Below are 71464 nucleotides of genomic sequence, written 5' to 3' on the forward strand. Positions count from 1 at the left end.
CAACAGGTGGCTCAGGGGCTGGTGCCATCGGTGGTGGAATTTTGGCTTTTTTGATCATGGGGAGGTTTACACGGTACCAGGCCTGCTGGCGGCAGATGGAGTCCAGCTGTCTCACAGGGGGAAAAGGATCATGGCTCATGAATTGGCAGGGCTCATTGAGAGGGCTTTAAACTAGGTTCGAAGGGGGAAGGGGATAAAACCAGGCTCGCTAGAGATGAGCCTAGGGGTGGCGTGCCGATGCCGGGGGCGAAATCGATAGCCCAGCTCAAGTGCCTCTACACCAATGCACGCAGCATGGGCGGCAAACAGGAGGAGCTGGAAGCCATTGTGCAGCAGGATAGATATGACTTAGTCGCCATCACAGAAACATGGAGGGGTGACTCTCACGATTGGAGTGCTGCAATGGATGGCTATAGACGCTTCAGAAGGGACAGGCGAGGGAGGAGAGGTGGTGGGGTGGCCCTGTATGTTAGGGAGTGTTTCGATTGTCTAGAGCTCAACGATTGTGATGATGATACGGTTGAGTGTTTATGGGTAAGGATGAGGGGGAAGGCCAACAAGGCAGATATCCTGCTGGGAGTCTGTTATAGACCACCCAACCAGGATGAAGAGGTGGATGAAGCATTCTACAAGCAGCTGGCAGAAGTCTCACAATTGCTAGCCCTTGTTCTCGTGGGGGACTTCAACTTCCCGGACGTCTGCTGGAAATACAACACAGCAGAGAGGAAACAGTCTAGGAGGTTCCTGGAGTGTGTGGAAGACAACTTCCTGACACAGCTGGTAAGTGAGCCTACCAGGGGAGGTGCCTCGCTCGACCTGCTGTTTACAAACAGAGAAGGACTGGTGGGAGATGTGGTGGTTGGAGGCCGTCTTGGGCTTAGTGACCATGAAATGAATGAATTCTTGATTCTTGGTGAAGTAAGGAGGGGGGCAGCAAAACCACAACCATGGACTTCCGGAGGGCGGACTGTGGCCTGTTCAGGACGCTGGTTGAGAGAGTCCCTTGGGAGACAGTCCTGAAGGGCAAAGGGGTCCAGGAAGGCTGGACGATCTTCAAGAAGGAAGTCTTAAAGGCACAGGAGCAGGCTGTCCCCGTATGCCGTAAGAAGAATGGGCGGGGAAGACGACCGGCCTGGCTGAACGGGGAGCTCTTGCTGGGACTCAGGAAAAAAAGGAGAGTTTACCACTGGTGGCAGAAGGGGCAGGCAACTCAAGAAGAGTACAGGGATCTTGTTAGGTCATGCAGAGAGGAAATGAGAAAGCAAAAGCCCAGCTAGAACACAATCTGGCCGCTGTCGTTAGAGACAACAAAAAATGTTTTTACAAATATATTAATGACAAGAAGAGAGCCAAGGAGAATCTCCATCCCTTATTGGATGCGGGGGGGGGAACATTGCCACCGAGGATGAAGAAAAGGCTGAGGTACTCAATGCCTTCTTTGCCTCAGTCTTTAACAGGCAGACCTGTTATCCTCAGGGTATTCAGCCCCCCGAGCTGGAAGACAGGGACAGCGAGCAGGATGAACCCCCCATAATCCAAGAGGAAGCAGTTAACAACCTGCTATGCCACCTGGACGCTCACAAGTCTATGGGGCCGGATGGGATCCACCTAAGAGTGCTGAGGGAGCTGGCAGAGGTGCTCGCCAAGCCACTCTCCATCATTTATCAGCAGTCCTGGTTAACGGGGGAGGTCCCGGGCGACTGGAGGCTTGCCAATGTGACGCCCATCTACAAGAAGGGCCGGAAGGAGGATCCGGGGAACTACAGGCCTGTCAGCCTGACCTTGGTGCCGGGGAAGATTATGGAGCGGTTCATCTTGAGGGCGCTCACAAGGCATGTGCGGGACAACCAGGGGATCAGGCCCAGCCAGCACAGGTTCATGAGAGGCAGGTCCTGCTTGACCAACCTGATCTCCTTCTATGACCAGGTGACCCGCCTAGTGGATGAGGGAAAGGCTGGGGATGTGGTCTGCCTGGACTTCAGTAAGGCCTTTGACACCGTCTCCCACAGCATTCTCCTAGAGAAGCTGGCGGCTCACGGCTTAGACAGGTGTACTCTGCGCTGGGTAAAAAACTGGCTGGACGGCCGGGCCCAGAGAGTTGTGGTGAATGGTGTTCAATCCAGTTGGTGGCCAGTCACGAGCGGTGTTCCCCAGGGCTCAGTTTTGGGGTGTGTCTTGTTCAATATCTTTATCAATGATCTGGATGAGGGGATCGAGTGCACCCTCAGTAAGTTTGCAGACGACACCAAGTTGGGCGGGAGTGTTGATCTGCTCGAGGGTAGGAAGTCTCTGCAGAGGGACCTGGACAGGCTGGATCGATGGGCCGAGGCCAATTGTATGAGGTTCAACAAGGCCAAGGGCCGGGTCCTGCACTTCGGCCACAACAACCCCATGCAGCGCTACAGGCTTGGGGAAGAGTGGCTGGAAAGCTGCCTGGCGGAAAAGGACCTGGGGGTGTTGGTTGACAGCTGGCTGAACATGAGCCGGCAGTGTGCCCAGGCGGCCAAGAAGGCCAATGGCATCCTGGCCTGTATCAGAAACAGTGTGGCCAGCAGGAGTAGGGAAGTGATCGTGCCCCTGTACTCGGCACTGGTGGGGCCGCACCTCGACTACTGTGTTCAGTTTTGGGCCCCTCACTGCAAGAAGGACGTCGAGGTGCTGGAGCGTGTCCAGAGAAGGGCAACGAGGCTGGTGAGGGGTCTGGAGAACAAGCCTGATGAGGAGCGGCTGAGGGAACTGGGGTTGTTTAGCCTGGAGAAAAGGAGGCTGAGGGGAGACCTCATCGCTCTCTACAACCACCTGCAAGGAGGTTGTAGCGAGGTGGGTGTCGGTCTCTTCTCCCAAGTAACTAGCGATAGGACGAGAGGAAATGACCTCAAGTTGCGCCAGGGGAGGTTTAGATTGGACATGAGGAAAAATTCCTTTACTGAAAGAGTGGTGAAACATTGGACCAGGCTGCCCATGGAAGTGGTTGAGTCCCGATCCCTGGAGGTATTTAAAAGACGTGTAGATGAGGCGCTTAGGGACATGGTTTAGTGGGTGGTGGTGTTGGGTCGACGGTTGGACTTGATAATCTTAGAGGTCTTTTCCAACCTCAATGATTCTATGATTCTATGATTCTAAAAGCGAGGGTTTGGACACTCAAGATGCAGCTTGGACTCTAACAAATGACTGGATCAGCTAACAAATAGCTGATCTCAAAAGTGAGCCTTTGGAGACTGAAAATTAGGCTTTGAACAGTAAAATGCGGCTTTGGAAAGTAAAAATGAGGCTTTGATCACCATAAATGTAGCTTTGGACCCTAAATAGAGGCTTTCTGTCCTAAAAGTGAGGGTTTGGACCCTAAAAATGAGGCTTTGAGCTCTACAAGAGGCGTCTGGACCATAAAAACGAGCATTTGGATACTCACGATGCAGCTCAGACCCTAAAAACATCTGGCTGGACCCTGAAAATGAGGCTTTGGAGCTAAAAATGCGGCTTTGGACTCTAAAAAGGAGACTCATCCACTAAAATTGAGCCTTTGGACCCTAAAAATGAGGCTTTGGGGCCTAAAATGAGGCTTTGGAAGCCAAAACTAAGACTTTGGAAAGTAGAAATGAGGTTTTGGCCAGCAACTGCCCTATCACCTACTCAGCCACCAGGGACACCATAAGGAGCTGCACAGGCCAGAGACCTGCTCCTGCCTTATCACCTACTCAGGTGCCAATGACCTCACAAGAAGCTGCACAACCCAGGGGCCTGCTCCTGCTCTCTCAACTACTCCGGCACCTGTGACACCATAAGCAGCTGCACAAGGAAGGTGCCTGCTCCTGGCCCAGCATTTACTTGGGATCATGTGACACCACAAACACCTGCAAAAGCCAGCTGCATGCTCCTGCCCTAACACCTACAGTTCCACAAGTGACATCACAAGCAGCTACACAAGCCAGGGGTCTGCTCCTACCCTATCACCTAGTCAGTCACATGTGACATCACAAGCACCAGCACAAGCCAGGGGCCTGTTCATAACTTATCACCTACTTTGGTGCCTATGACCTCACTAGCATCTGCACAAGCCTGCTCCTGGCCTAAACACCTACTCAGCCGCTTAAGACATCACAAGCATCTGCTCCGCGGGAGCATCCTCACTTCCAACAGCCTGGATTTTTCCCCTCCATCTCCATCTCTGTCTCCCATCTCCCTGTGCTCTCCCCTCTCCCAGGCACCCTTCTCACCCACTCCACGACTCCACAATGCCTCTGCCTGTCTCTGTGTTTGTGAGGCAGATGTTACCTTGGAAGCATTGTCCCAGCTGGGTCACCTGCATCTCCTCCTCTTCTCCCTCTGCTGTCATCATGACTGCGCCAGCTGTCTGATGCACTTTTTGACCTCACGGTCCTTTTCGTCCTGCCTCCCTTCTGCTGTTAAATCCTGTTCCTGCAAGGGAAGTGACGGTCAGTCGGATCTGACCATGAACTTGACTTTTTCATTCATTTGATGACATTAAAGCATGAAGGGTGGAACCTGAGAGATGTGTTAATGAGGCTTTCACCCATCAGTTGCCTGCTGGAGTCCAGCTCCCTGCAGTCACGACCAGCAGATCCGGCCCTCCACCAGCCGGCTGCGCAACGGACACCCTGTGTGAGTGGGCTCTGAACATGAAGCTGGTGGTGTCAGTCTCATCACTTTCCAAATGGGTGTCTGCCTTCTAGGGAAGAAAAGAACCACAGCTGGCGTTAACAGAGCTTCCATTTTGGAAGTGTCATTGGAGAAAGTGCCAAATCAGCCCAGGCACTGAAAAAGCTACAACAGCTGAAACACTGGTGGGTCAGTACGATGCAGTTCATGGTACTGCTGTCTGCGGGGATGTGCTTTGCTCTCCAGGAGTGTGAATAAAGGTCCCCGAGTTTTTAAATGAATTCTGCAGGCATTTAGTGAAGAGGAAGGTTGCTGCTGATAATGCTGAGATTGGTAAGGAGGTGGCTGGCCAGGTGGCCATCCGACACTAAAAGGCAACTGCCTGTCTTTAAGAGTCCCTACGTTCCTGTAAGAGAGCTGCAAAGGACTGAAGCTTTTGCTTTTTATACGCCCACCCGAAATGACCTGAGAATGTCAGCGTGATGAAATTACTGATGACATTATTCAGATAGAAAGGAACTTCTTTTTTTTTAATTCATAAAAGAAATGATGAAAAACAATCTTCTAGCACACACATGGTAATTAGTTTGCAAAACTGGTGCAACAAGTGCAGAAAGCTGCCAGACTATGTCTATTCAGTTAAAGAATCTCAACATTTTGATGCCAGCTGAGTGTGATGAGAGAGGCCCTTGCATGTGTGCAAAGGTGGATCTGATAGATCAGCAGGCAGAGCGAGGCTAGAGACGAATTCCCTTGCCATGAGTGCCCTCAGTCTTTAAGTAGCAAGGATTTCAAACGACATGGGATTTATGAGCTCAAACCTATGCTTTGAGTTATGCTTGAAAATGAACTGGTAGTCAGTGCATTTGAAGACCATGCTTTCCTCTCTGCAAAGGGCCACGCAAGGCAAATGAATGCTGATATAGCACATCCTGAAACAATGAGCTATAGCTGTACTAATTGCATTCCCGTACTAGGGGAGAACACAGTACAGGAATGCAATCCCGTCAGTTGCGCCCCACTATTTAAGAAGGATGTTCAGGTACTTTAATGTGTTCAGAGGAGGGCAACAAAGCTGGTGAAGGGCTGGAAGGCATGTCCTCTGAGGAGCGGTGAGGACTCTGCGTTTGTCTCGTTTGGAGAAAAGGAGGCTGAGGGTCCCTGCCTGGCCTGCAGCTCCCTCCCTCGGCATTGTTGGGGTGATTTGGGGTTATTTTGCTGCGGCAGTGAGTTAAAGCTGGGTTCCGGAGCTGAGCGCGGTGGGACCCGAGGAAGGGCGTGATTGTCTTGAGGCTTTTAAGGGCTTTGCACCGAGCCCTGTCCTTGCTGGAGGGGACGCTGGTCGTGTTCAAGACGAAGGCATTGCAGCCTTTGTTGTCATGTGTGTCTGTCCTGCCTCCGGCCCCCCAGGTCTGTCCTTGTCCCAGGGGCTCAGTGCTGCTTTCTGCATGGGGTTGTGTCTGTGAGTCCTGCTGGGACCCGTCTGTCCTGGCTCCCCCATCCAAAGGGCTCCTTCTCCTGGGTGGGAGTCACCCCCCACCATTGCCTGCCCTGCTGGCAGTGACTCAGCCCTGGGGGAGGCTCAGTGCCCTTTGGGGCTCACCAGCTCTGATTTGGGTCTCAGCGGGGCTTTTGCACCTCTTGGGTGCCGTTTCCTGGTGCCCCCTGCGCTCCCTCCTCCTCCTACACAGTCATGGAGCAGTTCTGGAGAAACAGCTTTTAATGGCAAAAATAAAAGCAAATGTGTGATGAAAGCTATTGTAACACATACACACCCAACTACACCCTCTCCACCCCCCCTACCCCCACCCCCCCCTCCAAACCACAGCCCCCGCACCCCCCCATCTCCATCTCATCCCTGCCGTAGGTCTAATCCCACCCTCCCACCCCAGTGCTGGCTGCGAGAGCCCTGCCCTTGCTGGGTGGGTTTGGCTAGGCACTTACGGCTTTTTCCCCTGCTTTTCTGACATGCCAGGCTGGGACATGCCAGGATGGGGTGGTGGCAGGTCCCCCCCTGCATCCCACCACAGTTCCTGGGGCTCCATCTCGACGGTGGTGAGTTGCTCTAGGCTCAGAACCGCATTGGTGGTCTTGGGGATGCTGTAATCAGGGGTGAGCAGCTCCGCGGGCAGTGAGAGCGAGCCGATGGCGCAGTGCAGGATGGCTCCGCTAGTGCCGCCAGGGTCCCCAGGCATGGGGACGCTGCTGGGACTGTCCTGGCTGACCAGGGAGCAACCCAGAAGCATCTCCTTGGGCAGTGCAATGTCACCTGCTGGGTCCCCAATGGCTTGGATGTGGGGGCAGCACAGTGGCTGAGGAGGATGTCACTGCCCAGGGGAACATTGCTGCCTGGGGGTGCCCCTGTGGGGGTGGCCGTGTTGGAGATGCTGAGCCGTGCAAACTGCCTCTCCATGTGCTGGTAGTCAGGGAAGCACGGTGGCAGCACAGGGGGAGCTGGGGCCTCCGCTCTCCCCTGATGGTTGTAGCGCACGAGGTGTCATGGTTGGCCCTGGGGGGTCCCAGGGGATGCCCAGGCTGGGGGGGGTGTCCTGCAGCCCACATGATCCCACAGGGCAGAATCCGGCAGAGAAGTGGCGCCATGGGCAAGCATGCCGATGGCTGGTGGAGGCGGGTTGGTGCTCATCCACTGGATGTGAAATACCCGGGGGTTAAAGAAGCAGCCGCATGGAGCCATCTGCAGACCTGTGCGGGTGAGTGGGAGCCGTGCTGGGCCAGTGGGACCCTCCAAGGGCACCCGCCGAGCCAGCCCCGATCGCGGACGTCCTCCGGATCTGTGCCAGGCACGTGGGGAGCTTGTGGCTGGGGCGCTCCCCATGGCGTGAGCTGCTGTGCCAGTGGGACAGGGTTGCAGATCCGGGAGGAGACTCTCTCATAGGAAGTGAAATGGGAGAGATGGCCACATCTGCTGGGGGTGCCATACCTGCTGGGGGTCCCTGGGGTGCCACCCCTGCTGGAGGTGCCGAGGCTGCAGGGAAGGGCTACTCGTGCCCACGCAGTCGGCACAGCTTGGCTGAGCCTGAAAGAGAGCTGGGAGCAATCGCCGGCGGTCACCTCCGCTCCTTCCCCCAAGAGCATCCCCAGGCTGCAGAGGTCGGGGTCAGTCCCTGCCTCAGGGGTAGAAGGTTTTGGGACGGACAAAAGGCTGAAGCAGGGATGCCGGGAGGCCCAGGGGCCGTGCAGTGGGAGCGGCAGGGCTGGCAGCACCACGGTCTGTTCTGTCTGTTGGCTGCTAAGGACTCTCTGGGGTTGCTGGCTCTGGCCTTCTGTTTGGGGGACTCCCAGGAGGGAATGTGGGGGTCCCTGTGTTCTGCCCCACCGCCAACAGCCTCCCCACTCCTCGTGGGTAGGGAAAGGGTTAACAAAAGAAGAGCAGTCAGTGGCTCAATGCCCAAGTGGAAACCAGCAAGGAGCTGTGTCCCTCAAGGGTCCATACTGGGACCTATACAGTTTAATATCAATGGCGTGGATAGTAGGATCGAGTACATCCTCAGCCAGGTTGCAGGTGACACCAAGCTGAGTGGTGCTGTCGATACGCTTGAGGGAAGGAATGCCATCCAGAGGGACCTGCTTGCTTTTCTCCAAAACAGAAGTATTTCACATCCCAGAGAGGGGAAAAAAACACCCAAACCAAAAAAACCCAACTTTTCTTGTAAGAAAGATCCAAAATTGAACAAGAGGCACAGAGCATAACAGACCTTTCAGGAGGAGGAGTTTCAGGGAGAGTTTTCTGCTCACAAAGCCCCAGAGCCCCTGGGAAGAAAACTGATCATGACTACAGCCTCTGAAGACCCTTTTTCCCCTCCTCTGTTCTTACTCAGGGTTACACCCAAGGCTTGAACGTGGAGGTTCTGCAGCAGTTGTACACCCTTGCACAGGTTCAACACAGCCTGAACTGCATCACTCCCCCCCAGGGCGCTAATTGCCTGCGAGCAATTTAGTGAGTGTGGACTGAAACTCCCTGTAGTTTCACACTAGATGCTGTTGTAGTTTAACCCGGCAGGCAGCTAAACAGCTAACCAGACAGCCATTTGCTCACCGCCCCCCTCCCCAGTGGGATGGGGGAGAGAATCAGGGAAAAAAAAGTAAAATTTGTGGGTTGAGATAATGACAGTTTAATAGGACAGAAAAGGAAGGGAAAATAATAATAATGATAAAAGAATATACAAAATAAGTGATGCACAATGCAGTTGCTCACCACCTGCTGACCAATGCCCAGCCAGTACCTGAGCAGTGGTCCCCGTCCCCCAGCTAACTCCCCCCAGTTTATATACTGAGCATGACGTCACATGGTATGGAATGTCCCTTTGGCCAGTTTGGCTGTGCCCCCTCCCAGCTTCTTGTGCACCTCCAGCCTTCTCAGTCGGTAGAGTATGGGAAACTGAAAAGTCCTTGACTAGTGTAAGCACTACTTAGCAACAACTAAAACATCGGTGTGTTATCAACATTATTCTCATCCTAAATCCAAAACACAGCACTCTACCAGCTACTAGGAAGAAAATTAACTCTATACCAGCCGAAACCAGGGCATGTGTAAAATGGGGATAGCGCATATAACTGAAAGTGATCCTACTTAACTTCTAATGTAGAAGTTTTGCAAACAGTAGGTTTCTACTAAGGATAGTATTTTTTCTGTCTGTTAACTTCTACATTTTAGTTGTAGATGCCTATATCGTTGTCACCGGTTCCTCAAGAAATAATCTTAGAATCTCTCACATACAGCCAGTTGAACAGCCTGTCAGAGGAAATAAGGTAAAACGAGTACACTCTGAGTTAAAGTTTTCATACAAGTTTGTAATTGTTTTACCTGTCTACTAATACTATTTAATAGAAAGATTTAAATCAGTACAGAGAATTCCACACTGAACATCTAGTTCTGCAAACATCAGCACTGAGCATATATTATTCTGATATTAAATACAGGCGGATGCCTCTTGGAAAACTTTTGTTTCTTCATAGAATGCTTTTCCATTTTTTTCCATTGTCTGGAATACTTTTTATATTCCTCTTTCCCTTTTTTTCTGTCCTAGGATGTGTGAATGTAGATTCTCACCTTCTGCTCTCCCATTTGGGAGAGAGAGGGAAATCCACGTGTTTACTTTTTTCTAGTTGGGGGGAGAGCAAAGTGGTTTTGGCTATTGATGTGATTCAGAGCAGCAAGTGGAGGGAGACAGATGTGTTGGCTGTGGGTTTTTTAATGCAATACTTGCAGAATCAAGAGAAAAAAACCCACCTTCCCTGGGAGCTTAGGAAGGTGCAATAATAGGTTTCTAAAGGGAATGTCTTTCAGAGTTTGCCAGTAGCCACCAATTTTTTTTTACTTAAGGGGATTTTACTCCTAACATTCATCTTTTAGATGGACTTTTTCAAGTGAAAAATGTGTTTTTATTTTGTGCAGTGCCCCTGGACCTCAGAAATAATCTGAGAATGATGCTCTTGTGGAAACTGTAGTGATGGAAGCACTGTTTGCCTATGAAGAATCCAGGAAGGTTCCTTCCAACTTTAGCTGTGAGATTGAGAACCTTTTTACTCAATCAGATTCTGAAACCATTTCTATGAAAGAAGTAGTTGCTGAAAGTATTATAACAAAAGCTGATAATGCGCATCCCAATATCAATGGTCAGCACAAGGTCAGGAAAAAATCCTTGGACACTGAAGATGAATTCCTTGGGCAGTGTGAGTCTGAAGACAGTAGAGGCAAAGACAAACGAAGAAGATCAAAAGACCCTGAACTCATTTCAACAGAAAACCCTTTGTACATCAAAGGGTCTCCTGAGAGCAAAGAGAAATTAGGGCAAACTTCCTCTATAAAGTCTGACATTGAATGTATTTCTAAAAAACTTGCATCTCTAGATATTACAGATAAATGCCAAGATACAAAGGACAATTCTAATAACTACGTAGAGGTACCACCTGTTAATGGCTCTTCTATTACAAAGCTGGATAAAGTTTTGGAGAGTCAATTTTCTAGGGAAAATGAGGGACTGAGTAATAAAAAATGTGAAGAAGATAAACATAGGAAAAAAGAAAAAAATACACAACTCTAAAAAAATGACAAAGAGCACTACCGAAAGAATAGAGAAAACTCAGACACTGAAGAGAGGGAAAAGGAGAAGCAAACCAGAAACATTCCCACAAGAGGAGGTGCTCTCACAGTGTGGAAACAAGTAAGCAAAATCGTCATAAGCAGGAGTATTGCAATGAAAGCAAGTACAGATCTTCCCATAATGAAAGAAACAGTCCAAATAATGTCAGAAGCTCAGGAAAATATACTCGTTATAAATCCTGAAGCAGAGAAAGAACAGAACAAGACAGGAATAGGTATTATCATTCCCAAGGAGAGAGAACTTGGAGCAGAGAAAGATACTATCAAGATGAACCACGGAGATGGGAAAAATGCAGATACTACAATGATTATTATTCCTCTCACGGAACAAGAGATGGTACAAAGTCCTCTCATTGTGATAAAGACTTGACAAAGCAAGTCAAGCTTACAACAACAGGTCATATAAGGATTATCATTGCAAAAGCAGATGGCCTCACAATGCACTCTCTAGAGAGGAAGATGTACATCACTTCAGCAGCCACAGAGAAAACTTACATCATTGTTCAGCTCCTGGGGACCCCAGAACAGGTGGTGCAGCTCCCCCGTGGGGTGCAGCTCCCACCCATGGTGCAGCTCCCTGCATGCCTGCTTCCTGTCCCCCTGCCTACGGCTGGGGACAGCAGGTGGTGACGAGGATGCTGGTGCCCCACCAGCCGATGGGGCTGGGGCTGTGGGCTGTGGTCCAGGGGGAGTCCCTGTACCCCATGGGCTCCTACCCTCTGCACACTGCTGCCCGCCCCAGCCCCCGCCACCCCACTGCCCCGCAGCTCAGCATTGGGTGCAGGGCCCCCCTGTGCTCCACACCCTGCCTGGCAGCGTCCAGAAGCCATCAGAGGCCTCTAACAAGGACAGGGCAGCCATCAAGGACAGTGTCCCTGCCGCCAGCCCCCACCAGACCGCCCTGGCTCCACCAAATGGCAGAACCACGATGAAGCCCAAAGGTGAGTTTTGGGGGGGTGGCAGAGCCTGCAGGTGGGCGGCCAAGCTGAGGAAAGCTTGCATCGCCCTGGGGTTGCGTTGGTTTTTTTTGCTTTTTCAGCAGCGGTGACCACCCTGGCAGCCCTGGGGAGGCCTGCGGACCTGCCCGAGCAGGGGTCAGCCGCCTTCGCTGAGGCCTTTCTTGAGCAGGCAGAGGACACCACCGTCAACCAGATGCTCACCCCGCTTGACACCGTGGACGGCACAGACACCGTCCCTGACGTCTCCGACAGCCCCAGCTTGACCGCCTTTCTCCATGAGCTCCCCGACCTCTCTGAGTATATGGCGGAGGGCATCTGCCCCAAGGAGCAAGCGGTGGTGGTGGGAGTAGGGGACAGCGATGACACCGTCCCTGATGTCCCCGACGTCCTCAACTTGACCACGTCCCTCAACAAGCTCTCTGACCGCTCCGAGTACAGGGCAGAGAGCGTCTGCACCAAGGAGCGAGCGGTGGTGGTGATGCTGGGGGACAGCGAGGACACTGTCCCTGATGTCCCCGACATCCCTGATGCCCTCGATGCCCCCAACTGCACTGCTTTCCTCAAACAGCTCCCCAACTTCTCGGAGTACAGCGCAGAGGGCAACTGCCCCGAGGACCGAGTGGCGGCAACGATGCTGGGGGATGCCAACGCCTCCTGCGGGGGGTGGGGTGGGGGTGGCGACGTCCCCCTTGCTGGATGACAAGAGGAAGCAGGGCAAGGTGGCGGTGGTCCTCCCCACCTGGCTGCCAGAGAGTCCTGGGGAGCCTTCTCAGGAGAGTCCTATGGAGACTTCGAAGGAGAGTCCTATAGAGAGTCCCTTGAAGGGTTGCCCATGAAATGGAAGAATGAACTGAAATGGAAGAATGAAATGAAAGAATGAAAGTATGAAAAGAAAGAATGAAATGAAATGAAATGAAACAATGAAATAATGAAATGAAAGAATGAAAGAATAAAATAATGAAATAACAAAAGAATGAATTAAGAGAATGAAATGAATGAAATGCAATGAAAAAAAATTAAATGTAATAACTTATTGAAAGAATGAAATTAAGTGAAAGAATGAAATGTAAGAATGAAATTAAATGTAAAGATGAGTTGAAAGAATGAAATGAAAGAATGAAAGAATGAAATGAATGAATGAAATAATAAAATGAAAGAAATAAGGAAATAAGGAAATAAGGAAATGAAATGAAATTGAACGGAAGAATGAAATGAAATGAAACAATGAAATGACATGAAAGAATGAAATGATTAAATAAAAAGAATGAAATGAAATAATTAAATAAAAAATGAAATACTAAAATGAAATTATGAAATGAAATGAAATAATGAAAGAATGAAATGACATGAAATGAAATCATGAAATGAAATGATATAAAATGAAAGAATGAAATGAAAGAATGAAATGAAATGAAATAATGAAATGAAATTAATCAAAAGAATGAAATTAAATGAAAGAATGAAATGAAAGAATGAAAGGATGAAATGAAACAAGAAATGAAATAATTAAATGAATCAAAATAATGAAATGAAATTTAAAAAAAGCAATAATACAATGAAATTTTGAAATGAAATGAAAGAATGAAATATTGAAATGAAATCATAAAATGAAATTATATGAAACCATGAAATGAAATGAAATGATCAGATGACATAAAATGAACGATGAAAAGAAATTAAATGATGGCATGAAATGAAATAATGAATGAAATGAAATATAATGAAATGAAATGAAAGAATACAATTAAATGTAATAATGAATTGAAAGAATGAAATTAAATGAACGAATTGAAGAATGAATTGAAATAATGAAATGAAATGAAATCAAATGAGATGAAATTAAATGAACGAATGAAAGAATGAAATCATGAAATGAAATCATCATAGAATCATAGAGTCATAGAATCATTGAGGTTGGAAAAGACCTCTAAGATCATCGAGTCGAACCGTCGACCCAACACCACCACCCACTAAACCATGTCCCTAAGCGCCTCATCTACACGTCTTTTAAATACCTCCAGGGATGGGGACTCAACCACTTCCCCGGGCAGCCTGTTCCAATGTTTAACCACTCTTTCAGTAAAGGAATTTTTCCTCACGTCCAATCTAAACCTCCCCTGGCGCAACTTGAGGTCATTTCCTCTCGTCCTACCGCTAGTTACTTGGGAGAAGAGACCAACACCCACTTCGTTACAACCTCCTCTCAGGGAGTTGTAGAGAGCGATGAGGTCTTCTCTGAGCGTCCTCTTCTCCAGGCTAAACAACCCCAGTTCCCTCAGCTGCTCCTCATCAGACTTGTTCTCCAGACCCTTCACCAGCTCCGTTGCCCTTCTCTGGACACGCTCCAGCACCTCAACGTCCTTCTTGCAGTGAGGGGCCCAAAATTGAACACAGTATTCGAGGTGCGGCCTCACCAGTGCCAAGTACAGGGGCACGATCACTTCCCTACTCCTGCTGGCCACACTGTTTCTGATACAGGCCAGGATGCCATTGGCCTTCTTGGCCGCCTGGGCACACTGCCGGCTCATGTTCAGCCGGCTGTCGACCAACACCCCCAGGTCCTTTTCCGACAGGCAGCTTTCCAGCCACTCTTCCCCAAGCCTGTAGCGCTGCATGGGGTTGTTGTGGCCGAAGTGCAGGACCCGGCCCTTGGCCTTGTTGAACCTCATACAGTTGGCCTCGGCCCATCGATCCAGCCTGTCCAGGTCCCTCTGCAGAGCCTTCCTACCCTTGAGCAGATCAACACTCCCACCCAACTTGGTGTCGTCTGCAAACTTACTGAGGGTGCACTCGATCCCCTCGTCCAGATCATCGATAAAGATATTGAACAAGACACACCCCAAAACTGAGCCCTGGGGAACACCGCTCGTGACCGGCCGCCAACTGGATTGAACTCCATTCACCACAACTCTCTGGGCCCGGCCGTCCAGCCAGTTTTTTACCCAGCGCAGAGTACACCTGTCTAAGCCGTGAGCCGCCAGCTTCTCTAGGAGAATGCTGTGGGAGACGGTGTCAAAGGCCTTACTGAAGTCCAGGCAGACCACATCCCCAGCCTTTCCCTCATCCACTAGGCGGGTCACCTGGTCATAGAAGGAGATCAGGTTGGTCAAGCAGGACCTGCCTCTCATGAACCCGTGCTGGCTGGGCCTGATCCCCTGGTTGTCCTGCACATGCTTTGTGAGCGCCCTCAAGATGAACCGCTCCATAATCTTCCCCGGCACCGAGGTCAGGCTGACAGGCCTGTAGTTCCCCAGATCCTCCTTCTGGCCCTTCTTGTAGATGGGCGTCACATTGGCAAGCCTCCAGTCGCCTGGGACCTCCCCTGTTAACCAGGACTGCTGATAAATGATGGAGAGTGGCTTGGTGAGCTCCTCTGCCAGCTCCCTCAGCACTCTTAGGTGGATCCCATCCGGCCCCATAGACTTGTGAGCGTCCAGATGGTGTAGCAGGTCATTGACTGCTTCCTCTTGGATTACGGGGGGTTCATTCTGCTCGCCATCCCTGTCTTCCAGCTCAGGGGGCTGAATACCCTGAGGATAACAGGTCTGCCTGTTAAAGACTGAGGCAAAGAAGGCATTAAGTACCTCAGCCTTCTCCTCATCCTCGGTGACAATGTTCCTCCCTGCATCCAATAAAGGATGGAGATTCTCCTTGGCTCTCTTCTTGTCATTAATATATTTGTAAAAACTTTTTTTGTTGTCTCTAACGACAGCAGCCAGATTGTGTTCTAGCTGGGCTTTTGCTTTCTCATTTCCTCTCTGCATGACCTAACAAGATCCCTGTACTCTTCTTGAGTTGCCTGCCCCTTCTGCCACCAGTGGTAAACTCTCCTTTTTTTCCTGAGTCCCAGCAAGAGCTCCCTGTTCAGCCAGGCCGGTCGTCTTCCCCGCCCATTCTTCTTACGGCATACGGGGACAGCCTGCTCCTGTGCCTTTAAGACTTCCTTCTTGAAGATCGTCCAGCCTTCCTGGACCCCTTTGCCCTTCAGGACTGTCTCCCAAGGGACTCTCTCAACCAGTGTCCTGAACAGGCCAAAGTCCGCCCTCCGGAAGTCCATGGTTGTGGTTTTGCTGCCCCCCTCCTTACTTCACCAAGAATCAAGAATTCATTCATTTCATGGTCGCTAAGCCCAAGACGGCCTCCAACCACCACATCTCCCACCAGTCCTTCTCTGTTTGTAAACAGCAGGTCGAGCGAGGCACCTCCCCTGGTAGGCTCACTTACCAGCTGTGTCAGGAAGTTGTCTTCCACACACTCCAGGAACCTCCTAGACTGCTTCCTCTCTGCTGTGTTGTATTTCCAGGAGATGTCCGGGAAGTTGAAGTCCCCCATGAGAACAAGGGCTAGCAATTGTGAGACTTCTGCCAGCTGCTTGTAGAATGCTTCATCCACCTCTTCATCCTGGTTGGGTGGTCTATAACAGACTCCCAGCAGGATATCTGCCTTGTTGGCCTTCCCCCTCATCCTTACCCATAAACACTCGACTGTATCATCATCACAATCGTTGAGCTCTAGACAATCGAAACACTCCCTAACATACAGGGCCACCCCACTGCCTCTCCTTCCTCGCCTGAAATGAAATGAAAGAATGAAATATTGGAATGAAATGTATGAGAGAATGAAATAACAAAATGAAATAATGAATGAATGAAGGAATTGAAGAATTAAATGATAGAATGAAAAGAATGAAATTAAATGATGAAATGAGATGAAATGATGAATGAAATAAAATGAAAGCATGAAATGAAATCATGAAATTAAATGTAATAATGAACTGAAAGAATGAAATTGAACGAAATGAAAGAATGAAAGAATGCAATGATATAATGAAATAATGAAATGGCATGAAAAGAAAGAATAAATTAAATTATTAAAAGAAAGAAAGAATGAAAGAATGAAAGAATGAAAGAATGAAAGACTGAAATGGTATAATGAAAAGACATGAAGGAATGAACTGAGAATGAAATGAAATGAAATCATGAAATGAAAGAATGAAATAAAATGAAATAAAATGAAATGAAATCCTGTTTCCACTTGTATCCTTTGTGATATGTGTCCTTGAAAGTGTTTTTGGAGCTAAAAAACCACTGGCATTTCAGTCAAATAACAGCCTGCAGCGACATAAACACCTGCACAGCTCACATTCCCACGTGTGTCCTATCAGGAACTGTGCCACAAGTGACATCAGAAGCACCTGAAGAAGCCAGGTGTCTGCGCCTGCCCTATGAGGTAGTAAGCCATCAGTGACATAAACAGCAGCACAAGCCGGGATACCGCCCCTGCCAGACAGCTACACAGCCACCAGTGACATCAAAACAGCAGCATAAGCCTGGTTCCCATGCCTGCCATAGCAGCTACTCAGCTACTTCTGACAGCACAAGCACCTGCATGGCAAGGTTCCCGTGCCTGTACTATGAGGTCGTAAGCCATCGGTGAGATAAACAGCTACACAAGTCAGGTTCCTGCACCTGTGCTATCAGGTACTGTGTAAGAACTGCCATCAGAAGCACTCTAAAAGCCAGGTTCCTGTGCCTCCCCTATGAGGTACTAAGCCCACAGACACATAAAGACCTGCACAGGTCAGGTTCCAGCACCTGCCCTATCAGGAACTGTGCCACAAGTGACATCAGAAGCACCTGAAGAAGCCAGGTGTCTGCACCTGCCCTACGAGGTAGTAAGCCATCAGTGACATAAACAGCAGCATAAGCCGGGATACTGACCCTGCCATACGAGCTACACAGCCACCAGTGACATCAAAACAGCAGCATAAGCCTGGTTCCCATGCCTGCCACATCAGCTACTCAGCCATTTCTGACAGCACAAGCACCTGCATGGCAAGGTTACTGTGCCTGCACTATGAGGTGCTAAGCCATCGGTGAGCTAAACAGCTACACAAGCCAGGTTCCTGCACCAGTGCTGCCGGGTACTGTGCAAGAACTGCCATCAGAAGCACTCTAAAAGCCAGGTTCCCGCACCTCCCCTATGAGGTACTAAGCCCGCAGTGACATCAACACCTACACAAGCCAGGTTCCTGCACCTGCCCTATCAGGCACGAAGCAAGCAGTGACATAAGCACCTACAGAAGCCAGGTTCCTGTGCATCCCTATGAGGTACTAAGCCAGCAGGGAAATAAGCACCTGCACAAGTCAGGCTCCCGCACTTGCCGTAGGAAATACACAGTCACCAGTGACATCAAAACAGCAGCATAGGCCTGGTTCCCGTGCCTGCCATAGCAGCTACTCAGCCGCTTCTGACAGCACAAGCATCTGAATGGCAAGGTTCCCGCGCCTGCCCTGTGAGGTACTAAGCCAGTGGTGACATAAACACCTGCATGAGGGAGGGACCCATGCCTGCCCTGTGAGGTACTAAGCCAGTGGTGACATAAACACCTGCACAAGGGAGGGTTCCATGCCTGCCCTATGAGGTACTAAGCCAGCAGTGACATAAACAGTGGCACAAGCCGGGATACTGCACCTGCCATACGAGCTACACAGCCACCAGAGACATCAAAAGAGCAGCATATGCCTGGTTCCCACACCTGCTATATCAGCTACTCAACCACTTCTGACAACACAAGCACCTGCATGTCAAGGTGTGGCGGTGTGCTCCCCCTGCCCTGCGTAAGCAATGACCATCAGTGGGGGTCGTTGTGGCTGCATCCAGCTTATGCTGGATTTTGGGGATGGATGGCAACATAGTAGCCAAGGGCTGCCTGGAGCAGCCACCCAAATGACTTGCTGATATGCAAATATGACTGTAAGTCAATCATCTTACTCTATAAATAGTGGACAGCCCAGGGCCCGTTGAGCTCTCCTGCGTGGCAGCGGGCTGCACGCCAGGATCTCCCCTTGAGTAGGGACGCCTCTCAAGGTTACTCCTTGAGGTTGAGAGATTCCTTGCCGCAACAGATCCTCGGTAAGTGACTAATAGCATGCTAAACTTTGAAATCTTAGCTAAGTGATATAAAGGATTGACTGTGCATATATAATCCTTTAGACATAAACTGTTGACCAAGTCTGGGACTAGGATTGGATCCAGCCGCACCTAAACTCCTCTCTGAGAAGGAGTTTAGAAAGCAAGGGGGTCCTTTCTGAACCTCATGACTCAACGGGAGGGTCTCCCTGACAGTTTTGTCCGACCCTGTCCTCTATGCAGTAAATAATCAAGTGTACCTTGCCATCGGATCTTGTTAAATCACTGTCACATTTACCATTGAACTTTGTTAATTCATACTTTAACTCACTGCTTTCTATCAGTAAAGTGTATTGTTGCTTCTCTATTACAAGTGAAGTGCAGTCTCACTACATATGCAACACAAGGTTCCCACACCTGCACTATAGGTGCTAAGCCAGCGGTGACATAAACAGCTACACAAGCCAGGTTCCCACGCTTTCCCTGTCAGGTACTGAGCCATAAGTGTCATCAGAAGCACTCTAAAAGGTAGGTTCCTGCACCTCCCCTATGAGGTACCAAGCCCGCAGTGACATGAACACCTGTGCACATCAGTTTCCTGTGCCAGCCCTATCAGGAACTGTGCCACAAGTGACATCAGAAGCACCTGAAGAAGCCAGGTGCTGGCGCCTGCACTATGAGGTTGTAAGCCAGCGGTGACATTAACAGCAGCACAAGCCATACGAGCTACACAGTCACCAGTGACATAAAAACAGCAGTACAAGCCTTGTTCCCACGCCCGCCATATCAGCTAGTCAGTCACTGTGACATCATAGGCACATGCACGGCAAGGTTCCCGTGCCTGCACTATGAGGTACGAAGCCAGCAGTGACATAAACATCTATAGAAAGCAAGGTTCCCATGCCTGCCATACAAGCTACGCAGATGCCAGTGACATCAAAAGAGCAGCATAAGCCTGGTTCCCACGCCTGCCATATGAGCTACGCATTCACCACTGACATCAAAACAGCATCATAATCCTGGTTCCTACGCCCTTCATATCAGCCACTCAGCCACCTGTGACATCACAAGCACCTACATGCAAGGTTCCCATGCCTGCTCTATGAGGTATCAAGCCAGCAGTGACATAAACAACTGCACAAATCAGGCTCCTTCGCTTGCCATTGGAGATACACAGTCACCAGTGACATAAGAACAGCAGCATAAGCATGGTTCCCATGACTGCGATATCAGCTACTCAGCCACCTGTGGCATCACATGCACCCTAAAATACCTGGTTCCCGTGTCTCCTCTACCAGGAACTGATCCACAAATGACACAGACACCTGAACAAGCCATATTCCTATGCCTGCATAGTCAGGTACTGTGCAATGAGTGACCTCAGAAGCACCTGCACAAGCCAGGTTCCTGCGCCTGCCCTATCAGGAACTAAGCCAGCAGTGACATAAAAATGTTACAATCCAAGTTCCCTCACCTGCCATATCAGCTAGTCAGCCACCCATGACATCGCAAGCACCTGCACATTTCGGATTCCCGAGCTTGCCCTATCAGGAACTGTGCCCTAAGTGACATCAGAAGCTCCTGTACAAGTGAGGTTCCCACATCTCCCCTATCAGGTATTACACCACCAGTGTGTAACAGAAAAAATTTGATTAACTGTATTCTTCTCTCTGAATAGTCTCATTTCGCTTTAGCAGCTAAAGTAGTTGAAGCCTTAGGCCACAAGAGCTGACTGAGAGTAAACTTTTTGATAAAACTAATGCTGCTAACAAAGAAGTAGCGGAATCTGGCAGATAGGAGTGGAATGAAGGAGATAAGGACCAGGGAGACAATGCCAAGAGAACGAGGTACCTTCAGAAGGCGGCCAGCCCAGCGACAGTGAAAACTAATATGAAATCAAGAGACCACCAACCAGAATTAAGTGATTGGACTTGGGGTTGGACTTGGGGATCGGGTGATGGGTGGAACGGGTATAACTGAGAGGTGTGAACTGAGGTAGGGGTCCCTCTCTGGAGGCACCCAGCTCGAGCTGTAACCTAACAACTAATAAAAGAGGAATTGGAAACGTTCACTCAGACTTTGCATAAACAGCGGGTTCCTAGGGCTGGGCCCTGTTATGGTGGCTGGTGTGCGTAAATCCATAACAGTTTGGCGACCCAGGTGGGACCCTAGGCGACTACCAATGGAACCTCTCGTCTCCAAACATTCGATCGGCGCTAACGGGTGAGTTCACCTGGGAACTTTGGCAGTGGGAGGCACCGAACCTGGTGACTCTTAAATTCCTGCTTCAAAATTCTAAATGCTGGTAAAATAGTGCACTAAAGGAGAATTGTGTGGCCTAATCAACATAAGACACAAAACACGGAGAACTGTGTGGCCTGATCAGCATAAGACGTAGAATTTTAGAATGGGAAATACTTTCGGCATAGAAAAGGGGACGCCCTTAGCTGAAGTATTGGAAAACTGGCATAAAATCGATGGTACCAAAGGAATAAGGAAAAAGAGATTAGTAACATTATGCCAAGAGGACCGGACAGTCCTTACACAAGAGGGCAATCTGGCAGAACGGTGGCCACCACAGAGAACCTTTGACCAACAGGAACTAATCTTCCTGCATCAATACTTGGAGGACAGTTTCCCTGCACAAATGGTTTGTATGGAATAATTGGGCATTTGCTAGGCAAAAAGAAAGCCTAGAAAAAGTGGAAAATGTTCCTTTAGAAATACCGTGAGTATATCATCTGCTAAAACACTTGTGAAATCTGCTCCACCCTATGCTCTGCTCTCTACTTTGGCTTCTCTATCCCCCCAGCTCTCATCTACTCCTATTTTCCAGCTCCTTTACAGGTGGTGCCAGTACCGGAACAGCTGTGCCTGTCCAGGTGGGGTGCCCCAGGTAGCCAATACAAGGGTCTACCAACCCTGGGGTCCCCAGGATTTGATTGCTTGGAGTCAACAGACTCCCAGACTTAGAGAGGACCCAGAGAAAGTGTTACAGATCGTGAAGGGAATACTACGGTCATATGACCCTACCTGGGGAGATGTGCAGATGCTCCTTGAAGCCCTGTTCACGCCAGACGAAAAGCACGCAATTCTTGATGCGAACCGTCGCTGGGCAGAACAAGGGGGAAGCTGCCTGGACAGCCTGGCCGACTGTGGATCCTGGGTGGAATCATAATGTAGATGCAGACTACAGACAATTACAATTAGACAGACAAGGCTTAGAAGAGGCTGTATGTTTGGCAGGACAAAAAACTGCAATTTGGTCTAAAATAAGGGAGTGTCAACAGAAGCCTGAGGAACACCCCTAAGCTTTTCCCTCTAGATTGTTTAAACAAGTCAGAATGTTTGGGGGAGGAATAGACCCAGAAGCAGAAGCTAAGTGACATCTAATGGTCTCTGCTTCTGTGGATATTTTTCTAAACATGTTCCCAGCTGGCCGGGGAAGTCAATGGACGAGGTAGTGCGTTTGGCTACATTTGTATATAGTGGTCAAGATGAGGAAAGGGTTAAAGAAAAGAGACGTTAGAGGAAGGAGGAAGTAAGTGTGTTTGTGTCTGTGCTGAGAGAAGGGTTTGGAGTAAGTCGAGGGAGAGGCCGAGGAAGAGCCAGAGGAGGTAGATGGAATCAAAGTGAATGTGATTTCCATTTGGGAGCTAATGACTGTTGTGCTTATTGTGGGGAACGGGGGCACTGGAAACAGGAATGTCCCATGACGCTAAGAGGGCCCCGGGGATCCAGATTTGGGAGGAATCGGATGAATATCATGGAACAGCAATGACGGGAAGAGGGAGAGTCAGACGAATCTCAGGGTATGTATGGGTGTTGGAGTACTAAACTGAAGGGTCAAACTGTGGGAAAAATAGAAGACAAGGAAATACTATTCCTAGTGGACAAAGGAGCACTATGTCACTTTTGAATTTCAAGCCTAAGGGGCAACTCTCAACTGATAGAGTATTGGTTCAAGGAGTCACGGGAAAAAAGGAACAATCACTTAGCCAGCCAATGTTGCTACGGATAGGTGGCCAGGGGGTGTGGGGAAGATTTGTGATCACAGAAGAATCACCTATGTGTTTGTTGGGACAAGACCTATTACAATCCCTAAATGCCCAGATACGTCTGTCCCCAGAAGGGGTAGAACTTATAGTAGCAGGGGTCTGTCTCACTGCCAAAAACTCACCCAAAATTCCTGGGGTTCCACCTGAACTTTAAGTACCTTCAAAATTGTGGAACTCCTCCGGAATGGATGTGGATTTATTGAAACCGGCACAATCGGTCTCCATAAAAACAAAGGGAGGAAAGCCCGTAGCAATCAAGTAGTATCAAATTCCCAGGGAAGCAGAAAAAAGTATTCAGAAACAAACCGACCAATACCTGAAAAAAGGGGTTTTATGATCATGCAATTCCCCATATAATACCCCTATTTTACCTGTGAGCAAAAACAGGTTAGACAAAGAAGGAGATCCAGAATATCGGTTTGTACAGGATCTCAGAGCAATAAATCAATAAGTGATTGTACCTCATCCGGTGGTTCCGGACCCATCAACAAGATCATTACAAATTCCACCTTGGGCAAAATACTTTACTGTTATTGATTTAACAGCTGCATTTTTTAGTATTCTTATAGCAGAAGACAGCCAGCATCTGACAGAAGACAGTTCGCATTTATGTGGACAGGCCAACAAGTAACGTGGACCCGCTTGCCCCAAGGGTTCACTGGGTCTCCTACAATATTCTCCTGTTTGCTTAAAGATGACTTGAAAGATATTATATTACTTGGAGGTTCTATACTGGTACAATATGTAGATGATTTGTTACTTGCCAGCAAGACATACGAAGACTGCTTGAAAGATACTATTTGTCTATGTACTGCTTTAGCACAAAAAGGTCACCGTGCATCTCTTTCAAGGCTTCAGCTGTGTCAGCAGGAAGTAAAATATTTAGGGTTCATATTAAAAGAAGGACAAAGATTAGTAGACCCAGAACAGGTCCAGGCTATTGTAGAAATACCTCAACCAGCAACAAAGAAAAAATTGCGAGGATTTTCAGGCACAGTAGGATGCTGCAGACACTGGATACTGGGGCTAGGGGAGTTAAGTAAGCCGTTGACAGAAGCTACCAAGGCAGAGGAAGTGGAGCCTGTATGGTGGGGTCCAGAGAGAGGAAAGGCTTTCCAAGCTATAAAAGGAGCTTTAGCTTCTGCTCCGGCACTGGGATTGCCGGATTACTCCAAGCCCTTTGAACTATTTGTGCATGAGAACAAAGGAGTAGCCAGCGGAGTCCTTACTGAACAGCTAGGTCCACACCTAGCTGTAGACCCTGCGGCGTATTACTCAACTCAACTGGATCCTGTAGCGCTTTCCTGCAACACCCACCATTGCCATCACAAGCACCTGCACAAGCCAGGTGTCCTTTCATTCCCAATCAGATACTCAGACAACAGTTACCTCAAAAGCACTGTCATAAGCCAGTAGGCCAGCAACCTACTCAGCTACCTATGACATCAGAAGCTGCAGAAGTCTGCTGCATGCTCATGCCCTATCACCTACTCAGCCACCTATGACATCATGAGCACCTGCACCAGCCAGCTGCATGTGCCTGCTGTAGCTGCTACAGAGCCACCAGTGACATCACAAGCAGGTGCACAAGCCAGCTGCTTAGTCCTGGCATATCAGCTCCTCAGCCATCGGTGACACCATAGGCAGCTGCACAAACCAGGGACTTTCTCCTGCCCTGTACATTACTTGGGAACATGACATTACAAGCAGCTGCACAAGCCAGCAGCCAGCTCCTGCCTTAAAAGCTACTCAGCAACAAGTGACATCACAAGCACCTGCACAAGCCAGGGGCTCACTTCTGCCCTAATAGCTGCAGAGACACCACTGATCTCACAAGCACCTGCAAAAGCCAGGTGTCCATTCATACCCAATCAGCTACTTAGCCACCAGTGCCATCAGAAGCAGATGTACAAGCCAAGTGCCTGCTTCTGCCCTGCCACCTGCTCAGCCACCTATGCCATGACAAGAAGCTGCAGAAGACAGCTGCACGCTCCTGCCCTAATAGCTACAAGTCACCATTGACATCACAAGCACCTGCAAAAGCCAGGTGTCCATTCATACCCAAACAACTACTTAGCCACCAGTGACATCATAAGCAGCTGTACAAGCCAGATCCTGCTCCTGACCTATCACCCCTTCAGGCACATGTGAGATCGCAAGCACATGAACAAGCCAGGTACGTCCTTCTACCCTATCAACTATTCATCCACCTATGACATCACAAGCACCTGCTCAAGCCAGGGGCCTGCTCCTGGCCTAAAACCTACTTAACCTCACAAGCACCTGCACAGCAGAAGTGTCCTCACTTCCAATACCCCGGCTTTTTCCCCTCCATCTCCCCCTCTGTCTCCCATCTCCCCATGCTCTCCTCTCTCACAGGCACCTTTCCCACCCACTCCACGACCTCCCAATGCCTCTGTCTGCCTCTGTGTTTGTGTGGCAGATGCTACCTTGGAAGCATTGTCCCAGCCGGGTCACCTGCATCTCCTCCTCTTCTCCCTCTGCTGTCATCATGACTGCGCCAGCTGTCTGATGCGCTTTTGGACCTCATGGTCCCTTTCATCCCTTCTGCTGTTAAATCCTGTTCCTGCAAGGGAAGTGACAGTCAGTCGGTGTCCCCTCTGTGGCATCTTACCTGCATCTTCCTGAGCTGGACAGCTGGAGGGAACTGTCACCTTTAGCCCCAGCTGTGCTTCAAGACTTCTCCTGGCACAGGTGCGGCTCTGGGTGTGCTTGGTGCGTACCATGCTTCCTGAAGGAGAACAGCAACACTCAACGGTACTCCTGGGCAGTGTCCAGCTGGGAAGAGCTGATGTGAAGGCACGTTTGCTGCAGATCCCGAGGCTGGTCCAGGGGTGCTCCCTGTCCCCAGCTTGGCTACAGGTCCCACATCTGGCTCCGTCCAGCAGGACTTTGGAAAGCCTGTTCCCAGCTGTGAGCGCCAGGCCAAGGGCACAGGGCAGAAACAGCCCCCACGCCCGAGGGCCCCAGCCCCCAACTGGCCTCTGCCCCCAAACTGCTACAACTTCCAAACAGGCTCTCCCTCTAACTGAATTATCTCCAGTTTTGAGAAAAGAAACTGTATCCTCTCAGATTCAGGAGTCTGACTAAGACTGTTAGAGGGCGATTTGGGCTTCAGCTCCAGAACAAAAGAATTTCCGTTACAGAATCTCAGCTGCCACCTCCATGATTGTCGTCACTGACCCACAAAAGCTGCGTTGTGAAAAATCTTACAGCTAATTGAAATTATCCTCTCCTCCCCAAATCTTTGTTCTTCTCATACCCTCCAACTACCACGGTAATAATCATATAAGCGTTCTGTCGTTACGACCGAGCTGAAACCCCTCCAAAGCATCGTTCCCTGACGTGACTGACAGCACTGTGGATAAGGGAGAACCATCACTAACCACACACCCACCTGATAGTCCTTTTGCCTCTGCGACCCAGCATGTCTACATGGACATCTCTGCCTGACAGGAGAAGACCGGCCCGAATAAAATATCTTACATTGTGTTGGCTCTAGAGTAAGCAAGGAATTTATGATAGCGATACAAACAAGTTTAAGAGAAAGCAGGATAGCGGAAGAAGCAGAAAATGTGATGTGTCTCACCCATCGCTAATTTCAGAGGAAGTTTCAGGGGTGTTTTTTTGTGTTTGGGTTTTTTTTTTAATCACTGCACAGCACAACTGAAAAACCACACACCTGCGTTTCAAGGAGAACTGTAAACTACAAGTTTACAAGAGTAAAACTATCCAGTCTATGTAATTACACTTCCTTCCAGGATACATCGGTCATTTGTTTTACATTTCAGTGGAGAGTTTTATGTTAAAATCACTAAATTCTGATATGGAAATAGCAAAATGTCATCTGTAAATCTTTGAAAAGAATAGTACATTGAAGGAAAACTCTTCATATAAAATGTAAATGACATGTTTCTGCTGTCAAAGGTTATAACGTTTTTGAGTATCTTTGCTGTCTTTGCCTTCTTTGTCTTCATTTTCTTCAGATGACATTATAACTACCGTACCTCAACGTAACATTAAACTGTTCAAGGACTCTTGCAAATGATATGAAGTCCAAAATGCCTTACTGTCCTCATTTTGGCTGGGATAGTTAAATTTCTTCAGAGTAGCTAGTATGGGGCTATGTTTTGGATTTGTGCTGAAAACAGTGTTGATAACACAGGGATGTTTTAGTTACTGCTGAGCAGTGCTTACACAGCGCCAAGGCCTTTTCTGCTGCTCACGCTGCCCCGCCAGTGAGGAGGCTGGGGGTGCACAGAAAGCAGGGAGGGGACACAGTTGGGACAGCTCAAAGAAATATTCCACACCATACGACATTGTGCTCAGCAATAAAACTGGGGGGCAGGTTGGCAGGGGGGCCACTGCTCAGGGACTGGTTGACCATCGGTCGGTTGGTGGTGAGCAATTGTTTTCATTTGCATTGCTTGTTTATCATGGGTTTTATTTTCCTCTCTCTCTTGTTTTTCTGGTTCTTTTTCAACCCCATCCCACCGGGTTTTGTTATTACCAACATGTTAATGACATAATAGATCCTGCCAAACCTACAACCTGCAGAACCTGAAGATCGATTTATGCAAGACACGTTCCAGAAATTACAATCAGCATAGAGAAGCGTATGTATCTACTTTGTTCTGTCCTTGCCAAAACTGCTGGGTGACCTGTTGTCAGCCTCAGTGACGAACAGCAGGCAAGACTCTCTCATCTGTCTTAGCTCAGATGCAGCTCCCAGGAAAACGGCTATTTCAGAAAGTCATGCCTTGTTATTTTGGGAAAGTGTTTCAAGGAAATGCGTTTAATACTCTAGAATGGTAAGACTAAGCATGGTAATCTCACTCCAAGTTCTAGCTCTGCCACAAAGTACCTTTTTTTTCCCCCTCTTTTCACCAAAAGGGTGGCACTTCTGTCTGAATGCAAGATGAGCTACATGGGGTATACAGACAGCCCATGGAAAACTGAGAAATGAGTCTGTGATCACTTCCATCCCCATTCCTTGGCACTCCAGCACTCCTTTCACACTCCTTTCCTCATCAGCAGTCAGGCCTTATGTGTTCTGCGCAACATGTTCAAGATGCTGACTTCACCAGGTATTGCCCAAATCATCTCCTACTTGAGTTCTGATCAGCTCAACTACTGCCACAGCCTCTTCTGTCCTGATGTGCAGTCTTGCCCCATTCTGACCCACTCAGAAAGCTCCTACAACGATCATCTCACTCACTGCCTTAATCACAACTCACCGTCTCCTTAACACCCTGAAGTTGTTTCCGTCACTTCACACATACAGTTAATATGGCCTTTCATGACTTAGCCTCCTTCCCTCATGTTATTTTCCACCGAGTACCACGACGACAGCTCCTAATGACAGACCCTGAGAACAGCTCCCAGAGACTGTCCCCTGCTACACACCAACAGGAACAGCACTGTCTTCTCCCACGGCCATCTCCATGCTTGGGAGGAGGTGTTCACACACCCCTGGCAGCCGGCCTTGCTGCCTGGAAATCCTCGCTGTGCTGCTCAAGGCCATGAAAACTGTCATGCTACGGCTGTACCCACATCACTGTTCCTCATTCTGAGCGACACTGCTCATTTCTGTGTATTCCCACCTGCCCGCAGCCAGCTGTTGTTTTCAACCTTGTAAGCATTTTGGAAAAGCACACTTTTTTGTTTTTAATACCTGCTTTGACTTCACTACAGTACAGGCCCAGAGTCCATGACTATGGCTGGTAAAGTCCATAGCATTACAGAATTGTGTAGGGATGAAAAATACCCAGTAGTTCAGCTCATTTCAATTGTTTAAGACAAGGCTTTTGGCTAGAACACAGTCAAGACAATTTAAAACCAGAACTAACCTACACTCCCTCCTTGACTGGCACCTCTTTCTTCATCACTCCTTTGCATTTCTTTAGTTCCTGGGGAGTACATATCAAGATTTCCCTGTTTAAAAGAAACAAGAAAGATCAGTCACAAATATGCAGAAAACCTGCCATACACATCCATGGTGCCCACACAGTAGCATTGTCGAGGCCCTGCATATGCACAAAAGATTAAATTAATGCACCGGGGAGGAGAGAGCAGGAACAGCCCTCTGGCACCCACCATGAGTAACAAGAATTTCTGCTCTGAACTGGGGCTCAGTCAATGTGCAAGTACAGTACTGATCTAGGCACAAAACTGAGCATGTCACTTAATCCCAGGTGCCACACACACTGTACCTTCTTCCATCGCCTCCTGCCGATGAATTGTTTTCCAGGCTCTTCCATCCCATCCCAGCTTAGATAACTGCACTCCGGCTCAGGGCTGACTGGGGGAACTTCTCAGTGCTTTAACTTTGCTTCGGGCTTGGTACGAGCACGAGGCTTCATCCCTTTGGCTTGGCCCCCAGCAGAAGGTGGGCAAGTGGCAGGTTTGCAAGTGGTTTGACAGAACTGAGCTTGTACCCCTACCAGAGAGTAAACACCAACCAAAGAAAAAGCCCAGAGAAACTGTGTTAGAGCGCAGCAGAAAGAAACATCAGGGATGATCACTGTTTAACACACGGGGTTTGGCACTTTGGAGACTGGAGCTCCCAACAGGCTTGGCTCTTTGAATGGAAACATCCTTTAGCTTTTGATCCTGACAGAAATATTACAGATTGCCCCCATCTCTACTTTGCAGTTGCCTGAAGCGTTTGCTTCTCCATGCCCCGTTCTCTTCCACGCTTACAAACTATGTTTAATCTGCAGAAGAGCCAGTACTACAAACTGGCAGCCAAAGGCCTCTTCTCTCAAAGATGTGAAAACTGCAGTTAAAGATGACACACGGGTACCATGACAAGCCTTCTGGTCTGGGTCAGGTTTTAAAAAGCAAGGTCTTCTGAACCTCTGCTTTCCAGCTGCCACCAACAGCTGGAGAAAGGGTCTGGGTTTGATCAGCTGCAGGATGTTACACCTCAGGCTTCAGATTTTGAGCCCAACCCCAAGGTCCGAACAACCTCTCTCCTGCCATTGGGCTGACTGCAGTATCGCACATCCCCTGGCTTCTCAAGCTCCTCCCCAGCAGTCTCCTCCTGGCCACTCTGCTACAGGCCACTATATGGTCTCAGGGAACCATATTCTGGATCCACTCTGGCATCTCCTGTCAAGGAGGATGTAGAGATGCTCTCCCAGGACACTGTGCTCCTCTCACCTGCTCTGGTCTCTCTGCATTGTCCTTTCCTCATCTCCAGACACTGGGTTTGACCTTCACTCAGATCTTCACTGCTTGTCAAATTCCCTTGTCTCGAGGAAATCAACAAGATGACCACGTCCTCCTGACCCTTGTCTCTCATGGGAACTTTGGTCTGGCAGCCAATACAGAAAATGGCAGTGTGAGCACAAAAACATCAAGGCTTGCCCCACAGGTAGGTGGGAGGAGATTTGCTCTTGTTCTGCAGGGAAGCACAGCACAAAGAAAACCTGGTGAGGTTTAAGCATTAACAACTTTACTGGGCTTTCGCTGCCTTCCACAGACCTCTCGCCTGTTAACATGCCAAACTTCCCAGACCCCTGGGTTTTGAGATGGCTTATTTTGGCTGGGACTAGAGCATCAGTTAACACCTGCACTGCCAAGCGCTCGTAGACCTGAGCGTGCTCCTCACAGCTCCGTACTGCTGTACCCTGTGGGAAGTGAGGCTCAGGGGGAGCAGTGCTGCACAGATATGTGCTGAAAGGCAGCGCAATGGGAATAGATATACGAGACTGGTGGGGGAAAGGTCGAGTATCGACACTGGGAAACGTGATGCCAGTTCAGCGTCTGCAGCAGGATCCGAGCAGCCACAGAACTGAGCAGCGACTCTCTTTGGAGACCGTGAAGCAACAGTTACATTCACTTCCATGACCCGCTCTAGATCACATCCCACTCCTCGCATCCTTGCCCTCCCTTTCCCCTCCAGCTTTCCAGACGGTGGGAGTTGTCCTCTGAGGGTAAGAAAAAAGAAAGTGCCCCTTGCTGAACCGCCACCATTTCCTCCACTGAAACCACCCGGGGCCTGCACGCAAGGACATATGGCAGTGGCAGCAGTTCACTCCTGTTCTGGTCCCTACGTACCCCTTCAAAGACGTGAGTGAAGTCTGCTCCCAGAATCTTCCTCGTGCCCACACCAGTCTCCTTGAAGAAGTCGACTATCGGCCACTTCTGTTTGCGCCGGAGGTTATGCAGCGTGACAAGATCCTGGGGTGCACAAAGAAGGGGGACGCCGCCCTTCCCCCAGGGCTGACAGCTCTCTGGTGGTGAGCACTGGAAAAGGTTAGAAAACACCCTGAGAGCACCCTTACCCAGAGTCACCGTGCCAGGAGGGGTGACACCGTCTGGGGTAAAGCAGCGTAAACTGACTGATCTGTTCTTCTCTCTCTAGTCTTCCCTTTCTTCTGAGGGTTTCCGTCAGCAGGGTTTGCTCTCGAGTTCCTGCAGACGCAAACAGAAACACTGCTGTTATGGCCTAGGAACTAACTCGCCCAGGAGCTATTTTTCAGAAAGGGCTACGGTTGCTTGTCCGACGTAAGCAATGCCCACACAGAGTTGCTCAAACAGGGATTGCTAAGACTCAGAGGAACTCCCATCATTTAAGAACCCACAACAGGCAACGGAATGTGAAAATGAGCACAAAGAAAGGGGTCTTTTCAGAATCACTATTTCTTTTTCATATCCCTGTTTTCCTCACCACGGGGAGGAAACAGACTCTGCAGCCCCTGCCGTCAAATATGGTTCTGTGGGACATGGGGGAGAAGAAAGTAGAGAGACCTGAACAGGGAAATTTCAAATCTGTGGAGAATCAAGTAGAAACAGTTGCAAAGCATGGCATCAATTTACAGAAATTTAAACCTGATGGAGCCGACTAGTAGAAGTGAGTATGACTGAGAACTAGAGGGGAGCACTGCAATCAAAAGGGTAAGCAACGCGGACAGCTCTAACTGCACATTTTCACCTGATTGCCTTAAACAGGCTTGGGATCCTGATTGCTCACTTCACCCTGGAATAGTCCCACTCCTCGCCTGAAAGCTGCTGTGCGCCTGGCAGAGGACAGATACAATCCACACAAGGAACAATCAGAGATAAAGGCTACACTTCCCTTGGTGAAGTTTCCTTGGAAAAAAATACTTCTTTTTTTTTTTCAAATGTTACTGCAAGAACCAGGAAGAAAAAAAAAATCCCTGACAGGTAGGCTGGAAATTCCCGGCTGTGGTAAAACCATCCACCCTTGGTACCCCCATTTCCCAAAAGCCGGCAGCACAGTTTGGGTGGGGGGAAAGGCACGTATCAGACCTTGGGGCTGAGAGAGGGGCACAAGCATCTGACAAGGGAGCTGCATCCAACCAGGAGCACTCCACACTTGCTTCTCTGGCAACAGAGCCCTGGAGCGTGCTCCCACCAGGAGGAAGAAACAACTTCCATGTCTGGAAATCCCCATTTATGAAAGGCTGTCAACAGAGATGGGGTTGTCCCTGAGCACGAGACCCACATGAAGGCCTGAGGACAGCAAAGGCACCCGGTCTGTCCCCACCACAGCATGCCTGCTCCAAAGCTTGGAGCCGCCTGTCAGACAGGAGGCCACTCTACCTTCCCCTGGCCTGCGGACACAAAACGCTGACCTCCAGCTGCCAGGGCTGGGGATGGCCACCCTCGGGGCAGCAGCAGGAACCGCTCTGACCCTGGCTGTGCAGTTGTCCCTGGGGCTGAGTACTCGGGCCCAGGGCTGCTGAACTGGGCCATGGCAGGGCCCTTGGGTGATGAGCTCTCCAGGTCCCTCCCCACAAGCCCATCCGCACTGGCAGATACCCGCTCCTCCTCCTGCAGCACCCCTGGCCCTGGTCCCCCCCCCCCCCTCACCCCGGCTGCCCCCGGCCCTTCTCTCACCTATTTCTCCTCAGGCCCCTCGGCCTCTGCCCCCTCCGGCCCCACCCCAGGCTGGCTGTGACTGACAGGCAGCCTCTGCCTTCGCTGATTGGCTCAGCCATGGCCAATAGCGTGGCCGTTGCTGGGCGGGCACAGGCAGCCCGGGCCTCTCCTCACAGAGCTGCCCTGTGCCTGCTGCCCCCTGGCGCCGCAGCTCGCTCCTCAGCCAGCCGGGACACTGGGCCTGCGGGGAGATGGCCTTCAGGAAGGGCCATTGCACCTGGAGCTGTTCTCTCATCAGCGCAAGGTGTGTGCACAGCTCAGGGGTCCCTAAGTACTCTCATGGGGTCTGGGCCTGCTCAGGGAGGGAGGGGAGGGAAAGGAAAGGGAAAGGGAAAAGAAAAAGGAAAGGGAAAGGGAAAGGAGGGATGGGATGGGATGGGATGGGATGGGACGGGACGGCATGGCATGGCATGGCAGGGGAGCGTCCCTGGATTGCTCTGGATTGGCAAGTCTTTCTGAAAATGTGGGTCTGTCTGTGCTGCCAGCCACAGCCCTGGGCAGGAGGAGCTGCATGACAGGAGCCACTCGCATTGGCCAGGCTGGTACCTGGCAGGAGACAGGGCTCTGCCCCCGGTCCCACCGCCCGTGCTGAGCCCAGCACCCAGGGCCTCCCTCAGGCCTTGCCTTCCCCTGGGGGGTGAGGAGGAGAGGCGCCCTCTCCTGGCGTGGCCCAGGGCATCTTACTGTGGCCAGAAGGAAGGACGGAGCCCCCGTCACTCTCCCCACGGGGGCTGACCACTGTCCTTCGCTTCTGTCCCTGGGGCTCCCCAGCACTGGCAGGCCCCACAGAGCTTCAGGGCCAAGCAAATGCCAGGGTGCCAGGGGCTCCTGGGGCTCAGGCCAGCTTTGGGCATCTCCAAAGCTGAGGTGCAGCTGCCCCTTCGCTTCTGCAGCTGCAGTTGTTTGCTACTCCCTTAGTGGTCAAAACTGTTTCTCTTCATGGCACATGGACTGGACAGAAGCCACTTCCCTGTTAGTCTGGGAGGACTTCAGGGAAACGAGGAAGCCACAGCATGCACGCAGGTATGAGGAAAGCGAAAAGGAGCCGTGTCAAGGATTTTCTGCTGTTTCAGGTCTGAACTCAGGCATTTGTGTGCATCCCAGCACCAAAGTCAGTTTTTTTTCCTCCAAGCTGCACAGCTTTTCCCCAGCCAAAGTGAGTTGGGCTGAGCTGGCCTTTGGGATAACTCGGCTCCTTTCTTTTTGAATTGTGTGCCTACACTTTCCCTTTTTTCCAGCAATTGCTTTCTTTCTCCCCCCTTGCCCCACCAGTTCCATCCTCTTTCAAAGGTAATTATGATTTGACTTTCTGGACAGATCATCGAGTAGGTAGACCCAGGGTATAAGTCTAGGCTGGTCTATACCTCCAGAGCTGTAGGCTGAGCTGTTCTGCCTTTAAAGGCTCAATAGATAAGGGCTCTGGGTAGAGTTACTGTTTGCCACTTATTATTTCTTTTGGGGACCTGTGACAGTGATGGTAAGGTCGTCAGCCTCCAGCTCTGCAGCAGTTAAAACTACCACTGGAAGAGTTTTGATGGCGGGTGCTGTTCTGTGTGTTCCGTTTTCAAGAATCATTTCATTGAGCTAGAATTATTTCTATGCGATTAGGTGATGGGGATCTTCCCGCACTGGTCTTCTGTTTCTGGAGCGCGTCCTGACAGCCTTTGTCATCCAGAGCCTTCCTGTCTGTTCCTGAGAGGACTGATGGCCATGAGGGGGAATGACTCCTGGGAGTAACGGCTTCACCACTAGGCTTGGATTTAGTGAATCCCCATGGACAGACAGATGTAACAGGTGCACCATCCAAGAATTCTGATGTGCTGACACTCTAGTGTGAATTTGGAGGTGTTTCCTCCTCCTTCATCTCCTCCTCCTCCTCCTCTTCCTCTTCCCTGTTTTTCCTCCTCCTTTTCCTCCTCCTCCTGCTCCTCCGGTTCTTCGTCATCATCCTCCTCCTCTTCCTCCTGTTCTTTCTCCTCCTTCTCCTGTTCCTCTTCTTCTTGTTCTTCCTCTTCCTCCTCCCGTTCCTCTTGCCCCTGTTCTTCCTACTGTTCTTCCTCCTCCTCCTTCTCTTCTTCCTCCTCCTTTCCCCCCTCCTCCTCCTTCTCTTCCTTCTCCTCCTCCTCCTCCTCCTGTTCTTCCTCCTCCTCCTGTTCTTCCTCTGCCTCCTGTTCTTCCGCCTCCTTTTCTTCCTCCTCCTGTTCTTCCTCTTCCTCCTCCTGTTCTCATTTCTCCTTGTCCTCCTCCTCCTTTCTTTCTCCTCCTTTTTTTCTTCCTCCTCATCGGTTTTTTTTGTTCTCCTCTTCCTCCTTATCCTGTTCTTCCTCCTCTTCCTCCACCGCCTCTTCTTTCCTCTCTTCCTTAAGTTCTTTCTCCTCCTCTTCCTCCTCCTCCTCCCCCTTCTCCTGTTTCTCTTCCCTTTCTTCCTCCTCCTGTTCTTCTTCCTCCTCCTGTTTCTCCTCCTCCTGTTCATTCTCTTCCTCCATTTCTTCCTCCTTTACCCTCCTCCTCCTCTTGCCCTTCCTTCTTTTCCTTTTTATGTTCCTCCTCATACTCCTCCTCTTCCTGCTCTTGTTCTTCCTCTTCTTCTTGTTCTTTCTCATGTTCTTCATCCTGTTCTTCCTACGGTTCTTCCTCCTCCTCCTGTTTTCTTTCTCCTCCTTTTTGTCTTCATCCAGTTCTTCCTCCACCTCTTCTTCCTCTTTGTTGTTCTCCTCCTCCTCCTCCTCTGCCTCTGCATGTTTATCCTCTGCATGTTCATCCTCCTCCTGTTCTTCTTGTTCTTCATAGTCCTCCTCCTTATACCCTTTCTCCTCCTCCAGCTCATCCTCCTCCTGTTGCCTTCTGGTTTTTCTCCTGCTCTTACTGTTACTCTGTTTACCCTCCTGTTCTTTATCCTCATCCTCCTGTTCCTTCTGTTCTTTTTCCACCTCCTCCTCTTCTACTTCCTCCTCTTGCTTCTGCTTCTCCTTCCTCCTCCTCCTGTTCTTCCTCCTCTTCCTCCTCCTCCTCCTCTTCATCTTCTCCTACCTCATATTCCTCTTTTTTCCTTTCTCCTCCTCCTTCTCATCCTGTTCTTGTTCCTGTTCTGCCTTCTCCTCCTATTCTTCTTAACTTTCTTCCTCTTATTCCTCCCTCTCCTCTTCTTCTTTCTCTTCTCCCTCATCCTGCTTTCCCCCTCCTCCTTTTTTTCCTTCTCCTTCTTCTCCTCCTCCTCCTCTTCCTCATCTTACTCCTGTTCCTTTTCCTATTTCTTCTCCTCCTGTTCCTCCTCCACCTCCTCTTCTTCCTCCTCTTGCTCATTTCTCATCTTTCTCCTCCTCGTCCTGTTCCTTTTCATCCTCGTCCTATTTTTTCCTCCTCCTTATCCTCATCTTCCTTCTTGTGTCCCCTCTTCTCTTCCTCCTCCTTCACCTTTTCCTCCAACTTCTCCTCATCCATTTCCTTTTGTTTCTCCTCATCCTTTTCTTGCACTCTCTCCTGGCTGGGTCCTGCACTTGGGTCATAACAACCCCATGCAGCGCTACAGGCTTGGGGAGGAGTGGCTGAAAAGCTGCCTGGCGGAAAAGGACCTGGGGGTGTTGGTCGACAGCTGGCTGAATATGAGCCGGCAGTGTGCCCAGGCGGCCAAGAAGGCCAATGGCATCCTGGCTTGTGTCAGAAATAGTGTGGCCAGCAGGAGTAGGGAAGTGATCGTGCCCCTGTACTCGGCACTGGTGAGGCCGCACCTCGACTACTGTGTTCAGTTTTGGGCCCCTCACTACAAGAAAGACATTGAGGTGCTGGAGTGTGTCCAAAGGAGAGCAACGAAGCCTGGAGAAAAGGAGGCTCAGGGGAGACCTCATCGCTCTCTACAACCACCTGCAAGGAGGTTGTAGCAAGGTGCGGGGTCGGTCTCTTCTCCCAAGTAACAAGCGATAAGGCAAGAGGAAATGGCCTCAAGTTGTGCCAGGGGAGGTTTAGATTGGATGTTAGGAAACATTTCTTCACCGAAAGGCTTGTCAAGCATTGGAACAGGCTGCCCAGGGAAGTGGTTGAGTCACCATCCCTGGAGTTATTGAAAAGACCTGTAGACGTGGCACTTAGGGACATAGTTTAGTGGTGGACTTGGCAGTGCTACGTTAATGGTTGGACTCGATGATCTTCAAGGTCTTTTCCAACCTAAACGATTCTACGATTCTATGATTCTAGTTTTGACGGTGTCAAAATAAACAAAAAATCACTTCTAGGAGAGTTGGAAGCCAGTTTTAATTTTAAACTCCTCTTCTTTCACTGGAAGACATTCCAGAACAGCCACAAAATTACAAGCTCAGAGTTGAAACCAAGCATTGTGACTGACCTGAATTTTTTTGGCCTTTTTCGTTCATCCACTGGTAGTTATAGGAGGGAAAAAGGGGATTTCTTTCAAAAGAGAACATTTCTTTTCCTCTGTCCTTCTTCTTCTTCACCAGTGCTCTGAATGTTGGTGGTTTTATTTTCGGGGTGTTTTGGTGCTGTGTCACTGTAGCAATAGCTGTGATGGAGACACTAGAGACCATAGGACAGGTAGAAGATGCCAGTGGTGATCATCAGGCTGGAGAAGCCAAAGGAAAAAGCAGGGGACTGGAGTTGCCTGGAGAGAGAGGGTCCAGTTTCCAAACTAGGTCAGCTCGTGTCCTCATCTCCCATGCAGGAGATGAATCACACACAGGGACTGCAAAGCAATGTGAGCCATAGAAAAAGGCTTGCTTAGCTCCGGATTGCCCAGGGACATTTAGTTGGAATTCAGCCCTTGCCAGCGGGAAGGAAACATGCCCTGCAAGCCCACGCTGAGGCATGAGACCTTGCCTGGGGCTAAGGGATATGTCAGGGGATGTAGATGAGACCCCCAGCCCCTGGAGTGGCAGCTGGAGGATGGGTAGGTCAAAGGACCCTGATGGGAGCCCTGCTCATACAGTGGACCAACGGGCACCTTCCCTTGTCACACAGAGCATCCCATGGGCTGGAAAAGGGATGGAGAGTTTCTGGCAAATGTCTGGAGAAGAGCTGCTCCCCCTGCCTCTCCCAGGGGCCATCTCAGCTCTAGCGCCCTTCCCAAGGACAGCCCCACCAGGTAGGTGCCGTCAGCACTGCAGGAGAGAAGAGGCAGCAGCCACAGCAGTCAGCACTGCGGGAAAGCTGGGACCCCGGAGAGCCTCCCAGGCTCTCCAATCCCAGCCTAGCCCAGTGTGTGTGAGACAGTGGTCAGAAGAGTGGTTTTTTAATCTAGGCTACCTACTAATGGTCTGTGTGAGAGTACAACCCGATCCAGTGTTACGCATAACATCAGCGCTGTGAAGAGATGTGACGTTCAAATGGAAAATGAGACAGTTTGAAGACGTTTTAATAGCTTGCAGGAATAAAAAGGGGAAGCACTGTAAATATAATAAAAAAATACAATACCATAAAATAAATGTCTGAACTTTCTGTGACACGTTACGTCATTTCAAAGTGCATGTCTGCTCAGTCAGGACGCTGAACCTCCACTGCACCCACATCCAGCCCTGACCAGAAGGGGACAGAGAGAGAGACACAGAGTGACTTTCCAGAAACAGCATTTGGCTCAGGGGGATGTGCAGGGCAGCAGGCACCCCGACAAACCGATAACAAGTGCCCACGGGTCACCTGAAAGAACAGGTGTGGTTTTCTGCCTGAAACATGTTTCAGGATTTGCTCTGAGGATTTTTTCTTCCACCGTCATCATCTCCACTGCCAGCTCTTCACAGTGACAATCAAGCAAAGTGCATTCAACCTGCAAGGGCTAGGAGCAGAGATGAGGCTTATTCCAGAGCAGGAGGGAGATTCCCACTAGAGCTGATGAGGTTGCCCGGGCCAGGAGGACTGTTGCAGTGCGCAGCGCTGGCTGACGCCAAGGACGTGGGCCAGCTGGCGTGAGCAAGGCTGGGAAGTGGGGTGCTGGTGCTGGTGCCAGGGCAGCACTGCTCGGCCAGACCCTGCCTCCTCCCAGCGCCTCCTCTGTCACTCTGTGGGCATAGCCAGTCATAGGCAATGCAAGCCCCAAGCCTCAGCCACCGTCCAAGGCCACCATGCTCCTTTAGCCATGAGCAAGATCTCAAACTCCTTTTCGGCTATAGGAGAAGGGTTGTTAATAGAAATGGATGCACATGGCACAGTCTAGTCCAGAATAGCCACAGCTGCTAAAAGCTTTCCGTGTCCTGGATGGATGCTTTTCAGGAGCAGCTCCTGGGTCCACTTGCACCAAGGCTAGCGATAGCTGTATTTCAGGGAAGTAATTCAGGTTTAATCCTTTGTCCCCCGACCATCCCCACAGGCCCAGCAGCACGGAAAGTCACAGTGGGCTGCGTTTGAGCAACCTGCTCCACTCGACTTGTGGCAAATGTTGCGTCCGCATCCCTGCTCTTGTGTTCTCCCTGTAGGGTCCCGGTTTAATATGTAACCCACAAAAAAACCCTAGTCAAATTATAACTGTGTATTTTGGAGATAGAGAATTTAATGGTATCAATTCACTGCTATGCGAATTAAATCAATGCAAAAGGAAAATCTAATACTTGTATACCAGAAGTGTTTTTATTGGATGTATGTAAACATATGCACACCTTTTTAGCATGATGTGAATTACTGAGATTTGTTGTTTTTTTTTTCATTTTCCTCTTTAAAGTTTTTGTCGTGGTTTAATCTCAGTCGGCAACTAAGCACCATGCAGCCGCTCGCTCACTCCCCCCCACCCGGTGGGATGGGGGAGAGAATTGGAAGAGCACAAGTGAGAAAAAACTCGTGGGTTGAGATAAAAAACAGTTTAATAATTGAAATAAAATGATAATAATGATAATATGATAATAATAATAATAATACACAGAGCAAGTGATGCACAGTACAATTGCTCACCACCCGCCGACCGATGCCCAGCCAGTCCCCGAGCAGCGGCCCCCCCGGCCAGCTTTCCCCAGTTTGTGTACTGAGCATGACGTCACATGGTATGGAATGTCCCTTTGGCCAGTTTGGCTGTGCCCCCTCCCAGCTTCTTGTGCACCTCCAGCCTTCTCAGTCGGTGGAGCATGGGAAACTAAAGGTCCTTGGCTAGTGTAAGCATTACCTAGCAACAACTAAAACATCTGTGCGTTATCAACTTTGTTCCCATCCTAAATCCAAAACACAGCACTGTAGCAGCTACTAGGAAGGAAATTAACTATCCCTGCCGAAACCAGGACAGTGGTGAGCTTAGGCAGGACTACTCATGTCCATGGAGCAGCACACTTGGGTATTAAGGCTTTATCACAGTTGGGTATTAAGGCTTTATCCCACTTTGGTGTTAAGGCTTTCTCCTTGGCATCCACGGCTGGATGAGCGCCAGAAAGCAAGGAGGGAGATCCTTCAAGGTGCCAGGGGAGGGGAGCAAGGGGAGACTCCCCAGCAACAAGATTTTTCACTCTCTTTATTTAAAAGAAGAAAAAGTAAATTCCCTTCCAAAGACCCAAGCACAGCACGTCTTCCAAAATTGACGGCATCACTGGTCTTTGGCTCTCAGTTCTAGCAGTTGAGATACCATAAAACCCTGTTCCTCTGCACGCTTCAGTACAGCCAAAAGCATTAGCAAATCTGCCAGTCCTTTTTGGTAGCCTGATGTATTGCAGCACTGGGGATTGGATTCCCCCCCCCCCCCCCAAGTAAAACCATATGGGGGATCTCTTATCTCACTGATTTTTCTATCATAAATGAAACTTTAAAAAAAAGTTAAAATTGCATAATTTACAAACTGACTTGCATTGTTTAAACTGTAACTGCCAAATAGCTGCAGCATACAATGTATTAGGTGTATTTAAACAGTTCAGTATTTGTTCTGAATGTTTAAAAAGAGGCAACTGAATGTTACGGGGTTTTTCCCAATGTTTTGAGAGAGTGCTCTGAAGGACTTTATCTCTGCCTCGCTTTCAATGGCGCGTTTCCCTGGCACTGCAGTAGCATCTCTCTTGGGCAGTGCAGCTGGCCAGATGTCCCTCCTAATTACGTAACCCACAAAAAACCCCCTCGTCAAATCATAACTGTGTATTTTGGAGATAGAGAATTTAATGGTATCAACTCACAGCTATGCAAGTTAAATCAATGCAAAAGGAAAATCAAATACTTGTATACCAGAAGTGTTTTTATTGGATGTACATAAACATACGCACACCTTTTTAGCATGATGTGAATTACTGAGATTTGTTGGTTTTTTTTTTCATTTTCCTCTTTAAAGTTTTACACTTCACTTTCAGATTTATTGACCAAGCAAGCACGATGTGCAGCAGCAGCATCAAGGGCTGTAGCTGTTGTGGTGGATCTGTAAGTGTAGATTCTGATGATGGTACAACCTTGTCCTGCAGCCTCGCAGGGTTATCTCCCTGCAGCAGTGCTGTGAGGAAGTGGTGTGGTTTAACCCGGCAGGCAGCTAAATAGCGCACAGCCGTTCGCTCACTCCCCCCCGCCTCCCAGTGGGATGGGGAAGAGAACCAGGGAGAGGAAAAAATAAAATACTTGGGTTGAGATAATGACAGTTTAACAGGACAGAAAAGGAAGGGAAAATAATAATGATAAAAGAATATAGAAAATAAGTGATGCACAATGCAGTTCCTCACCACCTGCTGACCGATGCCCAGCCAGTTCCCGAGCAGCGGTCACACCCCACCCCCACCCCCCCAGTTTATATACTGAGCATGACGTCATATGGTATGGAATATGTCTTTGGCCGGTTTGGGTCAGCTGTCCTGGCTGTGCCCCCTCCCAGCTTCTTGCTGGCAGGGCATGAGAAGCTGAAAAGTCCTTGACTAGTGTAAGCACTACTTAGCAACAACTAAAACATCGATGTGTTCTCAACATTATTCTCATCCTAAATCCAAAACACAGCTCTGTAGCAGCTACTAGGAAGAAAATTAACTCTATCCCAGCTGAAACCGGGACAGGAAGGGATGAGACATTTTCCAACACCAGCGGGAGTGTTTACTTTTATGCTGAGTTCAAAATTTTATCAATTAGTCTTAATACTGATTTTAAGTGTTCAAATCACTCTAGCTTTTAAAGGAGGTGGTGTATTTCGAGCTGACTTGTTTACCTAGAATCCTCCTTTAGCTCAACGACTGTCCTATCCCTTATTCTGACTGACTTCCTCTACTTTATTCTGTGCTATTTTTTTAATATGCTGAAATATAATTTGGGGTTTTTGTTTTCCAGAAGCCTTGTTGTAAGCGTCTCGTGGTGCTCGAGAGATACCCCTCAGCCCAGGTTTGCCTGCCGGTCATGAAGTGTACTGACGGTAAGGGGCCAGCCCTGTGTCTGGAGGCTCCTGGCTCTGTCTCCAGTGGGTGCCCTGCAGGTGCGGCGGCGAGGGCGAGGTGGGGAGAGTCCGGGGCCGACAGGGACCGGGGACGTTTGTGGCCCTGGGGAGCCCGTCCCAGCCAGGGAACGGAGGGGGAGCATCGCAGAGCAGAGCCTGGGCAAGAGACGTGGCACCATCCTCTGGCACACTGCCCCTCCATGGGGCAGCCATCAGCCTGCGGGACAGGGGCTGGGGGGGTCGCAACCATTTGGGGGGGCTGCCCCCCTTTATTTTTCTAGCAGAGCTCCCCTTTTTTTTTGGGGGGGGGCGTTTACATATGCAAATGGTACTTTTAAAATAACGAGCTGCCGGTCGGGGCCATTTCCCTTGTTTTGTGGCTTTTTTGGGGGTGAACAAAAAGGGGTGGGAGGGGACTGGCAGGGTGATGACATCATTTGGGGCACCCCAATGTCACTAGGGGGGAGATGATGCAGCGGAGGAGCAGGTGAGAGGAGGATGGGGGGGTCCCCCCCCAAAATGGGAGTCACAGCCCAAAAATGCCCAAAAATTCATGGGTGGGGGTTGTGTGTTTAAAAAATATTAAAAACTGTAAATATGTAAATAAAAAGCTGTATCTACTATGTTATATAAAGGATTTTAGAATATAAAAAAATTCTAAATAGAGATATATAGGGTTTTAAAATACAAAAATAACTTGTGTATCTGTAAATTGAAAAAAAAGGACTTTAAAATGCAAATAAGATGATATATGAAGGAATTTAAAATAGAGAAAAGTGAATAGATAGAGCTAGCTGCACTTACTGTGTGTTACGTAGTAAGTCTTAAGTAGGTATTATATGTAATCTAAATAGAGATTGGATATAAGTGTAAATATATTTATCTAAGTCTAAATAGCTATAATTGTAAGTAGATATCTAAGTCTAAAAAGATATTAAAGTGTCAAAATAGATAAGTCTAAACAGATAGCTAGTCTAAATAGATGTTCTATATGTGTAAATAGATATTCTATAAAATAAGTGTAAACAGACATAGTCTAAATAGATATATGTAAATGTAAATATATAGAAGTGTAAATATAATATATACGCCTAGACAGATATTATATATACGTGTAAATGGATAATATATAAAAACCATATTCCTTAAATATATATGTGTAAATAGATGCATAAGTGTAAATGTCTATGCTAGATAAGGCTTTCAAAATGCAAAGAAACCGTAATTTTAGAAAGGATTTAAAAACTTGACGCCCCCCATAAAGACTACTGAAGATGTAAAAGCACTTTCAAAAGCTGCTCCTTCCCGCTTCTCCTTTTCCCCCTTTTCCCATCCTGATTTGGCATCAATTCTCCCAAACAGGGACTTTCCCCTGTGGGGCTGCACACGCAGAGTGGGAGCCGCTGCCACAGCACAAAAATAATCCAAAACACAAAGGGGACCCCCCCCCCCCAATTTTTTGGGAAAAAAACCCAATTTAGGGCTCCCGGGAAAGCCAAATCCGCCTGGATTTGCGTAGCTGGAAAGCAAACAATAAGTCAACCCTCCCATTTTCATGGACAAAACCAAAAGCAAAAATCACCGATTTTTATGTTGTGGAAAAGCACCGAAAAAACCCAGAATTGAGTATTTTGGAAAGGCAAAAAACCGCAGATTTTTATATTATGGAAAAGCAAAAAAAAAAAAGCGTCCAGAAGTCGGTAGTGCAGCTCAGAAGCCGCGCGTGCGCGGTGGCGTCCCTGTGATCCACGCTGCTGTCTGCCGGTAACGGCGATGCGATGCTGCGGTGCCTGCAGGGTGGTGCCGCCACGCTCGCTGCTGCCTCCCGGTAAGGCAATGCTGCTGCCGCCCCACGTGCGCGGTGTCGGCGCGCGCTCGGCAAAGCGCGGAACTGCGGCGCCGGTGCCGCCCCCGGGCACGCGCCGCCCGGCGGGTGCTCGCTGCTGCTGCCGCCTGGTGGCTGCAGCGCGGTTCTGCAGCGCCGGCACCGCACAGGTGCGCAGCCGCCGCCTTGGCTGGTGCCGCAGCATGGCGGTGTGTCGGGCGCGATTCCCGGTGGTGGGTGAGGGCCGGGACCACCGGTGAGGCGAGCGAGCTCCTTTGGCGGGTGCGGGGGTGTCTCCTGCCCGCTGGCTGCCCGGGGGTGGCGGGACGGGAAGCTTCAAACCTCCCTCTGCAGCAGGCTCCTGGTCCGCTGGAGGTGAGCCGGGTCAGGGCAGCCCCAGGGAGTTACCCGAGAGCTGATAGAAAGGAAGAGGGGAAGGACACCCTCCCTGGCACAGACGCCGGGCACCTCCCCAACACGCCAGGGCTCCCCCTGAGCCTCTCCTGTTCCCACTTGCCCCATGCAGCTGCCCCCAGCTCCAGCACCTCTCCTGAAGCCTGTCCCATAGCCCCAGGTCTCCCCCAGGCCCTGTCGTGAAGGTGACAAGCTGGCCCTCGAATGTGCTTGATTCTCCCTTAACGCAGGTGTTGTTAGCAGCAGTGCAGGGAAAGAGCAGCATCTCCAGAAGCCCCTGCGGAAGGAGGGGATTCGGCCAGGGGCGATCTACGGTAGTAACGGTGGCTGCTGTTTCTTTCCCTCTCCCAGAGGCCACGCTGGGGATGCGGTTGTCTGTTCCTCCCCTGGGGATGCCATTGACTGCATCCGCCTCAGGCTTGAGTGGGTTGTCTCTGCCCGGCCTCGCTCTCCTCACAGCATGGGGGTGAAAAGGAACAGGCGGAGCACTTGCTGGCTGTCAACAGGAGCTGCCTTGGCTGAAGCTGGAGAGGCCAGAGAAAGGTAAAGACGACGAAATTGAAGGCCATCCGTCCGGCAACTGCCTCCCGCTGCAGGCAAGAGAGAGCCTGCCTCTGTGGGTGAGGAAGGATCCCTCTTCGTAGTTCGCAGCAGGCCAGGCCACTAACGTGCACCGCAGGGTCTGTATGCATAACCCAAACCATGGTACAGCCACGTAGTGCACGGGCGAGCAAGGCTACGCGTCTAGGAAGCCTCATCTCGTAAGAGCTGTGAGACACTCACGTATTCTCTTAGGTGGAGGACAGCCAAGTGACTGGAGTTACAGAAGAGGAAGGGAGGAGAGAAGGAGGAAGAAGCATCTGACCTGTCAAATTCTCCTGGCAGCACAGAGAGCGAGAGCTGCAGCAAGTCCCAGGCCCTCGGGGCCCTGTCGCCCCTCTTGTGCATCCCAGGTCCTCCCTGCCCCTCTCCTGTCCCCCTCTCTTTCCCATGCTGCTGTAATTTTTTTTTTTCCTTCTCTGTACCTCTCCTCTCTATTCTTCTGCCCTGGCTCCCTCTTCCTTTCTCCCTTTACCACTCTTGTTCTACTGCTCCCTTTCCTTTTTCTCTCTGTGCTTTTGTCCTGCTCCCTCTCCATCTTTTTCTTCTCCTCCATCTCTGTCCTGCAGCCCATCGCTGTTTTTTTCCTTTTCCATCTCTTTGTCCTGATCTGCATCCGTCTCTTTTTTCCCCACAATTTCTCTGGCCTCTTCCCTGTAGTTCTTTTCCTCTCTGTGCCTCTACGTGCCACTCCATGTCCCTCTCTCGCCTTCCTTCTCTCTCTCTCTCGCTCCCCCTTTGTCTTGCTCACTGTCGCTGTTTTTAAAAATTCTGTATCTCACCATCCCTGTCCTCCTTCATGTTCATCTCTTACTTTCTCTGATCCTTTGTCCTCCTCCCTGGCCCTATTATTTATTGCTTCACCTCTCTGTCCCTGTTTTCTCTCATGCTCCACCTCTCTCATTCTCTCTGTTGCTCTCGTTGGCTCTCTATGTCAGCGTCCTGCTCCCTGTCCCTCTCTCTTTCACAATATCCTGCTTTCCAGCTCCCTGTCCCTCACCTGTTTTCTATACCCCTCTGTCCTTTCTCCTGTCTTTCCTTGTCCCTCTGGCCTGCTACCTGTCACTGTTTTTTACTTTCTTTCTCCATCTCTCTGCCTCAGTCCTGTCACTCTCCTCCTCTCTCCGTCTCTAATGTTTCTTTCCCCATCTCTGCCCCGCTTCCTGTCCCTTTTCTCTTATTCTTTCTGTCCTCCATCCTGCCCCTAACTTTTTTGTCTGTATATCTCCATACCATTGCCTGTCCCATTGTTTCTCCCTATATCCCCCTGCCCAGCTCTCTGTCCCGTTATTCCCCTCTGTCCTGCTCCCTGGCCTTTTTTCTCATCCTGCAGCCCAGTGCTGCTTTTTCTTTCTTCATCTCTTTGTCCTGATCTGTCTCCCTCTTTTTTCCCCTCAATCCTTCTGGCTTGTTCCCTATCTTTTTCTCTCCCTCCCTCCCTCCCTCCCTCCCTCCCTCCTTCCTTATTCCTCTCATTCAATTTCTCTCTCGACCCATCTGTTCTGCTCCCTGACCCTGTTTTTCTTCTGCCATGTCCCTGCAGGGCTCCTTATCCCTTTTTTTATCGATTTATCCATCTCGCTGTCCTTTTCCCTGTACAAAGGTACAGTCCTTCTCCCTAATTTTATTTTTCTCTTTCTGTTCCTCTGTCCTGCTCCCCATCGCTGTATTTTCATTCTCTGTATCTGCTGCTCCACTAGCGACTTTCGAGTTGTCCCGGGGAAGGGTGAGCGTACAGGCACCGAGCCCCAGAGCAGACTCACTCCTGGGACTTGCACACATTAATGAATAAACACTTGCTGTCTCCTTTGCACTCATGGCTGTGTTTGTAGTCCTTTGTACTTGGTGAGTGGCTGTCAGAGAGTCCAGGGGAGCAGGTTACGCAGTAGGTGTCAGGGGCCATGGCTGCAGCTGTGGGCTGGGGCTGGAGGATCCCCGGGGGGGGGGGGGGGGGGGGGGGGGGGGGGGGGCGTGTCCAGTGAGGCTGATGGTGATGGCCCCTTGCATAAAAGGGCTGCAGCCCCAGGGGATGGTGCTGCTGGGGCATGCCTGCCTGAGAGTGACGACGAGCTGCGAGGATGTTTCCAACCCACCAGTGCAATAGGCTGACGGTCAGTTGGAGTCAGGCCCCATGAGGGCAGCTCCCAGGGATTTTCTGAGAGCTGGTGGAGAGGAAGCAGGGCGACGGGCAGGAGATGGCTGCCCCCACCCCTCTGGGTACCTGGAGACCTTCCCACCCCCTGGAAAAGGTGCTGGGTGCTTCCCTAACTCAACTAAACTCCTCCAGCCCTGCTCACCCCGTGCAGCTGCCCCCAGCTCCAGCACCTCCCCTGAAGCCTGTCCCGTAGCCACAGACTGCCCCCAAACCCTGTCCTCACAGCAGCAAGCTGGCCCTTGAATATGCTTTGTTCTCCATAAATGCAGGTGCCATTAGCATGAATTCGGGGAAAGAGCGGTGTCTCCAGAAGCACCTGCAGAAGGAGGGGTTCCTGCCTGAGGAGAGCCACAGTCATCACTGTGGATAATAGTTTGTTCTGGTTTTGGCTGGGATAGAGTTAATTTTCTTCCTAGTAGCTGGTAGAGTGCTGTGTTTTGGATTTAGGATGAGAATAATGTTGATAACACACCAATGTTTTAGTTGTTGCTGAGCAGTGCTTACACTAGTCAAGGACTTTTCAGCTTCCCACGTTCTACCGACTGAGAAGGCTGGAGGTGCACAAGAAGCTGAGGGAGGGGGCACAGCCAGGACAGCTGACCCAAACCGGCTAAAGGGATATTCCATACCATGGGACGTCATGCTCAGTATATAAACTGAGGGAAAGCTGGCCAGGTGGGGCGCTGCTCGGGGACTGGCTAGGCATTTGGTTGGCCAGTGGTATGTAATTGCATTGTGCATCACTTGCTTTGTATTTTCTTTTATTATTATTACTACTATTTTGTCTTATTATTATCTTATTTATCTTATTGTTATCTTATTTATCTTATTATTACTACTATTTTATCTTATTTCAATTATTAAACAGTTCTTACCTCAACCCACAAGTTTTCTGACTTTTACTCTTCCGATTCTCTCCCCCATCCCACTGGGGCTGGGGGGAGAGTGAGCAAGCAGCTGTGTGGTGCTCAGTTGCCGTCTGCGGTTAAACCACGACACTTGGTCTCTCTTTAGGTTGTGCAGTATCCGGAATATTTGGACCTTGGCGCATACATGTCTCAAGCGGCTGGAGCCACTCTTCTTACTCCTCGTATGCCGTCCTGGTACATGAAGGTTCCAGCTGTCAGACAGGACATTATTACTGCTTTGTGAAGGTAAAAGTCAACTTTGTGATTTGCGTTGGTGTATTGTGTCCCGCAGGGGTGTCCTGCCTCTGTTTTTGTTTCAAACCCCCTGCAGTTCATCTGAAGATAGCGTTGCCTTTCTTTGCAGGCCAGCGATGGACAGTGGTACAAGATGAATGATGCCTCTGTCGGTCTTCGTGACATCAGGACGGTTCTCTGCCAGCGTGCGTATTTACTCTTCTATGTCAGGTAATAACAAGTGTGAAAGGGTGTTCAGAATACACTCTCTCTCCTGTTACTGATCTTCTTGTTGCTGTTCTCCTCCGGTGCCTTTTGTCCTAGGAGAGAATGACTGTTTGTCCAGTTGAGTTCTGTCTGTTCTGCATTTCACCAGGTCCTTTCTTCTCCCTCCTTGTATGGCACTAAACTGTTGCGCTTATGCAAATTGCTAGCTGCCTGCTCTCTGAGACTGGCTAGCTGCAAAAAGAGGCAAAATGGAGGTCCGAGAGGGTATAAAGATGAGTTACTGCTCTGAAAGGGACAGACGTAGCTGGAAGACCATGATCTAATTTCCAGCTTCTAGTGCTGGTTCAATCTTATGCATGTCATATCGAGTGCTGCCAGAAGATGACAGGATGAGACTGAAGCCACAAAGAGGCTGCAAGAACAACCCTAGACTAAGATCACTGTTGTTTCTCCAGGCACCATGATTTGACCCCTAGAGCAGGCGCGGAATGCCAAGAGACAAAGAGCACTTCCATGCAAAACTTCATGAAGTGCTGAAGAGTCCATTTTCTGGAGGCACTGCGGGACTGAGAAATCAAGAAGGTGGAGAAAATATGCACAGGATCCAAGGGAAGACACAAACACGGGACTCTGCAGGAACTCCCCCTCAGCACTGCAGCAGGAAGAGAGTGCACTCTGACATTGAGGAGGAGGAGAAGCTGAACAAAAGCCAACCAGACTGCCTGCCTGCCTCCCAGACAGAGGTGCACTTGCAGTGTGGAAATGCAGAAGCACAATTACCATCAGCTGGTGCATGGCAGTGGGAACCTGCGCAGCTCTTCCCACAGGGAGAGAAACAGCCCTGCTGATGGCAGAAGCTCAGGAGGGGAAGGCGTGCATGGCTTGAGTGGCCACAGAGCAGACTTGCATCCTGGTTTGGTAGGTGAGAAGCAGCCTGGGAAATAATACTTGAACAACGTGCGCTCCCACCAGTGCCAGTTCACCTGGAGTCTGCAGGCTCTTGCCAGGCAAACGAAAAAGAAACATGCAGAAAGAGGAAGCAAGAGGGGGTGAAAGTGCACCTGAAACAAGGCGACAAAAGACAGAAGTGAGTATTCTGGTGATCTAGAATTGAAAAAGAAATGCAAGAAAGTGAAGAAGAAAAAGAAATCCAAAGAGAACTCTGGAGAGGAGGACTTAAAAGTAAGCAACATTTGCAACATCACCAGCAAATGTTGTTTCACTCTTTGCCAGGTGTTTCAGGTCCGTGGCTTATGGACAGAAGCGTTCAGTACTTGTGACTGAGCTTGCCATCACAACCTGCAATTTACCATCAAGGGCTGCAGACAAACAATATCAAAAGCATGCTAACCATCAAACTTGATGCTTACGATCGAAACAATAAAATTGCCATCATAACCAAACCCAGTCCTAAGTGGTGCTTCTGATTTCTGTAGAGAGTTTGACCATGCAAGAAAGAACAGAGGGGTTCAGGCTTTTTTGAAATTTTTTGACTCAAGGTTTCCTTTATGAAAGCACCCTTGTGATGCAGAAGGGTAGAAGCTTTCTACACCTGCTGAGCGTATGAAATTAGCATGTAGAGATCTCAGGGGAAAAAAATGCCCAGGAACAGAGCATCTCCAGTGCTGCTTGATTAGAGGCTCAGGTCCCCTGTGTGTGATTCATGTTGTCTTCTCCCAAGTGCGACATCCGGCGCGAGAGAGACAAGGAAACCAAGGCATTACAAACATTGCCACTAACGGTCCCCATCAACAGGGTCATCTTGTTAAGAAGGTGGGTTTCCACTCTTTTCACTCCTTGTTTCGGTGAAGAAGCTGGTCTCCTGGTAAACTTGGGTGTGGGGGCGGTGGCCGCTTCCCCCAAGGTGGGGGAAGCAGCAGCGGCACTATGGCAAGCACTAAATAAAGCAGAAATTGAGATTCCACCTGGAAAATATCAGGGACGCTGTGAAGAAGTAAAATTTTTAGGTACTTGGTGGATGGCAGGCAGTGCAATGATTCCTCCAGATACCTTCAGAAAAATCGAAGAGCTGCAAATGCCCCGATCAAGGAAGGAGTTACAACAATTCATGGGAACTTTAGGATCTTGGAGGAAGCATGTACCTGGATTTTCTATCATTTCCCGTCCGTTATACTCACTCTTGTGGAAAGGCAAACCCTGGGAGTGGAAATTAGAACATAAAGAGGTGGTGAAAACTTTAACTGAAGAATTAAAAACATATCAGTCACTGGGACCAGTACACCCCCGCAGCCCTATTATAGCCGAATGGGGTTTCGCTGAACACGCTACTTACTGTAACCTCTTCCAAACCAGCCCTGATGGGCCAAAAGGACCTTTATTGTTTAGCTCAACCGCATTTAAAGAAACAGAACAACGATACTCTGAATGGGAAAAGGGACTTTTATCTTTAGTCCCAGCAGTTAAACAAGTTGAAAAAATACAGCCAGGACAGCCTGTGATGGTCAATTTACCATCCATCGGTACTGTGCCTAATGGTTTAAGAACCACATATATGCATGTGTATCTTACACATACGCACACACTTTAATGATAATGAAGACTACATGATATCATTCAGAGCATTCTTTTAAAATTTACACTGCACCTGTCCTTTTTTTTAAAATAGGTATGCCAGGGTTTTGGATTTATGACATATTTATATAATGACAAGCATATAAAAACAGTCTCTGTATTTTCCATAATGAAGCAACTACTGAACCTCTTCACTGACAATAAATACCTCAACCGTTACCTGAGTACCCCCCGCCAATACCAACTCTGATGCAACATAACTAAAAAACCGCCATGGCAGCTTACCAATTCTGCTATTAGTTCTTGAGCTTTTCTTACTGAGCCTGTCAGACCACCTCCTAGCACGTTCTGCTAACCTCCCAAACACTGGTTTGAGCGCGAAACAGTTCTCAAACATAAGCATGGAAATCCAACCATAGGTTGCCCCATAGGCATGCCAAGATGAACATGTTATGTCTCCTCTGTCCACACTCCCGAGGATGGGAAGCCAGACGTGCTGCTCAGCTACACAAGCCTAGATAGGTTTAGGATCTTTCCTGCATTTGGGGAAACACACGCCTAAGAAATACTTGCTCCGTATCTAACCACCACTGAAACACTGAATCAAAAGGAAGCAAAGGAGAATGGAAGACACGCCAGGGCTGCCAAGCAAAGAAACTGAGGAAGTTTCTCAGCACACAGAAGCACAGCTGGAGACATAATTCCTGCTGACAGGCAGTCAGGAGGACCGAACTTCATTCATTTGGGTCCCTTGGAGAATACAAAGCACCCCCATTGTTCTGGGGGATGCATTTTACACAGGGGACCCTCTGAAAGAATTGGACGTGTGCAGTTCTACTCCCTGGGAAAGTGGTCTGACACTTACCTGCTTCTCAGATAGCGTAGGACAATTAAAGTACAGTAACTCATTACTAAGTACGGGCTAATTTCTGGCCCATCATGATTCTAACAACCGCCAACAAATCCCTCAGCTAGCCTTGTTCAGACCATATTTATGACAGTTATTTTGCTCGACATCTGGGGGGGAAGCAGATTACACAGCTTGCCTCTTTGATGCGGAGGGCCGGGATTCAAAAGAATACTGCAAGCCCAAAAGAGCACAGCATAGTACAGCTTATACATAAAGTAAATATTACATCACAAGCCACACTGCATGATTCCATCAGAGAAAATGGGGTTTATGTAGGCACATGGGAAGTGGGTCTTTTGCTCAAAAAAAAGAAAATGCTGATTAAAAAAAGTTCATATCCTAAAACAATCACACGACATCCTCTTTGATTTGTCTCTAAATCCACACGTAGATGTCATTCCGTCACTGCCATCTGAAATGGTACTACTTGAGGTGCTTTTCATGTAAAACCAAGAAAGCTCAGCTCAGAAGGCAAAGACCCTTCTTAATGGAACTGAGCATCTGTGACTACAATACACCCTCCCTCTCATTTAAACATAACAGCATAGCAAAAACAGTTTTTAAATTCCAAGCTGAGAGAGTCAAAATTTGAAAACTAGAGGACATTCTCGTTTTAGCACAAAATCATCAATTTCTTTTCACTTCTCTGCCAACCTTATCCGAGTGTTTCTTACTTTTCACCCTGCAGCACAGAAAGCCAGTACCCACATCTGCACAAAAACTTCCACTGCTCAAACCAGTGTGCAAAGCGTCGAGGAGTCTTGGCTCAGTCTTGGCAGTACAGGAGCAATCCATCTCAAATGCAGTACACATTTTGCATTTGGGGGTATCACGTATAGATAGCTAATGATTGCTTTTCCTCCCAGTAACAACAAAAAAAGAAAAAAGAAACCTTCCTCATTTCCACGGCTCTTCTTTCCAGGCTACAGATTTATGGCAGTGACTACCTCTTTTACCCAACATACAAACCATCTTTTGAAGAATTTTCAAAGCTGGCCCAAAAAATAGATCGTAAATAATAATTAGTCTAAAGAAAGGCCAGAGGTCTCTACACTACTGGAGATATGCAGGAGCATTTTTATTTACTAGACTCCTTCGTAAAAACAAAATGTTTGTGATGGCAACTGAACTACAAACTTCTTTTTTAGACGTAAAGACTTAGTGACTAGGAATATCCTGCAATACTTGGATTGTTTGTTAGCACCTGCATGGTTTCAGAATGCATATATAATGACACTGACTGTCTGGAAATTATCAGGTATTTATTCTGCTATCAGTGCCAAGGCCACCGTTGTGTGAGGCATTACACAAGCATACGAAATCCTTGCCCAAAAGAGTTTGCAAACCACCTGTTTGTTAACACAGTCACTGCATTTCAACCCTTCCACCTGTGACAATAGCCCCCCTCAGGGGGCAGACTTGCCTGGTCTGATCAAATATTCAGTTAGCAGAGTTAATATTGAACTGATAGAGAAACTGGGCCCAACCTCTACGTTCACGGTTGGGATACAAGACTCGTACCACAGGGCTCACGCGGCAGTCCCACCTGAGGTTATGTGTCTTAAATATCATTTCCCACTGGTCAAATATTCCTCTTCAGCGCTCTCTTTAAACTGAGGGCTTGTGGTAAGGGAGAGAAGAGTGTTCCTTACCTCTTGAGCAGTCAGGGCATGTTCCCCTGCTAAAAGCAGCACACTCAGGCCTCCCATTTGTGTAGGATCTGTTAAAAGAGTAACACCACGGCTTAAGTTTATTCATTTGCTTGTTTAAAGAACCTACCATTTGCAGCATTAAACCCCCAAGAGACTACTTGCCACAGACACTCTAAGCAAGCTGCCAGGAAAGGCAGTTCAAGAGAATCACAAATAGCCCTTTCTGTACCCGCTGGGAGAGGCTTTCAAAGTGGTTTGAAGGATTTAATTGGATTTGTGGGCTTAACACCCCACTGCGTGGATTTACAATTTTACTGCCAAAGGTTGTATGTGCTACAGAGATGGATATCTTTAAAACAGCAACGGCAATGATCTCATGCATAAATATAGACAAAGATGCTTTAATATCACACATGTTTGTAACTCAATGGATGCTCCTACCAAGGGAGTGGTTCCCTTCCGTAGCTACTGAACAAATAAAAGGATGGAACAAAACGACATGATGAAGCTCTGAAGTAAAGTTTCTATTTTCATTTACCTTCAATTCAGAACTGCATTTAGTGGTGAAAAGTGCCAGTCTGACAGCTCTGAAGCATGAAGCGCTTGATCCTCTGTGCCAGAACAGCGCAGGCACTGGCCAGGCAAGCCGCCTGCCTACTTGTTGCCCTGCCAATACAATACATAATTGAGGAAAGTAAAATGGAGATATAAATGTTCTTTCTCTAAGTATCTGATGCTGAGAGCTTCTCACCTCCAGCCTTCCTGCACCTCAGGAGCTCAGAAAACAACAAGAAGCGAAAGCAATGAACGCTGGCACTGCATTGCTCGTGGAGTGACTTTTCCACTCAGAACAGTGGTTGCTCTTCATCATCATGAAGACTAATTGCCTGGTTTTGGGGGAGTGCCTTGGAAGCAATGCAGGGGCCCAATTTAACAGAGTGTCATCTAGAGAGAGGGAGATAGCCTGTGGCCCAAATGTCTCGCACAACAGCCACAGTGGGAGAGAAAGGGAAGCATTATCCTTGCTGTATTGCTGAGACACCAGCTTCAGGAATGATGAGACACCGACGAGAAGTAACTTTCCCCAGGTCTCACTAAGCGTGCACTCAACGTTTTCCAATTTCCTTTCACTAAACTATACAAAACCTCTCCCGATAACAATAAATTACACGTGCCCATTCCCTGCAACAATTACCCTTTCCATTTGGCTGCAATTTGTTGTGCAAAATTTGGATGCAGAATAACTGCATCCAAAATGCCCACTGGGAAATCCCCCGGGGCCATTCCCACTCGTGAGTGGTGACAAGGAGTTTGTTGAGCTTTTCAGCTGACACGGGCCAAACCTGTACCTGTAAACCTCCAAACGATTTAGCGCTACAGATGATCAAGGTCCAGTTCACAGGAACACTCACTGGTGCTGTTTAATTCAATACCACAGATGCTGCCAAAAGTTCTCCCTCAGACAGCACCTCACGCTAACATACACAGCGTAGGGTTTTTCAATGCTCCCTTAGAACAGCAGTAAAGAGAAGCAGAGGAAAGCAATGTGAATAAGCCAAGCTCATCCACTATCTCAAGGACAGAAGAGTGACTCATTATCTTAACAAGACAGCCTAAAGAGCATCTGCCTTCAAACCCAGTGTTCAAATGGAATTAATTTTTTCCGTTACTGTGATGAACAGGTAGAAGGGGTGTGTGTGGTTTGTTTGTTTTTAAAATTCTTACTTTGCAATGAAAAAGGGAACAAAAGGTATTAAGTGCCTACAAAGAGACAAGGCACTGTCAGAAGTGCAGGATCTAGTAACAAGAAGTGACTGAAGAAGTGGAGACAGAAAATGGGAGGGGTCAGCAGGTACCTAAGCACAATTCACAAGCAAAGCGATCCTGTCAGCATAGCACTATTTGCCATCAAAATACTTGGTCAGCAACAGTTCAGTCCTTCACACAAGAGGACATCAGAGCAATTCAAAAGTGAAAAGGGAACACCTATCTTGAAAGACAATGCCTGACGAGGCAGTTCATTTGGAGGAAGGAGAGATGGGAAGAGATCTCCAGGCCCATCATAAACTTAATGAACTCCATATGAAGCAAGAAGGGGTTGGCTGGTTGCTTTCTACTTTCTTTATTTCCATTGGAAGGCTGTGGCAGAACCCAAATCTTCTCAGCATTAAGAGTTTGCTTCCAGTTTTCAGCTTAAATTTACTCAGGGCCAGGTGCTACACAATTATTCTGGTGCCCACACCTTCAAGCTCAGTAACTGTTCTCCCTAAATGCTATTTCCCTCTTCCGCATTTACAGGACTCTCTCCACTCTTCTTCCACTTGCTTTTCTAGCCTAAACAAATCAAGAACTCCTGATGTCATCACGCATGTCCATCTCCCATGTCCCCGCAATCCCTGCAGCTCTCCTCTCCAGTTATTGCAGGGGGAGTTCCTCTTTCTTGTACGTGAATGACCAGCAGGACAACCACGTCAGATGAGCTGTGCCCTGTTAAGCACCTGTAATTTGGTGCTTAAACAACCTGAACACTTATGCTGCAGCTGTAGCAGAGGGCTGGCACTTAGAGGTCCGATCATGATAAAACCAAAAATCCTTCCACTAAGGTTTCAAATTACAAAATAACTTCAGCTAAGGGAAGACAAAATGTATATAGACAAGCATTGCCATATGATTATAGTGCCTTCTCAGCACAGCGTTTCTCTTGTGGTGCCAAGAACTTACTGGTATGAAAAATCACGACTTTTAAGTGCGATTTCAAAGCAAGTTACAGTTAAATCAACAGCAGTGAGAAAATAGTCAAGAATTTGACTTGCAGAATGGGAGATAACTTGTGACTTTCTCAACAGCTTTTACTATTGATGGAACTTACAACCACCTCACTATCTGGGAATGACACACTTTGTTAGTCTTGGTCTGGTTAGAAACTCAGCAGGCTGGCTTCTTCATCACTGCAACTTTTCAATCAGAGGAAAGAAAGAAAGAACCGAGGAAGAACTAAGCAGAAAGGTGGCCAGCAGGTGCCAGTTTCAACTAACTTTTACCTGGGTGCAAATGAAGCTTCTTTCTAAAAACAAAAATTGCATCTCTATTGGGATATTGGCTGTTCTCTATTTTTCTACAAGCAGCTGGCAGAAGTCTCACAATTGCTAGCCCTTGTTCTCATGGGGGACTTCAACTTCCCGGACATCTCCTGGAAATACAACACAGCAGAGAGGAAACAGTCTAGGAGGTTCCTGGAGTGTGTGGAAGACAACTTCCTGACACAGCTGGTAAGTGAGCGTACCAGGGGAGGTGCCTCGCTCGACCTGCTGTTTACAAACAGAGAAGGACTGGTGGGAGATGTGGTGGTTGGAGGCCGTCTTGGGCTTAGCGACCATGAAATGAATCAATTCTTGATTCCTGGTGAAGTAAGGAGGGGGGCCAGCAAAACCGCAACCATGGACTTCCGGAGGGCGGACTTTGGCCTGTTCAGGACGCTGGTTGAGAGAGTCCCTTGGGAGACAGTCCTGAAGGGCAAAGGGGTCCAGGAAGGCTGGACGATCTTCAAGAAGGAAGTCTTAAAGGCACAGGAGCAGGCTGTCCCTGTACGCCGTAAGAAGAATGGGCGGGGAAGACGACCGGCCTGGCTGAACAGGGAGCTCTTGCTGGGACTCAGGAAAAAAAGGAGAGTTTACCACTGATGGCAGAAGGGGCAGGCAACTGAAGAAGAGTACAGGGATCTCGTTAGGTCATGCAGAGAGGAAATGAGAAAGGCAAAAGCCCAGCTAGAACGCAATCTGGCTGCTGTCGTTAGAGACAACAAAAAATGTTTTTACAAATATATTAATGACAAGAAGAGAGCCAAGGAGAATCTCCATCCTTTATTGGATGCGGGGGGGGGAACATTGTCACCGAGGATGAGGAAAAGGCTGAGGTAATTAGTGCCTTCTTTGCCTCAGTCTTTAACAGGCAGACCAGTTATCCTCAGGGTACTCAGCTCCCTGAGCCGGAAGACAGGGACGGCGAGCAGAATAAACCCCCCATAATCCAAGAGGAAGCAGTTAATGACCTGCTACACCACCTGGATGCTCACAAGTCTATGGGGCCGGATGGGATCCGCCCGAGAGTGCTGAGGGAGCTGGCGGAGGAGCTCGCCATCATTTATCAGCAGTCCTGGTTAACGGGGGAGGTCCCGGACAACTGGAGGCTTGCCAATGTGACACCCATCTACAAGAAGGGCCGGAAGGAGGATCTGGGGAACTACAGGCCTGTCAGCCTGACCTCGGTGCCGGGGAAGATTATGGAGCGGTTCATCTTGAGGGCGCTCACAAAGCATGTGCAGGACAACCAGGGGATCAGGCCCAGCCAGCACGGGTTCATGAGAGGCAGGTCCTGCTTGACCAACTTGATCTCCTTCTATGACCAGGTGACCCGCCTAGTGGATGAGGGAAAGGCTGGGGATGTGGTCTGTCTGGTCTTCAGTAAGGCCTTTGACACCGTCTCCCACAGCATTCTCCTAGAGAAGCTGGCGGCTCACGGCTTAGACAGGTGTACTCTGCGCTGGGTAAAAAACTGGCTGGATGGCCGGGCCCAGAGAGTTGTGGTGAATGGAGTTCAATCCAGTTGGCGGCCGGTCACGAGCGGTGTTCCCCAGGGCTCAGTTTTGGGGTGTGTCTTGTTCAATATCTTTATCGATGATCTGGACGAGGGGATTGAGTGCACCCTCAGTCAGTTTGCAGACGACACCAAGTTGGGCGGGAGTGTTGATCTGCTCGAGGGTAGGAAGTCTCTGCAGAGGGACCTGGACAGGCTGGATCGATGGGCCGAGGCCAACTGTATGAGGTTCAACAAGGCCAAGGGCCGGGTCCTGCACTTCGGCCACAACAACCCCATGTAACGCTACAGGCTTGGGGAAGAGTGACTGGAAAGCTGCCTGGCGGAAAAGGACCTGGGGGTGCTGGTCGACAGCCGGCTGAACATGAGCCGGCAGTGTGCCCAGGCGGCCAAGAAGGCCGATGGCATCCTGGCCTGTATCAGAAATAGTGTGGCCAGCAGGAGTAGGGAAGTGATCGTGCCCCTGTACTCGGCACTGGTGAGGCCGCACCTCGACTACTGTGTTCAGTTTTGGGCCCCTCACTACAAGAAGGACGTTGAGATGCTGGAGCGTGTCCAGAGAAGGGCAACGGAGCTGGTGAAGGGTCTGGAGAACAAGTCTGATGAGGAGTCTGATGTGGAAGAATGGCTGATTCAGCAAGGCCATGATCTGGTATCGCTGAGCAACCCATGTATCAAAAGGTAACTAATACATGCTGACACAGCAGGCTGACCGCTGGGACTTCCCCGGATAGAACAAAGAACAATGGGGCCGGGTAAACAACTGTAACGAAACTGTATCTAGAAGGAGGTGAAGTAAGCGGCTAACATGTCCTGCTGCCAACCGCCAATCGAGTAGAAGCAATAAGCACGTGGACAGTAACTTTAACCCAATCATAGCTTATTACTGAGCGCGTGTACAGCTGTAATTAACCAACCATAGGTTGTTATGAAGCGCGTGCCTATAGTAGATAACTATATAAGCCCTGTTATATGCATGAATAAAGGAGAATGACCATACTCATATTGGGATCTGTCATTACTCCGGAATCGCACTCCCGCTCCGCCGTCGACACTGAACAAAGGGAAACTCTGACATCTGGTAGCAGAGGATGGTTCGGCGTGCCTCTTCGAGACTGCGGTAAGAGCAGCAAGAGAAGGGGAGCGGGAGAATAGCGGCTGGGAGTTGTACTATCCCAATGATCGGAGAGGGATAAGATAACGGAGCAGCCTGATCAACTGCCTCCCAGTGAGCGACCGCTATCATGGAAATAGAGGTGGCAGCGGCGTTGCTCGTAAGCATCCTCTCAAAGAGAGGGATTGAGACAACGGTAAAGCAACTATGTACGTTGATTAAATTAGGACAACGTTGGGGACATTTTAAGGACAGTCAAACTATTTTTTCCGACCTTGAGTGGCGAGAGCTTGGCAATACTATGTGGGAGCAGACTATCACGGGGGACGAAAAGTCAAAGAAGGAGATTAAAGCAGTACAGGAACTGTGGAGGTCTGTGTTAGAGACTTTAAAAGCCATGAAAACTGAAAGAGAGGTGGCTTGTGCAGCCACTCAAATGCTAGCCCCAGAACCCTTGCCTGATAGACTGAAGAATACAACATCTGGACTGTTTCGGTTCTTTGGGCCGTCTGCAGTCCGAGGTATGTCGGGTACCCCCAAACGAACTGCCTTGGAAGCCAAGTATAGTGTTCTGGGGGGTGACGGTGCTTCTGAACTGCTTGAAACGTACCCTCCGCTTACGGACTGCAAAGATGCAGAAACTAGCGGTAACGGGGCCCCTCTTTCACCTGAGGCGGTCGCGGAAGAGCGACGACCCGGGGAGGAGGAGCGGCTAGCTCCGTTAACCCCTCCGTGGCCAACAGCCCCACCTCTAGGAGTCTCTTCAGGTGCGTCTACTCCGCCACAGGGTGACAGCAAAGCACAGAGTATGGCTGAGACTAATGAGCTCCTGAAGAAGGTAGTGCAACAGTTACGGGACTTAACAATTACAGCCCAGAGGGGAGGAATGGAGCACCTGTCCGGGGCATCAGGGGAATCCCTACCCCCTTGCCTCTCTGGACCACCAGCAACGGTTCAGCCCAGACGCTGGAGCGAAGTGGCTAGAGACGCTACGCTGGACGGGCAGTGGCAAGCGGCATCCAGCTTGGGGGCGAGTGCTTTTCCTGTGCTGCAAGAGAATAACGGCAATAAGTGGGCGCCTCATGATTGGAAAATCCTACAGCAAGCAAAAAACACTGTGTCCCAGTATGGGATAAAATCAGAAGCTTCACGTCAAATTGTAATCTGGATCTTTTCGGCTGACCTGATGTGCCCTGCTGACTGCCAAAACCTTATGAGGCTTTTATTGTCACCTACACAGTATTTGTTGTGGGGGTTGGAGTGGTCACGGTGGGCGGCGGGTGCTGCGGCACAGCATCAAACGCAGAGGGATCCCCTCTATGGGATTACCGCGGAAATGATAACGGGGACGGGAAGGTTTAACGATATTAATGCTCAGTTGGTCTTTCCTATTGCTTTGTTGCAGTTGTCTGCCAAACTGGCGCTAGATGCCTTTTTAGCCTTACCCGGTTCGTCCACTCCATCCTTTAGTTCTGTACAGCAAGGTGCCACTGAAGCGTATAGTCATTTTGTCGATGCGTGAAAAAAAAAGAAAAAAAACCCCAACAAACAAAAAAACAAAAACAAAGAGTGCCTACGGTGTGTACCATGAGTATTGTGTCAGTGTTACCATTGTGATAAGAAGTGGTGGGCCCGGTGCACGCGCGCACAAAGGTGGTGTGAAACTTGCTATCTGAAAGAAATAGTGCTGTATAGAATATTAATAACCACTGGACACGAAATACAGTCCACGAAAACGCCAAATTGATTGTTGTTTGTGGGATTGAATGTAAAAAAGTTGTGGGACGTGCTTGCAGAATGATGGGAAACAGCGAAGATCTAATGTCAAAGGTGATTCGCCTAGAATGGAAAACGGTGAGCCGGGCAGATGTGATCGTAATTGGGCTAATCTTAATAATCCCAGGGTCGGCAACTATACATCGCATTAACCCAAGGGAAAATATGTGGGTAACCTGGGCAAATAAAACAGGGCAGCCCGCGTTTTGCCTTTCCCTCGCCTCAGCAACTGAGCCGTTTAGGACTTGTTTGTTAGGTATGCCTGGATATAAGGAGGGTGACTTTGCCGGGTTCAGTAATGGCAGCTGTACTAATGTGACTGCAACTAGCAACTGTAGTGCTAACTTGATAAAAGGATTAAATCACTCACTACCCTGGAATCCCCAGGAGTTGGAACTATTAGGGTCGATGCGAGTTGGAAATACATCTAAAAATTGGACTCAGACATGTTTTATATTTGGGGGACCCCTACAGACGGGTATCCAGTTCTACCAGGCAAGAAATTGGACAGGGTGGACTAATGTCACCTCTCACGCATCTTACTACAAGTATCAGGATGCGGGCGATTTTTGTGGTACCAATGACAGTGGTAATAGCTATGCTTTAGGAGCGGCTGGAGCGGAAACAAAGGGAGGAATAGCAATCTGGAACAATGGTACCCCAAAGGCGTTGCCCCCACAGGTATTTTTAATATGTGGGGACAGGGCCTGGCAGGGTATCCCAGCAAATGCTGTAGGAGGGCCATGCTACTTAGGAAAATTGACCTTGTTGGCCCCGGGAGAAAATTGGTGGAAAAACCATAACAAGAAAAGGGCAACAACAAAGATGAAAAAGAGCCGCCACGGGTCTTTCCCCAGACTGTCGTGATGACGTAATTCTGCCTAGCGACACCGAAAAAGTCTTCCTTTCACTATTTGTACCAGGCGCTGCAGCTGCGAGGGCCCTAAATGAGGTAGGGAAATTAGCTTGTTGGGCTAAAAAGCAGGCTGATGTGACAACAGAGCTTATTGAAAAATTACTTGCAGATCAGGATAGCTTCCATCATGCGATTTTACAGAATAGAGCTGCTATTGACTTTCTGTTACTAGCACAAGGACATGGGTGTGAGGATTTTGAAGGGATGTGTTGTATGAATCTGTCTGACCATGGGGAGTCAATCCACAAACAGCTACAATGGTTAAAGGACCACACCAAGAATATTCAACAAGATCAGGGGTTATTCGATACCTGGCTTAAGAATATATTTGGGGAACTGCCATCTTGGATAATAAGTTTAATAAAAGAAAGCTTACTCATTTTAATTGTTATATTAGTAATAAGTATATGCTCTTGTATAATTTTTAGCTGTGTGAAGAAAGCAATTATGAAAATTGTTAATCAAGTCTGGGTTGCTCAAAAACAAGAAGGGGGAATTGTGGAGGAGTGGCTGGTACAGCAGGGGCACGATCTAGTATCCCTGAGCAACCCATGTTTTTAACAGTAGCAGGGATATGCTGACAAAGACGGCTGGTGACCTTGACCATCCTTCCCTGAGCAGAAGAAGGAGCCTCACCACGTGATGAACAACAAAAGCGGAACAACACCCAGGATAAGGAGGAGGCACAGATCGGTGAGACCAGCCGGCAGCTACCAATGAGAAGGGTGTTGTGAGTGCGTGGACAGCTGTGATTAACCAATTATAGGTTATGAAGAGCGTGCCCAGCCACCCCATCCGTTCCGGTGAATGATGGGGGAGTGACCAGGGAGAAAGACCCCCTGGCTGCTGCGTTTGCAGACTTGCGGGTATCAGACAGCTCCTCCTCGTGACTGGTTAAAAGGACTAGCCAAGCTAGGAGGGATATGTGTAATAGTATTTATATGCATTTTTGTTTTGTGTACCCTGTTTGTTGCAATGTATACGAAAAATGATTGAAAGATCGGTTTCAGCAGTGTTTCTAGTAAAACAAAAAGGGGGAGATGTGGGAATGGGAGTCTCACTAACGGACATTCCTGAGTTTCATTTTAATGAGCAAACACTGCACCACCTGGCATGACAAGGCACTTAAGCAGAAAACAACGGAGAAAGGAATGTGCAGCTGGAAGGAGAAAAACAAGATAAAGACCAAGAAGGCATTTCGCATGATCAGAAAGAATGGGACAATCTGCTAGAGTATAGATGTGCGTGAACACAAGGCTGTAACCTATCTGAAAGCTGCAGGTAGCGCGTGTTCATAGTAGTTAACTATATAAGCCCTGTTATAAGTGTAAATAAAGGAGAATGACCATACTCATACTGAGATCTGTCATTACTCCGGATTCGCAACTCCCGCTCCGTCATCGACACTGAACAAAGGACAACTCCGACACAGCGCCTGCTCCCACACCAAAGGGGCCAGGACTGCAAGCTGTTGCTGGCCCTCACCTTCCCTTGGCAGCCCTTCCACAGCCCCACAGACACTGCCGCTCTGAGCTTGCCAGCCACCTCAGGGTGCCGACGTTGTTGCCTTGCTCGCTCTCAGGCCTGCGAAAGCCCAGCTCCCAAATGGAAAACGTCCAGCGCCTGCTCCCACACCAAAGGGGCCAGGACTGCAAGCTGTTGCTGGCCCTCACCTTCCCTTGGCAGCCCTTCCACAGCCCCACAGACACTGCCGCTCTGAGCTTGCCAGCCACCTCAGGGTGCCGACGTTGTTGCCTTGCTCGCTCTCAGCACTGCCAGAGCCCAGCTCCCAAGTGGAAAACGTCCAGCGCCTGCTCCCACACCAAAGGGGCCAGGACTGCAAGCTGTTGCTGGCCCTCACCTTCCCTTGGCAGCCCTTCCACAGCCCCACAGACACTGCCGCTCTGAGCTTGCCAGCCACCTCAGGGTGCCGACGTTGTTGCCTTGCTCGCTCTCAGGCCTGCGAAAGCCCAGCTCCCAAATGGAAAACGTCCAGCGCCTGCTCCCACACCAAAGGGGCCAGGATTGCAAGCTGTTGCTGGCCCTCACCTTCCCTTGGCAGCCCTTCCACAGCCCCACAGACACTGCCGCTCTCAGCTTGCCAGCCACCTCAGGGTGCCGACGTCTTTCCCATGCTCGCTCTCAGTCCTGCGAAAGCCCAGCTCCCAAATGGAAAACGTCCAGCGCCTGCTCCCACACCAAAGGGGCCAGGACTGCAAGCTGTTGCTGGCCCTCACCTTCCCTTGGCAGCCCTTCCACAGCCCCACAGACACTGCCGCTCTGAGCTTGCCAGCCACCTCAGGGTGCCGACGTTGTTGCCTTGCTCGCTCTCAGCACTGCCAGAGCCCAGCTCCCAAATGGAAAACGTCCAGCGCCTGCTCCCACACCAAAGGGGCCAGGACTGCAAGCTGTTGCTGGCCCTCACCTTCCCTTGGCAGCCCTTCCACAGCCCCACAGACACTGCCGCTCTGAGCTTGCCAGCCACCTCAGGGTGCCGACGTTGTTGCCTTGCTCGCTCTCAGCACTGCCAGAGCCCAGCTCCCAAGTGGAAAACGTCCAGCGCCTGCTCCCACACCAAAGGGGCCAGGACTGCAAGCTCTTGCTGGCCCTCACCTTCCCTTGGCAGCCCTTCCACAGCCCCACAGACACTGCCGCTCTGAGCTTGCCAGCCACCTCAGGGTGCCGACGTTGTTGCCTTGCTCGCTCTCAGGCCTGCGAAAGCCCAGCTCCCAAATGGAAAACGTCCAGCGCCTGCTCCCACACCAAAGGGGCCAGGACTGCAAGCTGTTGCTGGCCCTCACCTTCCCTTGGCAGCCCTTCCACAGCCCCACAGACACTGCCGCTCTGAGCTTGCCAGCCACCTCAGGGTGCCGACGTTGCCTTGCTCGCTCTCAGGCCTGCCAGAGCCCAGCTCCCAAATGGAAAACGTCCAGCGCCTGCTCCCACACCAAAGGGGCCAGGACTGCAAGCTGTTGCTGGCCCTCACCTTCCCTTGGCAGCCCTTCCACAGCCCCACAGACACTGCCGCTCTGAGCTTGCCAGCCACCTCAGGGTGCCGGCGTTGTTGCCTTGCTCGCTCTCAGGCCTGCGAAAGCCCAGCTCCCAAATGGAAAACGTCCAGCGCCTGCTCCCACACCAAAGGGGCCAGGACTGCAAGCTGTTGCTGGCCCTCACCTTCCCTTGGCAGCCCTTCCACAGCCCCACAGACACTGCCGCTCTGAGCTTGCCAGCCACCTCAGGGTGCCGGCGTTGTTGCCTTGCTCGCTCTCAGCACTGCCAGAGCCCAGCTCCCAAATGGAAAAGGTCCAGCGCCTGCTCCCACACCAAAGGGGCCAGGACTGCAAGCTGTTGCTGGCCCTCACCTTCCCTTGGCAGCCCTTCCACAGCCCCACAGACACTGCCGCTCTGAGCTTGCCAGCCACCTCAGGGTGCCGACGTTGTTGCCTTGCTCGCTCTCAGTCCTGCGAAAGCCCAGCTCCCAAATGGAAAACGTCCAGCGCCTGCTCCCACACCAAAGGGGCCAGGATTGCAAGCTGTTGCTGGCCCTCACCTTCCCTTGGCAGCCCTTCCACAGCCCCACAGACACTGCCGCTCTCAGCTTGCCAGCCACCTCAGGGTGCCGACGTCTTTCCCATGCTCGCTCTCAGTCCTGCGAAAGCCCAGCTCCCAAATGGAAAACGTCCAGCGCCTGCTCCCACACCAAAGGGGCCAGGACTGCAAGCTGTTGCTGGCCCTCACCTTCCCTTGGCAGCCCTTCCACAGCCCCACAGACACTGCCGCTCTGAGCTTGCCAGCCACCTCAGGGTGCCGACGTTGTTGCCTTGCTCGCTCTCAGGCCTGCCAGAGCCCAGCTCCCAAATGGAAAACGTCCAGCGCCTGCTCCCACACCAAAGGGGCCAGGACTGCAAGCTGTTGCTGGCCCTCACCTTCCCTTGGCAGCCCTTCCACAGCCCCACAGACACTGCCGCTCTGAGCTTGCCAGCCACCTCAGGGTGCCGACGTTGTTGCCTTGCTCGCTCTCAGCACTGCCAGAGCCCAGCTCCCAAAAGGAAAACGTCCAGCGCCTGCTCCCACACCAAAGGGGCCAGGACTGCAAGCTGTTGCTGGCCCTCACCTTCCCTTGGCAGCCCTTCCACAGCCCCACAGACACTGCCGCTCTGAGCTTGCCAGCCACCTCAGGGTGCCGACGTTGTTGCCTTGCTCGCTCTCAGCACTGCCAGAGCCCAGCTCCCAAATGGAAAACGTCCAGCGCCTGCTCCCACACCAAAGGGGCCAGGACTGCAAGCTGTTGCTGGCCCTCACCTTCCCTTGGCAGCCCTTCCACAGCCCCACAGACACTGCCGCTCTGAGCTTGCCAGCCACCTCAGGGTGCCGACGTTGTTGCCTTGCTCGCTCTCAGGCCTGCGAAAGCCCAGCTCCCAAATGGAAAACGTCCAGCGCCTGCTCCCACACCAAAGGGGCCAGGACTGCAAGCTGTTGCTGGCCCTCACCTTCCCTTGGCAGCCCTTCCACAGCCCCACAGACACTGCCGCTCTGAGCTTGCCAGCCACCTCAGGGTGCCGACGTTGTTGCCTTGCTCGCTCTCAGGCCTGCGAAAGCCCAGCTCCCAAATGGAAAACGTCCAGCGCCTGCTCCCACACCAAAGGGGCCAGGACTGCAAGCTGTTGCTGGCCCTCACCTTCCCTTGGCAGCCCTTCCACAGCCCCACAGACACTGCCGCTCTGAGCTTGCCAGCCACCTCAGGGTGCCGACGTTGTTGCCTTGCTCGCTCTCAGGCCTGCGAAAGCCCAGCTCCCAAATGGAAAACGTCCAGCGCCTGCTCCCACACCAAAGGGGCCAGGACTGCAAGCTGTTGCTGGCCCTCCCCTTCCCTTGGCAGCCCTTCCACAGCCCCACAGACACTGCCGCTCTGAGCTTGCCAGCCACCTCAGGGTGCCGACGTTGTTGCCTTGCTCGCTCTCAGCACTGCCAGAGCCCAGCTCCCAAATGGAAAACGTCCAGCGCCTGCTCCCACACCAAAGGGGCCAGGACTGCAAGCTGTTGCTGGCCCTCACCTTCCCTTGGCAGCCCTTCCACAGCCCCACAGACACTGCCGCTCTGAGCTTGCCAGCCACCTCAGGGTGTTGACGTTGTTGCCTTGCTCGCTCTCAGCACTGCCAGAGCCCAGCTCCCAAATGGAAAACGTCCAGCGCCTGCTCCCACACCAAAGGGGCCAGGACTGCAAGCTGTTGCTGGCCCTCACCTTCCCTTGGCAGCCCTTCCACAGCCCCACAGAACCTGGCGCGCTGAACTTGCCAGCCACATCAGGGTGCCGACGTTGTTGCCTTGCTCGCTCTCAGGCCTGCGAAAGCCCAGCTCCCAAATGGAAAACGTCCAGCGCCTGCTCCCACACCAAAGGGGCCAGGACTGCAAGCTGTTGCTGGCCCTCACCTTCCCTTGGCAGCCCTTCCACAGCCCCACAGACACTGCCGCTCTGAGCTTGCCAGCCACCTCAGGGTGCCGACGTTGTTGCCTTGCTCGCTCTCAGCACTGCCAGAGCCCAGCTCCCAAATGGAAAACGTCCAGCGCCTGCTCCCACACCAAAGGGGCCAGGACTGCAAGCTGTTGCTGGCCCTCACCTTCCCTTGGCAGCCCTTCCACAGCCCCACAGACACTGCCGCTCTGAGCTTGCCAGCCACCTCAGGGTGTCGACGTTGTTGCCTTGCTCGCTCTCAGGCCTGCCAGAGCCCAGCTCCCAAATGGAAAACGTCCAGCGCCTGCTCCCACACCAAAGGGGCCAGGACTGCAAGCTGTTGCTGGCCCTCACCTTCCCTTGGCAGCCCTTCCACAGCCCCACAGACACTGCCGCGCTGAACTTGCCAGCCACCTCAGGGTGCCGACGTTGTTGCCTTGCTCGCTCTCAGGCCTGCCAGAGCCCAGCTCCCAAATGGAAAACGTCCAGCGCCTGCTCCCACACCAAAGGGGCCAGGACTGCAAGCTGTTGCTGGCCCTCACCTTCCCTTGGCAGCCCTTCCACAGCCCCACAGACACTGCCGCTCTGAGCTTGCCAGCCACCTCAGGGTGCCGACGTTGTTGCCTTGCTCGCTCTCAGCACTGCCAGAGCCCAGCTCCCAAATGGAAAACGTCCAGCGCCTGCTCCCACACCAAAGGGGCCAGGACTGCAAGCTGTTGCTGGCCCTCACCTTCCCTTGGCAGCCCTTCCACAGCCCCACAGACACTGCCGCTCTGAGCTTGCCAGCCACCTCAGGGTGCCGGCGTTGTTGCCTTGCTCGCTCTCAGGCCTGCGAAAGCCCAGCTCCCAAATGGAAAACGTCCAGCGCCTGCTCCCACACCAAAGGGGCCAGGACTGCAAGCTGTTGCTGGCCCTCACCTTCCCTTGGCAGCCCTTCCACAGCCCCACAGACACTGCCGCTCTGAGCTTGCCAGCCACCTCAGGGTGCCGACGTTGTTGCCTTGCTCGCTCTCAGGCCTGCGAAAGCCCAGCTCCCAAATGGAAAACGTCCAGCGCCTGCTCCCACACCAAAGGGGCCAGGACTGCAAGCTGTTGCTGGCCCTCACCTTCCCTTGGCAGCCCTTCCACAGCCCCACAGACACTGCCGCTCTGAGCTTGCCAGCCACCTCAGGGTGCCGACGTTGTTGCCTTGCTCGCTCTCAGCAGTGCCAGAGCCCAGCTCCCAAATGGAAAACGTCCAGCGCCTGCTCCCACACCAAAGGGGCCAGGACTGCAAGCTGTTGCTGGCCCTCACCTTCCCTTGGCAGCCCTTCCACAGCCCCACAGACACTGCCGCTCTGAGCTTGCCAGCCACCTCAGGGTGCCGACGTTGTTGCCTTGCTCGCTCTCAGGCCTGCGAAAGCCCAGCTCCCAAATGGAAAACGTCCAGCGCCTGCTCCCACACCAAAGGGGCCAGGACTGCAAGCTGTTGCTGGCCCTCACCTTCCCTTGGCAGCCCTTCCACAGCCCCACAGACACTGCCGCTCTGAGCTTGCCAGCCACCTCAGGGTGCCGACGTTGTTGCCTTGCTCGCTCTCAGGCCTGCGAAAGCCCAGCTCCCAAATGGAAAACGTCCAGCGCCTGCTCCCACACCAAAGGGGCCAGGACTGCAAGCTGTTGCTGGCCCTCACCTTCCCTTGGCAGCCCTTCCACAGCCCCACAGACACTGCCGCTCTGAGCTTGCCAGCCACCTCAGGGTGTCGACGTTGTTGCCTTGCTCGCTCTCAGGCCTGCCAGAGCCCAGCTCCCAAATGGAAAACGTCCAGCGCCTGCTCCCACACCAAAGGGGCCAGGACTGCAAGCTGTTGCTGGCCCTCACCTTCCCTTGGCAGCCCTTCCACAGCCCCACAGACACTGCCGCGCTGAACTTGCCAGCCACCTCAGGGTGCCGACGTTGTTGCCTTGCTCGCTCTCAGGCCTGCCAGAGCCCAGCTCCCAAATGGAAAACGTCCAGCGCCTGCTCCCACACCAAAGGGGCCAGGACTGCAAGCTGTTGCTGGCCCTCACCTTCCCTTGGCAGCCCTTCCACAGCCCCACAGACACTGCCGCTCTGAGCTTGCCAGCCACCTCAGGGTGCCGACGTTGTTGCCTTGCTCGCTCTCAGCACTGCCAGAGCCCAGCTCCCAAATGGAAAACGTCCAGCGCCTGCTCCCACACCAAAGGGGCCAGGACTGCAAGCTGTTGCTGGCCCTCACCTTCCCTTGGCAGCCCTTCCACAGCCCCACAGACACTGCCGCTCTGAGCTTGCCAGCCACCTCAGGGTGCCGGCGTTGTTGCCTTGCTCGCTCTCAGGCCTGCGAAAGCCCAGCTCCCAAATGGAAAACGTCCAGCGCCTGCTCCCACACCAAAGGGGCCAGGACTGCAAGCTGTTGCTGGCCCTCACCTTCCCTTGGCAGCCCTTCCACAGCCCCACAGACACTGCCGCTCTGAGCTTGCCAGCCACCTCAGGGTGCCGACGTTGTTGCCTTGCTCGCTCTCAGGCCTGCGAAAGCCCAGCTCCCAAATGGAAAACGTCCAGCGCCTGCTCCCACACCAAAGGGGCCAGGACTGCAAGCTGTTGCTGGCCCTCACCTTCCCTTGGCAGCCCTTCCACAGCCCCACAGACACTGCCGCTCTGAGCTTGCCAGCCACCTCAGGGTGCCGACGTTGTTGCCTTGCTCGCTCTCAGCAGTGCCAGAGCCCAGCTCCCAAATGGAAAACGTCCAGCGCCTGCTCCCACACCAAAGGGGCCAGGACTGCAAGCTGTTGCTGGCCCTCACCTTCCCTTGGCAGCCCTTCCACAGCCCCACAGACACTGCCGCTCTGAGCTTGCCAGCCACCTCAGGGTGCCGACGTTGTTGCCTTGCTCGCTCTCAGGCCTGCGAAAGCCCAGCTCCCAAATGGAAAACGTCCAGCGCCTGCTCCCACACCAAAGGGGCCAGGACTGCAAGCTGTTGCTGGCCCTCACCTTCCCTTGGCAGCCCTTCCACAGCCCCACAGACACTGCCGCTCTCAGCTTGCCAGCCACCTCAGGGTGCCGGCGTTGTTGCCTTGCTCGCTCTCAGGCCTGCGAAAGCCCAGCTCCCAAATGGAAAACGTCCAGCGCCTGCTCCCACACCAAAGGGGCCAGGACTGCAAGCTGTTGCTGGCCCTCACCTTCCCTTGGCAGCCCTTCCACAGCCCCACAGACACTGCCGCTCTGAGCTTGCCAGCCACCTCAGGGTGCCGACGTTGTTGCCTTGCTCGCTCTCAGGCCTGCGAAAGCCCAGCTCCCAAATGGAAAACGTCCAGCGCCTGCTCCCACACCAAAGGGGCCAGGACTGCAAGCTGTTGCTGGCCCTCACCTTCCCTTGGCAGCCCTTCCACAGCCCCACAGACACTGCCGCTCTGAGCTTGCCAGCCACCTCAGGGTGCCGACGTTGTTGCCTTGCTCGCTCTCAGGCCTGCGAAAGCCCAGCTCCCAAATGGAAAACGTCCAGCGCCTGCTCCCACACCAAAGGGGCCAGGACTGCAAGCTGTTGCTGGCCCTCACCTTCCCTTGGCAGCCCTTCCACAGCCCCACAGACACTGCCGCTCTGAGCTTGCCAGCCACCTCAGGGTGCCGACGTTGTTGCCTTGCTCGCTCTCAGCACTGCCAGAGCCCAGCTCCCAAATGGAAAACGTCCAGCGCCTGCTCCCACACCAAAGGGGCCAGGACTGCAAGCTGTTGCTGGCCCTCACCTTCCCTTGGCAGCCCTTCCACAGCCCCAAAGACACTGCCGCTCTGAGCTTGCCAGCCACCTCAGGGTGCCGACGTTGTTGCCTTGCTCGCTCTCAGGCCTGCCAGAGCCCAGCTCCCAAATGGAAAACGTCCAGCGCCTGCTCCCACACCAAAGGGGCCAGGACTGCAAGCTGTTGCTGGCCCTCACCTTCCCTTGGCAGCCCTTCCACAGCCCCACAGACACTGCCGCTCTGAGCTTGCCAGCCACCTCAGGGTGCCGACGTTGTTGCCTTGCTCGCTCTCAGTCCTGCGAAAGCCCAGCTCCCAAATGGAAAACGTCCAGCGCCTGCTCCCACACCAAAGGGGCCAGGACTGCAAGCTGTTGCTGGCCCTCACCTTCCCTTGGCAGCCCTTCCACAGCCCCACAGACACTGCCGCTCTGAGCTTGCCAGCCACCTCAGGGTGCCGACGTTGTTGCCTTGCTCGCTCTCAGGCCTGCCAGAGCCCAGCTCCCAAATGGAAAACGT

General features: G+C 50.7%; 1 long non-coding RNA gene across 1 annotated transcript; it reads left to right on the forward strand.

Annotated features, from left to right (window-relative positions):
• The first annotated feature begins 43694 nt into the window (after positions 1-43694).
• LOC143173389 (uncharacterized) lies at positions 43695-46114 on the forward strand. The gene is made up of 3 exons (XR_012997544.1): positions 43695-43738; positions 44501-44692; positions 44945-46114. It is a non-coding gene; the product is annotated as an uncharacterized LOC143173389 (long non-coding RNA).
• Positions 46115-71464: the final 25350 nt, after the last annotated feature.

This window comes from Aptenodytes patagonicus, unplaced genomic scaffold (assembly GCF_965638725.1).
Source record: "Aptenodytes patagonicus unplaced genomic scaffold, bAptPat1.pri.cur scaffold_71, whole genome shotgun sequence".
Taxonomy (NCBI): domain Eukaryota; kingdom Metazoa; phylum Chordata; class Aves; order Sphenisciformes; family Spheniscidae; genus Aptenodytes; species Aptenodytes patagonicus.